This window comes from Euphorbia lathyris, chromosome 8, assembly GCF_963576675.1.
Source record: "Euphorbia lathyris chromosome 8, ddEupLath1.1, whole genome shotgun sequence".
Classification (NCBI taxonomy): domain Eukaryota; kingdom Viridiplantae; phylum Streptophyta; class Magnoliopsida; order Malpighiales; family Euphorbiaceae; genus Euphorbia; species Euphorbia lathyris.
The window spans coordinates 9,660,800-9,732,888 of record NC_088917.1 but is presented as its reverse complement, the minus strand read 5'-3'; the positions used below and the strand labels follow the sequence as shown (position 1 = coordinate 9,732,888).

At 36.9% G+C, this 72,089-nt stretch overlaps 2 non-coding genes across 2 annotated transcripts; both read right to left on the bottom strand.

Annotated features, from left to right (window-relative positions):
• Nucleotides 1-6,072: 6,072 nt before the first annotated feature.
• Nucleotides 6,073-6,153, bottom strand: TRNAL-AAG (transfer RNA leucine (anticodon AAG)). The gene has a single exon. It is a non-coding gene; the product is annotated as a tRNA-Leu (tRNA).
• Nucleotides 6,154-38,877: 32,724 nt separating this feature from the next.
• On the bottom strand, nucleotides 38,878-38,984 carry LOC136204402 (small nucleolar RNA R71). Its single transcript, XR_010675244.1, has one exon. It is a non-coding gene; the product is annotated as a small nucleolar RNA R71 (small nucleolar RNA).
• Between the last annotated feature and the right edge of the window lie 33,105 nt (nucleotides 38,985-72,089).

Here is a 72,089-nt window from a genome sequence, read left to right as displayed (position 1 = left end):
ACTGCCCCTTCACTCTCAAACTCCAAAACTAAAAAACTTACAAAGATTACATGGGTAGAATGTTCCGACTATGCTATATATTTACGAAAGTACCACTGTTGCCGGAGAATTTGACGTAACAGGGAAAGTTTTACTAAACTGCCCCTAAAAAAAGGTTGCCTAAGTAGAATATTTATGATTTATATTTATAAAAGGGGAGAATTTGACGCAACCAGGAAATTTTACTAATCTACCCCCTTCAAACTCAAAAAGATGCATTGGTAAATTCCGACTGTGCTTTATATTTACTAAACTGCCACTGTTTGAGAATTGAGATAAGGAAGCTAGAACTTAGTTTCCAGTATTTTCTCTAGCTTCTAAGCCATCTTGCAAACTTCTTCTTCACAAGCTGTTCATATAGTGTCTATACCACAACTAAAAGCTACTCCTATCACTAATTCACTGCCAAACCCAATCAACACTCTCTCCCAATTAAATTCAAATGGAGAGCCCAATAGCTTCATCTTCTGAAGGAGGTAATGGTAAGGTCCCAATACTTCCAAGCAACCAACATTATTTTACTACTAAATTTTGTTTTTGCATAAAGTTTTAAGTCTTTGCTGTATTCATTTCTTGACCAGTTAGTTTATTTATTATTGCTACTATTATAAAGAATAATAATAAAAAAAAAGTAGAAATTAACCATGAGAGAGAGTAATCAAAGGAACTTTTTTATTGGACAAATTTGTTGGAAAGATAGAAATCATCATTTAGCCTAGGTCAAAGAGTAGGAATCATTTAGCCTAGGCCAGTTAGGAGAACCGAAGAGTGGCAAAGGGATGTAGTGGTGAGGGGTAGGGGAAGACCTAAGCAAACTTGGAGGAGGGTGATCGAGAGTGATATGAGTTTACTGGAAATTGAGGAAAATATGGTAGTGGATAGGACGGAGTGGAGGGAGCGAATTTGTGTCGTTGACACGACTTGATTTTACGGTTTTATATGATGGTTCATGTTAGCCGACCCCGAATCATTTCGGGACTAAGGCTCTGTTGTTGTTGTAACGCAAATCAAACATAAACCACATATCTCGATGATTCTATAAAATATGTCAATATGTAAAACAAGGCCTCACCATACTTTCACAGTTTTATCCAACAAGGAGAATACAAGATATTGTTACCTGTTAAGAGAGTAAAGCAGCAGCTCTGGGAGGAATTTTTCAGGCAACGAGCAAATCACGACGAACAGCTATTAGGAGAGTCAAGCAGCAGCTGGAATTAGTTGAGCAAATCAAGTCGGGAGGTTGATGGCAACTGCGATGGGAGGAGTTTCGAAGAACTTTGAACAGATGCGGAGAAGAGAACAAATATAAGAGAGAGAGCACAAAATGTAAGCAGACAAATATAAGAGATCCTGCTAGTTGGCTGGAGTAAGCCTAGAGAAGGGTTTGCTAAGTTGAATACTGATGGCTCCTGCTTTAGCAATGGCAGAATTGCTGCTGGAGGAGTTCTTCGGGATGCTGGTGGCAATTGGATGGCGGGGTTTACCCATAACTTGGGGACGGGCTCCTTCTTTCTGCGGAGCTCTGGCGTATCTTGTCAGGTATTAAACTCGCCATTCACATGGGTGTTAAAAAGCTCTCGGTGGAATCTGATAATCTGGAGGCTATTAACAGGATTTCAGATAGCCAGGCTGTTTGTCTGAAGAGCCAGAATCTCATCAAAGCTATTTTGAGGCTTCGTCCTGCCTTTGAGTATCTTAATTTCTCCCATATTTTTAGGGAGCAAAACCGCGTGGCGGATCGGTTAGCAGCTGCTGGGCATGGGAGAATGTTAGGTGTTTCTACCCTCTCTGTTCCTCCTTCTTTTCTTTTGCCTTCTCTCCTAGAGGATAGGATTGGGGTCAGCCTTCCTAGACTGATCCCGGTGTAGGTTTTTTGTTGGTTTTGTTTTTTTTCCTTTCCTTTCTTACCAAAAAAAAATAAATACTCAATTCATACAATTAGTTGAAAACTGACCTGAAATTCAACGAAATTGGTAATTGGTAAAGGAGATGAGGGAGCAAGCAGGGACTTCAATTAATGAGTCACCGGAACTGCGATGGATGTCTCCCGGAGCAACAATGCGAGTCGGAAGTCACAGAGATCGAGAATTTTGTCAGCAACATTGTAAGCATGGAGGGAAACCCTTTCTCATGTTTTAAATTATTTTGGCTTAAATCAATATTTTGCCCTTTCACTTACAAAATTTTGTCATTTGCACCCTTAACTATCCCGATTAGTAAAATTTTACTCAATTTAGATGTAAACTTAACAAAATTGTTAAGTCATTGACACGTGACAATCTTTTTTTATTTGGATTTAATAAATTTTAATTTATAGATTTATTCTTTTTAATTTTTAATCTAATTAATTATTTACAAATTAAAAAATCTATGTGATAAAAAAAATCTTTAAACATGTTATGTGTCAAGTTGAGATATCAAAATATCACAATGTATTAAGAGGATAATGGTTAAAGTCTCTATCATGTTGGTTTAGATTTCACCAACTAAGACAGGTCAACTGCCAGTGGCGAATACAGGATTGTTCGGTTGGGGAGCCGATTTTACACGTGGTCTGTAAAAAAAATTTGCTAAATCTAACTTGTTCAAAAAAAATTCGTATATATACGTGTTATAATCTGATTGGTCAAAAACCAATGTAAAACTTCTCAAAATTAAGCTATTTTGTTTAATATAAAAAAATCGGATTTAGGGAGGAGGGTTTAATAGGCCAAAAGAATTTAGAAAATTGGATTTAACTACCAGGCCAAAAAAAAAAAATTAGAATTTTGGATTTAGAAATGGCCTAACATACCAAAAAAAAATTGAAATTTTGGATTTAGAGAGCTGAGCCAATTTTGGGGTACTAATTCAGCACCCGATCTAAATTTCTTGAAAATAGGAGGGCCGGAACTACCACATCTTCAAATTTTGTGGAGACAGTGGTGGAAGTACCAGTACTCAAAGGTGGAGCCGGCGGCTGGGGGGCTCCAGCCCTCCAAGCCCTGGTCTGGCTCCACCCCTGCTCCCAATTATTTTTTTTATTCTCTCACACATAATAATATTCGTCTGGGTAAAAAAATACAATGAAGTTACCGATGGACAAATTTTATTGTTTGTCGAAACTAATAATATAAAAATTTACATGTGCGTTATCACTATCAAAATCTCATTTTGGGTCGGTGATCCATTGTAGATGGGTGATTAGTCGTTGATCCATTTTATAATTAATGATTGAAATATATTAAACATGACCTCTTAAATTGATTTCAATTTATAGGAATCCAAAAACTAAATTTTGATAAATAAGTTAGATAAGAATGTGGCATAATTTTTAAGACGGACAATATATGGATCTTAAAGCATCTCCAATTCTAATAAATAATGTTTGGAAGAGCGTTTAGGGAGGTGTAAAGTGATTGAAAAAGTGTATTATATTGAAAAGACAATGATTACTTGTTTTTTTTATTGGAATAATGTTGCTAGTCTTTTGCAGTCATTTGACACGCTTTCTATTTCTTTTCTTTTTATATACAAAACACTAAAATATTCTATTATTCAATCTAATAATATTTATAATTAAAATAAATTATACATAAGATAATAATTTATAGGTCACGGTGATAACTTTTGCAGTTGTTTATAATTGGAATTTTTTTTTTAAAATGATAAAAATGATGTGGATGGAAGAAAAAATAAAATATTATATTTTAAAATTGTGCATTTTTTTTAAAGAAATTTTTAAAAAAATGTGTTAAATTTTGAGAAGTTTTAATATTATTTACACTGAAGATGTTCTTATGTTATGCATGACAATTTGTTTATTAGAACGTAGATGTTAATAAAATTGAAATAGAAAAAACCTAAATCTTGATAAATAAAAAGATAAAATAAAAGATATGGATTAAAAACTCAACATTTTAACAAGTTGATAGCCAAAAGTTTCATTTTATTTTTGAATTACTAGTATTTATTAGACATGTCACCAATCAGTAAAGTTCACACGAATCTCGTGACCAAATAAAATTTAGTCATTTATCATTAGATCTAGGCTGATTGAAATCATAAGTTGAAGATTCAATTAGTTTAGATCTAACGGTGAATGACTAAATTCATTTAGTCATGTGAACACTATTGGTTACCTGTTAAAGTTGGTTTAAATGATTAAGAGTTTCAAATCGCTTTACTAGATCTCGAGTTCTAGTCCTAGCGTATGCAGAAAGCTTTAATTTGAAGAGAATCCACCTAAAAGGTATTTGACGAGTCTCGAACCGAAAAATTAACAAATTATATATATATATATATATATATAAATTTGACATGTCCATGGGTTGGGTTGAGTGCGCTTGGACTGGGCTCAACCAAACTTAATATAAAGGTAGTATTATAATTTTATGTTAATTGAGTATATAGTGGATTCCAATTTTTAATTCAAAATATTCAAACTCGCGTTGACCGATCACTGACTGGTCAAATATACTAAATTGTCTAGTCACCTTTATTCGATGTGTATTTTTATGATAAAATAAAATTTAGGTACCAAATTATGAATTATGCTAAAGTTCGGGTACCATTAGTGTAATTTACTCATTAAACTCGCGTTGACCGGTCATTTACCGTTACCGTTAAAAAATATAGATACCAATGGGTGAACTAGGAAAAAGTTCAGGTACCGTTAATGTGATTTACCCGTTCTTATTATCGTATCATTCTGGTTTACCTTCATAGGAATTAACAGATAATCTGGATCAATCTTAGAATTAGAAATTAGATTAAAAACAAACCCAAATCCAATTTTCATCGCTTAAATACCAATTAAGAATTGAGTAAATCGGTACTTGCAGTATAAATCCAGAAGATTAGATACCCGGACTTTCCAGATTTATTATTTGATAACGACGGGATACACTTATTCCTTAGTGAGTTTTTTAGTGTTAGCTCGAGGTGTACCAACAACGACCATTTTAAAACGTTGATTGAAGTTTAGTGGCTATAATGTTAGAAATTGTAAAATTGAATGACTTTTATGTTACGTTTTGAAGTTTAGTGGCCGTATTGTTAAATGAGTAAAGTTAATGACTATGGATGTAACTTACCCCCAAATTAAATTAACGGGACAATTAAAAATTGTGAAAATTGAGTAAAGTTAATGACCACGGATGTAACTTACCCCAAATTAAATTAATGGGAACAATTAAAAATTGTGAAAACTTTTGTATTTTATTATTTGCGTTCACAGATCATTGACTGGTCAAATATATTAAATTGTCTAGTCACTTTTATTTGATATGTATTTTTAGGATAAAATAAAATCTAGGTATCAAATTATGAATTATGATAAAGTTTAGGTACTATTACTTCGCATTGACTGGTAATTTACCGATTAAATGTACTAAATTATGTTGTTATCGTTACTTCATGTATATTTTTATGATAAAAAAATCTAGATACCAATGGCTGAACTATGAGAAAGCTCAGGTATCATTAATGTGATTTACTCATTCTTATTATCGTATTGTTCTCATTTACATTCATAGGAATTAACAGATAATCTGGATCAATCTTAAAATTAGAAATTAGATTACAAACAAACACAAATCCAATTTTCATCACTTAAATATCAATTAAGAATTGAGTAAATCGACACTTGCAGTATAAATCAAGAGGATCCGATACCCGGATTTTCCAGATTTATTATTTGATAACGACGGGATACATTTATTCCTTAATGAGTTTTTGAGTGATAGCTCGAGGTGAATCATCAACGACCATTTTAAGACGTTGATCGTAGTTTAGTGGCTATAATATTAAAAAATGTAAAATTGAATGTCTTTTATGTTATATTTTGAAGTTTAGTGGCCATATTATTAAATGAATAAAGTTAATGACCATGGATGTAATTTACCCCAAGTTAAATTAATGGAAACAATTAAAAATTGTGAAAAATGAGTAAAGTTAATGACCATGGATGTAACTTACCCCAAATTAGATTAATAATGGGAACCATTTGAATTACGGTAATTGCTGATAAAAAAAAAAAAATTACAAATATGTTGAGAGTGGGATTTGAACCCACGCCCTTTCGGACCAGAACCTTAATCTGGCGCCTTAGACCAACTCGGCCATCTCAACTCTGGTGTTAATTATTCGTTTTGTCTGTTTATATTATGAGATAATAAATGATGTTTTAGAAGGCTCCTTTATACGTCAAACTATATATTGAAAGGCAATTCAAAACCTTTGATTTTTTATAATTTAATTATGTAATTGAATTTTTATATATAATATTATAATATTTAATAGGAAAACTTTACTTGAAACTTCAAGCAAAATGATTGAATGGATAAAGAGAGAAAAAGAAGTAAATGCATGTTAATTTTCTATATTTACAGTCCATTAAAGTCGGGTTAATATATGATCCAAGTGTATTATATAATTATATGGTTTAATTATAAAGGTATAATATATGTTGAACCTTCCACGTTGTTAAAAAAAATCTTTAAACTTCAAAATGTTACGGTTAACTCGTAACTGACCGTCCAGGCTCGCGTTTCATGGGTTGGGCTTGTACATTTACATTTGATGTTTGGCCTAACCCACCCCAAACCCGTACATAAAATGGGTTGGGTTTGGGATTGGTCTCAAAAAACCCGACCTGTCCGATTTTATATTATATAATATTTTTAACTATATATATTGTTAATTATGTGTAGTATATTAGAGTAATAGATAAAAAAATAGGAAATTAAGAATAAATTAATAATAATATATATAATTAGTTAATAATATAACCATACTTAAAAAAAATTACTCCTCTTACCAGATTATGGAATGAAAAAACTTAAGAGATTATTTTAATTTTTAGCTGGGTGGTACTCTAAAAAAAGATTTACTCCTTTTCCCAGATCAGGTGGTGTACTCTAAAAAAAGTTACTTCTTATAATAATTACATTATATTAGATTTTTTTAATAGGCTATTGATATTCATTGTCCCTAAATTCCGATCCACCGCCCCCTCTTTTACCATATTGCACTTCTCATTTTATTTCATCCAAAACCTTAAAAGCTCTCTCTTCCTTTCTCTCCCGAGCAAAAACCCGGATTTTACAAAAATGGACCCAAGCATTCCCGAAGATAATGATTTCGAACACGAGGTAATATTACGATCCTTGAATACGTGTCTGATAATTTTTAAATTTTTTTTTTTTGGTTTTTGCCTGAACGAGTAGAGCGTACTCCCGTTCCGTAGGCCGAACGGATGAACTACCCGTTCGGCCTAGGGAACGGGCAGCATGCGCCACCCGTTCCACCGATGGAACGGGTGGTACGCGCCACCCGTTCCACCTACGGAACAGGAGTACGCGATGCCCGTTCCACCAACGGAACGGGCAGTACGCCATGCCCGTTTCCACCCACGGTGAAACAGACAGGCTGCTCGTTCAGGCAAAAAATGGGCAGAAATTGCCCCGAACTATTTTTTTAAATTTTTAATGTACATTATGATAACCTATTATGCATTTTTTGTATATTCAGGTACCGTTAGAAGATTTGAAAACCCGATGACATTGATTATAGTTCGCGTTTCATAACGGATACCGTTTTTCCTTCGTGTCAAGATGCTATTGATTGGGCAAAAAAGATAGCTATTCAGAATGGGTTTGAGATTGTAATATCTTCGCACAAACATGGGGGGAAATGGAGGCTGTTGAGATGTTCACGGGGTGAACGCTATAGAGGTGTTGTGAGAATTGATGAAGATCCTGCAATAAGAAAAAGTAAAACTAAAGCGTGTCGCGGTAAATTTCAGATTAAAGCCTATCAACATGCAGACCTTTCTGGATGGCGGATACAGGCTAAGGATGGGTTAACTGGAATGCATAATCATAGAATGTGTGTGTATCGAGAGGGAAGTCGACAGATGAGTGGACTCGGTATCGCATCTAAAATAATTGTGCGTGATATGACTTCAGCTCAAGCAAAGCCCTGTACTATTTTAGCAGCAGTTAAAGAAAAACACCCAGAAGACAACCCAATAATTAAACACATATATAAATACAGGGACAAAATGAGGAAGGACGGGTTCGAAGGTAGAGACTTGGCTAGTCAATTCTACCACATTGCTGTGGAGAACAAATATGTCAATTACACACAGGCTGATTCCGGTGTGATAACGCATGTGTTTATGGCACATCCAGATTCAGTTGATATGTTCAGGACTTACCACTGGTACATCGGCATTGATTCAACGTACAAAACAAACAAGTACAAAATGCCGTTTGTTGAGATTGTGGGGATGCCGCCATGCAATAACAACTTCAAGACAGCGTATGCTATAGTTAAAGACGAGACTGAAGGGAGCTATCGTTGGATTTTGCAAAGACTGAGGATTTTGATTGGGTTTGATTTTAACCCGACCATTATTGTTAGTGATAGGGAGTTTGGTTATTACAGCCGTTCAAAGAAGTTTTTCCACAAGCAGCGAACTTGCTTTGCACTTGGCATATAAATAAGGATGTGGAAGATTGGGTGTATAGAATTTTGGGAGATAAAGGACATGCCTCTAAATTCAAGAATGGAAAATGGAAAACAATATTACAATCATTAACCATTGAGGAGTACGAGACCAATCTTAGCATGATGAAGGATGTGATGAGTAGGTACAAAAATCTTATCTCGTATGTTGATGAGACGTGGTTGGTGCATAAGGAGAAGTTTGTTGTTGCTTGGACAAAGGAGTTCCTACATTTTGGCAACACAACTTCTTGTCGAGTTGAGAGCGAACATGCTAGTCTAAAGCAATAGCTCAATACCGCAACTGGCTCCCTCGACACGGTATGGTAGAAGGTTCACAAGCAGATTGAATCACAAGCAACTAATATAAGGTATTTGCAATTTGTTCTACTGGAATTTAGGAATTTGCATTTATGAATGTCTCATTTCACTAACTAATAGTAATTTTATCTTCACCTCAGGTACATGCTTGAGCAGTCCCGGCTTTGTAAAGGAGTCATGTACGCCGGATTCCCATTAAACCACCTGGTATTCAATGTCTCTCACCACTGCATGTAGTTGCTGAATGAAGAGTTAGAGCGCATGAGAGGGTTGAGCCATGAAGTGCACGTGCGTTGCGGTTGTGTATTGAGAACCTCGCATCAGATACTGATGTGAATCTCGAAAGCACGAAGCTGAGAGTGAATGAAACCTTACAAATCCCTTTGATTCCTGTTGGGCGAATTACAAGGTCTCAAACCAAGAAGGTTCAAGAAGCATTCAACGGTTTAATGAGGGAAGTTCGGAACATTCCAAACGAAATATTCTTAACGGAAGAAACTGAGTTTGTCTCAATAGTTCAAGTCCTTGCTAGGGAAACTTAGTCTTATTTGTGATGTACAAGGTTGGTCCAAATTGATTTATTTAAAGAGAGCTTTGGACAAATATATGTTAGGCATATATTTAATCCATTGGGATCTTTATCTAATTCTAAAACTAAGTGGGCCAAGTCTTTTTATTAAATGGTTTAGTTGGGCTTAAATTGATTAGAGTAGTTAGGCCAAGTCTATTTTATTAATAACATGTAAACAGCTTGTCTTTAGGATTAGTCTTTTATTGTTTCCTAGTTGGACTAGGATTAGTGTGCTTGCTTTCCTAGTTGCTTAAGGATTGTTTTATTTCCAGCCTATTTAAAGGTGCTGGACGAATTGAAAAGGCATTGATTGATTGATTTATAATATAATTTGGTTTTTACACCTTCAAAAATTCTAGCAGTCTTTTATTATTTTGAGAGTTAGTATTTCGGCTTCGACTCTTGAAGTATTATTTTGATCGTGATCAATCGTCAAGGCTAGGCGTTTGAGAATCAACCCCGTCACATGTTCTTTCATCCAATTCGAAAGGTTGTTCAGTTTCATACTGTTTTGATTGTTCGAGTTATTTGTTTGGATTGGTGAACTTATTGCCGCCCTTCTACTTCCTTTTAGTGTGTTTATTATCTGAACCACCTATAATACGATTCTGAATTTTATTATCTTTGTGTTTATCTTAATTCGACGGTCGGGTAAATCTAAGTTGAGTCTGATTGTTACACCCGCGTAATCGGATTCACATCAGTTGGTATCAGAGCACTCAGACGAATTAAGGTGTATCGTTCTAACATATTTGCAACTTTATTTCATCAACTTTATTTCATCGAGTTCCGCAACTGTTTGAATCTAGAATAATTTAGGGTTCATTATGTAGCGAATTTCTTTCCTTCTTTATCCAAAAAAAAAACAGAAAAAAGAAAAAAAAATATATTTGTGTGACTTATATCTTGTTTAGCTGCTAATTACATCAGTGATGTCTTAAAAAAATCGAAAAAATAAAATAAAATAAAATAAAGGTCCAGAATTGTTCCTAAAGGACGAACAAAGTAAGGTTTAATCATTCAAAACCTTAAAATAAATTGTAGCAGCAAAGGCTTTCCTGTTTTAATAAAGTCACACTCAAATACCCCAATTTCTCAAAACCATCGTCTCTTGTTGTCCAAACCGTCTACCAAATCTTTAGTTGTCCGTCAATTTGTGTTTCGTAAAATATTATTTGTTATCGTTGTTTCTTAGTTATCCGTTGTTCGTATTTTTTTCTCTTACGATTTGCTTATTGGTTATTCGATTTTGCTTGGCTTGTGTATTGAGATCAATCAAAATAATACCATAGAGCACAGAACCGTTGTGAGTATTCTGAAACTTCTCTCTCAAATTCTATATTTGTTATTTTGTCCAAATTAACATCATGGCAGGAGAGGAAGAGAGTGCTAATTTCAAAGATAAGAAGGTGGAAGACATGTATAGAGACTATGCGGGAAAATTCAGGCAAATGGAAACAGCAATAGCCCTCTTAGAGGATGAGCTATTACGGGTAAAGTTGGAGAAAAGGAGACCAACACGTCCTAATCGAAAAGATGATTTTGAAGATGATTCAGAGGAAGAACAATCAAGTTCTCATTCTAGGAGAAACACCCGAAGGGGGACGAGGGAAGATAGTAATCTGAACACCATCAAGATGAAAATTTCGTCGTTTCAAGGTAAAAGTGACCCCGACTTGTATCTTGAATGGGTGAGAAAGGTAGATGCCATATTTGATATCCACTATTATTCGGAGGAGAAAAAGATCAAGTTAGTTGTTTCCGAGTTCACTGATTACGCAGCTATTTGGTGGGATCAACTTCGGAAGAGCCGACGTAGAGATGGAGACCCAACCATTGAGACGTGGGGTGAAATGAAGTGGTTCATGAAAAAGAGGTTTGTCCCTTCTTATTATTAACGTGAAATCCTTAACAAGTTGCAAGGCTTAAGGCAAGGAGATAAAAGTGTGGAAGACTACTACAAAGAAATGGAAGTCGCTATGATGAGGGCTGATGTCCAAGAGGATGAGGAGTCAACAATGGCTCAGTTTTTGGGAGGTTTGAATGAAGATGTAGTTGATCTTGTCGAACTTCAACACTATATCACAATGGAAGAGCTGCTCCATAAGGCCATTAAAATCGAGAAACAACTCCATCGGAAAGGGAAATCACACTTGGGTAATTCTTCTTCTTCATCATCTTGGAAGCCTAATTACAAACGTGAGGAGAAGAGCTCACCTCAAATCCTAAATCCTAAATCTAATTTCAAGGCTAAAGAAGACTTGCAAAGCAAAGGTACAACCACTGAAACTCCTAACAGAAACAGAGACATTAAATGCTTTAAATGTCAAGGTCGTGGTCATATGATGCGAGACTTCCCTAACAAGCGCACCATGGTGTTGAAACATGGTGAGGTCGTGACTGATACTAAATCTGATTATGATGATAGTATGCCTCCATTAGAAGATTGTAGTGATGTTAAGGAGACCGGAGAGCATATTTTGAATGATAACGTAACCCTTGTTGTTAGGCGAATGCTTAATGTTCAAAATAAGTTTGCTATCGAACAAAAGGAGAATATATTTCATGCTCGTTGTCATGTAAAGGATAAAGTATGTAGCCTAATTGTAGATGGTGGTAGTTGTTGTAATGTTGCTAGTACTACCATGGTTGAGAAATTGGATCTGCCTACAACACGGCATCCAAAACCATATAGGCTTCAATGGCTCAATGATAGTAATGAGGTGAAGGTTACTAAACAAGTCTTAGTCAGTCTGTCAATTGGAGCTTACAAAGATCAAGTTCTATGTGACATTGTTCCAATGCAAGCTTGTCATATCCTTTTGGGACGTCCATGGCAGTTTGATCATGAAGCCATTCATAATGGCAAGTTGAACAAAATTACCCTCACTAGGGAAGGAAAACGTTACACTCTCTTACCTTTATCACCAACACAAGTGTACCGGGATCAGCTCCATCTGCAAAATTCTTCATCTATACAAGCGGGTTCGGTTGAGAAGAGAGAAAATAAGAGTGATAAAATCAGTAAGGGTGAGAGGAGAGAAAAGGTGAGAGAAAAGGCAAGTGAGTTGAGAGAAGATGAGGTGAGGAGAGAAGAAAGCAAGGGCGTTGCAAAAGCCAACAATTTCAACTTGTACGCCAAAATGAGAGATGTTAAACAAGCTGAAACTAATAAACTTAATCTAGTTTTATTATATTGCAAAGGCTTAAGCTTGTCAGTAAGTAAATCTGACCAGTCTCCTCCTAGTGTGGTTTTCTCTCTTTTGCAGGAATTTGATGATATTTTCCCCGAGGAGATGCCGAGTGGAATGCCTCCTATTCGTGGAATTGAACATCAAATTGATTTCATACCCGGAGCATCAATTCCTAATCGACCCGCTTATAGAAGTAATCCCGAGGAGACAAAGGAGCTTGATGCTCGTAAAGTATATAGCATTTAATAGGACAAGTGTATCCTATCGCAACAAGTAATATTATGCTAAGCACGAGATCGAACCACAAAGACTATTCGTTATAACTAGCAAATCTACCTAGAGTGATCTAATTATTTAGAGGGTTGGATAAAGATTTGGGTTTTTAATAACTAATTAAATGAATTGAAAGCAAATAAACATAACAAAATAAAGTGAACAATTGACAGGGTGGAAGGTGAATTGACGGATGACACAATATAGGTTGAGGATTCCTTTGATTAAATCCTAGGTATGGGTTTAGGGAGTTCAGATTTGTGTTTTACCAATGATTGAAGGTAATTGTCCTAAGTGAAAGACAAATTTGTACGGGATTTGTCTAACCTATTCACATGCATTCGGGTGACGGCTTGATTAGGCATATACCCTAGGTCATGCAAAGCATTAGGTTTATTGACAACTAAGGCTAAAGCCATAGCCCAGCCACAAAGCCTCATTCCTAGTGGTCTCTAGCGAAGTCGGGTTAATACAAATTCGGGATAGACGATTCCGTGGTCAGGTTCTCATCTATCTATAATCCTATTTAATGTCAGGGTCACAGGCATTAGGCACATTATATACATAAACAGGCTAGTTGATCATTATCAATGTTCATTCTAGCATAAATCCTGTTCCTAACAATATCTAGGCATTAAGCATGCATAAACTGATCAATCAAAGGTCCTAGATCCCTAATCATACATATTCATACAACCAATTTCATCTCCATCCCAAATTGGATGGAGATCAGTTCATAGACAAACCAATCATAGCAAAAAGGATAATAGGAATAACGGAAAAAGCTTCAATTTATATATAATCGCAAAAGATAAAAGGGAAAGAGATAGAAATCCAAAACCCGTTTTGCCGATTCTGATTACAAAAATAGAAGATGAAGAACTTCTCCCATCAATTGTTCTTGAAAGAAATAACAAAATAGAAAAGAAATCTAATCTAGAAACAGGAAAATAAAACTGAAATAAAAGCTAAATCTACATTGTGGAGGAGAGAAAGCCCTAGCGGCTCTCCAATTTATTAAATGGCTAATTCCCCCCCCCCCCCCCCCCCCAAGGATTAGGTTTAGCTCCCTATTTATAGAGTTAGGGAGGAAACCCTAATGCCTCAAGGGTAAAAATGGGCTTTTACAAAGTGTTTTTGGTGGGCTTCAGGCCCAAATCCGCGCATTCCAGCAAGGGGGAAGGCGATGGTGCGCCTTTCCCCGCCTCGTCTCGTCGAGACAAGGCATGTCTCGACGAGACGAGGGCCTGTCTCGACGAGACAGGTGATGTCTCGCCGAGACAGGTCCTATTCAAGGAACTGTGGCTCCGGCTTTTATCTGTTTAGGTCCCTGGGCTTCCAAAAAGTGCTCTAATGGTCCCTGATGAATCCCAAAAGTGCTCTGATGGTCCCTGAAGAATCCGGAAATGCTCCAATAGGCTTGGGTCTGGTTCGGAAATGCTCAAATAGGCCCAAAAACACCTAAAAACACAAAAAATGCCAAAAATAAGAGAAATTACTAATTCTAACTAAAAGATAACAAAACAATAATAAAACTGAAAGGAAATAAAGCAAAAGGAAGCTAAAAGTGGCCTAAAAACCCTATACAAATGGGAGCTATCAGAGCTTCAAAGGCAAATTGAGGAACTGATGTCAAAAGGGTTAGTTCGTGAAAGTATGAGCCCATGTACTGTTCCGGTCATCTTAGTACCAAAAAAAGATGGGACATGGAGGATGTGTATTGATTGTCGAGCCGTCAATAAAATCACGGTAAAATATCGTCATCCTATTGCTAGACTTGATGATATGTTAGATGAGTTGTGTGGGGCTGTTTACTTTACAAAAATTGATTTAAAAAGTGGGTACCATCATATTAGAATGAAACTTGGTGATGAATGGAAAACTGCTTTTAAAACTAAACATGGGTTATACGAATGGTTAGTTATGCCTTTTGGATTAACTAATGCACCTATCACGTTTATGCGGTTAATGAACCATGTTTTGAGAAAATTTATAGGTAAATTTGTTGTTGTTTACTTTGATGACATCCTTATCTATTCTAATTCTCTTTCTGAGCACCTTGGCCATATCCGAGCTGTATTAGAGGCACTGTTGAAAGAACAGCTGTATGCTAACTTTTTGAAGTGCACATTTTGCATGGAAAAGGTTGTATTTTTGGGTTTTGTAGTTTCTGCCCAAGGAGTGGAAGTTGATGATGAAAAGGTAAAAGCAATCCAGGATTGGCCTATGCCCAAGTCAGTTGCCGAGGTAAGGAGTTTTCATGGCTTGGCAAGCTTCTATCACAGGTTTGTCAAAAAGTTTAGCTCTATAGCTGCCCCTTTAACTGAGATAATTAAAAAGAATGTGGGTTTTAAATGGGGAAAAGAGCAAGATAGTGCTTTTCATTTATTGAAACAGAAACTAACCACTGCACCTGTATTAGCTTTGCCTAATTTTGATAAAACATTTGAAATTGAATGTGATGCATGTGGTGTGGGAATAGGGGCTGTTTTAATGCAGGAAGGTCGCCCATTAGCATACTTTAGCGAGAAACTGAGTGGGGCTGCCTTAAATTATCCTAGTTATGATTAAGAGTTATATGCATTGGTTAGAGCTCTAGAAACTTGGCAACACTACCTATAGCCTAAAGATTTTGTTATTCACACTGATCATGAATCATTAAAACATCTTAAGGATCAACATAAACTTAATAGAAGGCATGCTAGGTGGGTTGAGTTTATAGAAACATTCCCTTATGTGATCCGGTATAAGCAAGGGAAAGAAAATGTTGTTGCTGATGCCTTAAGTAGGCGTGTTAGTTTATTGAATATGATGCATGCTAAATTACTAGGGTTCGAGTTTATCAAGGAATTGTATGCTAGTGATGAGGAATTTGCATCAATATTTGAGGCTTGTGAGCATACTGCATTTGGGAAATTCTATAGACATGAGGGTTTTTTATTTAGGGCAAATAGACTTTGTTTGACTAAGTGTTATTTGAGGGGTTTGTTGGTTCGTGAGACTCACGAAGGAGGGCTCATGGGACATTTTGGTGTACTTAAGACTTTAGATATGTTGTCGGAACATTTCTTTTGGCCACACATGAAGCGGGATGTGGTAAGGGTATGTTCTAATTGTATTAATTGCAAACAATCTAAGTCTCGGGTGATGCCACATGGTTAGTATACTCCTTTGCCTGTACCTAGTGAACCTTGGACTGATATTTCTATGGATTTTGTATTAGGTTTACCCAGGTCGAAGAGTGGTAATGATTCTATCTTTGTGGTTGTTTGTAGATTTTCTAAGATGTCTCATTTTGTTCCGTGTCATAAAACGGATGATGCCACTCATATTGCTAATCTATTCTTTAGGGAGATAGTCCGTTTACATGGGGTACCTAAGAGTATAGTTAGTGATAGAGATTCTAGGTTCTTAAGCTATTTTTGGAAGACTCCGTGGGGAAAACTGGGTACTAAGCTGTTATTTTCTACATCTTGTCACCCTCAAACTGATGGTCAAACTGAAGTAGTAAATAGAACCTTAGGACACCTTTTAAGAGTTGTTATAAAGAAAAATTTGAAGTCATGGGAAGAGTGCATTCCATTCGTTGAATTTGCATATAATAGGGCTGTGCATTCTTCTACTAGCTATTCGCCTTTTGAAATTGTGTATGGTTTTAATCCTCTTACTCCATTAGATTTAATTCCTTTACCTATTGATGAGAGAAAAAGTTTAGATGGAAAGAAAAAGGCCGATCTGGTAAAAAAATTACATGAGCAAGTAAAACAACAGCTTGAGAAGAAAAATGAACACTACACGCATCAAGCTAACAAGAATCGCACCAAAGTGATCTTTGAACCTGACGATTGGGTCTGGTTGCATATGCACAAGGAGAGGTTTCCTGCTCAAAGGCGAACCAAGTTACATCCGAGAGGCGATAAGCCTTTCCAAGTTATAGCAAGGATTGGAGACAACGCTTACAAGCTTAATCTTCCCAGTGAGTATAATGTCCATGCTACTTTTAATGTTTCTGATTTATCTTTTTTTGATGTAGGTGATGGCGATTCGAGGACGAATCCTCTTGAAGAGGGGAAGAATGATGTGAATCTCGAAAGCACGAAGCTGAGAGCATATTTTGAATGATAACGTAACCCTTGTTGTTAGGCGAATGCTTAATGTTCAAAATAAGTTTGCTATCGAACAAAAGGAGAATATATTTCATGCTCGTTGTCATGTAAAGGATAAAGTATGTAGCCTAATTGTAGATGGTGGTAGTTGTTGTAATGTTGCTAGTACTACCATGGTTGAGAAATTGGATCTGCCTACAACACGGCATCCAAAACCATATAGGCTTCAATGGCTCAATGATAGTAATGAGGTGAAGGTTACTAAACAAGTCTTAGTCAGTCTGTCAATTGGAGCTTACAAAGATCAAGTTCTATGTGACATTGTTCCAATGCAAGCTTGTCATATCCTTTTGGGACGTCCATGGCAGTTTGATCATGAAGCCATTCATAATGGCAAGTTGAACAAAATTACCCTCACTAGGGAAGGAAAACGTTACACTCTCTTACCTTTATCACCAACACAAGTGTACCGGGATCAGCTCCATCTGCAAAATTCTTCATCTATACAAGCGGGTTCGGTTGAGAAGAGAGAAAATAAGAGTGATAAAATCAGTAAGGGTGAGAGGAGAGAAAAGGTGAGAGAAAAGGCAAGTGAGTTGAGAGAAGATGAGGTGAGGAGAGAAGAAAGCAAGGGCGTTGCAAAAGCCAACAATTTCAACTTGTACGCCAAAATGAGAGATGTTAAACAAGCTGAAACTAATAAACTTAATCTAGTTTTATTATATTGCAAAGGCTTAAGCTTGTCAGTAAGTAAATCTGACCAGTCTCCTCCTAGTGTGGTTTTCTCTCTTTTGCAGGAATTTGATGATATTTTCCCCGAGGAGATGCCGAGTGGAATGCCTCCTATTCGTGGAATTGAACATCAAATTGATTTCATACCCGGAGCATCAATTCCTAATCGACCCGCTTATAGAAGTAATCCCGAGGAGACAAAGGAGCTTGATGCTCGTAAAGTATATAGCATTTAATAGGACAAGTGTATCCTATCGCAACAAGTAATATTATGCTAAGCACGAGATCGAACCACAAAGACTATTCGTTATAACTAGCAAATCTACCTAGAGTGATCTAATTATTTAGAGGGTTGGATAAAGATTTGGGTTTTTAATAACTAATTAAATGAATTGAAAGCAAATAAACATAACAAAATAAAGTGAACAATTGACAGGGTGGAAGGTGAATTGACGGATGACACAATATAGGTTGAGGATTCCTTTGATTAAATCCTAGGTATGGGTTTAGGGAGTTCAGATTTGTGTTTTACCAATGATTGAAGGTAATTGTCCTAAGTGAAAGACAAATTTGTACGGGATTTGTCTAACCTATTCACATGCATTCGGGTGACGGCTTGATTAGGCATATACCCTAGGTCATGCAAAGCATTAGGTTTATTGACAACTAAGGCTAAAGCCATAGCCCAGCCACAAAGCCTCATTCCTAGTGGTCTCTAGCGAAGTCGGGTTAATACAAATTCGGGATAGACGATTCCGTGGTCAGGTTCTCATCTATCTATAATCCTATTTAATGTCAGGGTCACAGGCATTAGGCACATTATATACATAAACAGGCTAGTTGATCATTATCAATGTTCATTCTAGCATAAATCCTGTTCCTAACAATATCTAGGCATTAAGCATGCATAAACTGATCAATCAAAGGTCCTAGATCCCTAATCATACATATTCATACAACCAATTTCATCTCCATCCCAAATTGGATGGAGATCAGTTCATAGACAAACCAATCATAGCAAAAAGGATAATAGGAATAACGGAAAAAGCTTCAATTTATATATAATCGCAAAAGATAAAAGGGAAAGAGATAGAAATCCAAAACCCGTTTTGCCGATTCTGATTACAAAAATAGAAGATGAAGAACTTCTCCCATCAATTGTTCTTGAAAGAAATAACAAAATAGAAAAGAAATCTAATCTAGAAACAGGAAAATAAAACTGAAATAAAAGCTAAATCTACATTGTGGAGGAGAGAAAGCCCTAGCGGCTCTCCAATTTATTAAATGGCTAATTCCCCCCCCCCCCCCCCCAAGGATTAGGTTTAGCTCCCTATTTATAGAGTTAGGGAGGAAACCCTAATGCCTCAAGGGTAAAAATGGGCTTTTACAAAGTGTTTTTGGTGGGCTTCAGGCCCAAATCCGCGCATTCCAGCAAGGGGGAAGGCGATGGTGCGCCTTTCCCCGCCTCGTCTCGTCGAGACAAGGCATGTCTCGACGAGACGAGGGCCTGTCTCGACGAGACAGGTGATGTCTCGCCGAGACAGGTCCTATTCAAGGAACTGTGGCTCCGGCTTTTATCTGTTTAGGTCCCTGGGCTTCCAAAAAGTGCTCTAATGGTCCCTGATGAATCCCAAAAGTGCTCTGATGGTCCCTGAAGAATCCGGAAATGCTCCAATAGGCTTGGGTCTGGTTCGGAAATGCTCAAATAGGCCCAAAAACACCTAAAAACACAAAAAATGCCAAAAATAAGAGAAATTACTAATTCTAACTAAAAGATAACAAAACAATAATAAAACTGAAAGGAAATAAAGCAAAAGGAAGCTAAAAGTGGCCTAAAAACCCTATACAAATGGGAGCTATCAGAGCTTCAAAGGCAAATTGAGGAACTGATGTCAAAAGGGTTAGTTCGTGAAAGTATGAGCCCATGTACTGTTCCGGTCATCTTAGTACCAAAAAAAGATGGGACATGGAGGATGTGTATTGATTGTCGAGCCGTCAATAAAATCACGGTAAAATATCGTCATCCTATTGCTAGACTTGATGATATGTTAGATGAGTTGTGTGGGGCTGTTTACTTTACAAAAATTGATTTAAAAAGTGGGTACCATCATATTAGAATGAAACTTGGTGATGAATGGAAAACTGCTTTTAAAACTAAACATGGGTTATACGAATGGTTAGTTATGCCTTTTGGATTAACTAATGCACCTATCACGTTTATGCGGTTAATGAACCATGTTTTGAGAAAATTTATAGGTAAATTTGTTGTTGTTTACTTTGATGACATCCTTATCTATTCTAATTCTCTTTCTGAGCACCTTGGCCATATCCGAGCTGTATTAGAGGCACTGTTGAAAGAACAGCTGTATGCTAACTTTTTGAAGTGCACATTTTGCATGGAAAAGGTTGTATTTTTGGGTTTTGTAGTTTCTGCCCAAGGAGTGGAAGTTGATGATGAAAAGGTAAAAGCAATCCAGGATTGGCCTATGCCCAAGTCAGTTGCCGAGGTAAGGAGTTTTCATGGCTTGGCAAGCTTCTATCACAGGTTTGTCAAAAAGTTTAGCTCTATAGCTGCCCCTTTAACTGAGATAATTAAAAAGAATGTGGGTTTTAAATGGGGAAAAGAGCAAGATAGTGCTTTTCATTTATTGAAACAGAAACTAACCACTGCACCTGTATTAGCTTTGCCTAATTTTGATAAAACATTTGAAATTGAATGTGATGCATGTGGTGTGGGAATAGGGGCTGTTTTAATGCAGGAAGGTCGCCCATTAGCATACTTTAGCGAGAAACTGAGTGGGGCTGCCTTAAATTATCCTAGTTATGATTAAGAGTTATATGCATTGGTTAGAGCTCTAGAAACTTGGCAACACTACCTATAGCCTAAAGATTTTGTTATTCACACTGATCATGAATCATTAAAACATCTTAAGGATCAACATAAACTTAATAGAAGGCATGCTAGGTGGGTTGAGTTTATAGAAACATTCCCTTATGTGATCCGGTATAAGCAAGGGAAAGAAAATGTTGTTGCTGATGCCTTAAGTAGGCGTGTTAGTTTATTGAATATGATGCATGCTAAATTACTAGGGTTCGAGTTTATCAAGGAATTGTATGCTAGTGATGAGGAATTTGCATCAATATTTGAGGCTTGTGAGCATACTGCATTTGGGAAATTCTATAGACATGAGGGTTTTTTATTTAGGGCAAATAGACTTTGTTTGACTAAGTGTTATTTGAGGGGTTTGTTGGTTCGTGAGACTCACGAAGGAGGGCTCATGGGACATTTTGGTGTACTTAAGACTTTAGATATGTTGTCGGAACATTTCTTTTGGCCACACATGAAGCGGGATGTGGTAAGGGTATGTTCTAATTGTATTAATTGCAAACAATCTAAGTCTCGGGTGATGCCACATGGTTAGTATACTCCTTTGCCTGTACCTAGTGAACCTTGGACTGATATTTCTATGGATTTTGTATTAGGTTTACCCAGGTCGAAGAGTGGTAATGATTCTATCTTTGTGGTTGTTTGTAGATTTTCTAAGATGTCTCATTTTGTTCCGTGTCATAAAACGGATGATGCCACTCATATTGCTAATCTATTCTTTAGGGAGATAGTCCGTTTACATGGGGTACCTAAGAGTATAGTTAGTGATAGAGATTCTAGGTTCTTAAGCTATTTTTGGAAGACTCCGTGGGGAAAACTGGGTACTAAGCTGTTATTTTCTACATCTTGTCACCCTCAAACTGATGGTCAAACTGAAGTAGTAAATAGAACCTTAGGACACCTTTTAAGAGTTGTTATAAAGAAAAATTTGAAGTCATGGGAAGAGTGCATTCCATTCGTTGAATTTGCATATAATAGGGCTGTGCATTCTTCTACTAGCTATTCGCCTTTTGAAATTGTGTATGGTTTTAATCCTCTTACTCCATTAGATTTAATTCCTTTACCTATTGATGAGAGAAAAAGTTTAGATGGAAAGAAAAAGGCCGATCTGGTAAAAAAATTACATGAGCAAGTAAAACAACAGCTTGAGAAGAAAAATGAACACTACACGCATCAAGCTAACAAGAATCGCACCAAAGTGATCTTTGAACCTGACGATTGGGTCTGGTTGCATATGCACAAGGAGAGGTTTCCTGCTCAAAGGCGAACCAAGTTACATCCGAGAGGCGATAAGCCTTTCCAAGTTATAGCAAGGATTGGAGACAACGCTTACAAGCTTAATCTTCCCGGTGAGTATAATGTCCATGCTACTTTTAATGTTTCTGATTTATCTTTTTTTGATGTAGGTGATGGCGATTCGAGGACGAATCCTCTTGAAGAGGGGAAGAATGATGTGAATCTCGAAAGCACGAAGCTGAGAGCGAATGAAACCTTACAAATCCCTTTGATTCCTGTTGGGCGAATTACAAGGTCTCAAACCAAGAAGGTTCAAGAAGCATTCAACGGTTTAATGAGGGAAGTTCGGAACATTCCAAATGAAATATTCTTGACGGAAGAAACTGAGTTTGTGATAAGTTTCCAATTCAACGTTCAAATGTCCACTTTAGTGCTAGGTTATTTAATTAATTTGGTGTTATTCTGGGTATTATTGCTTGTTTTGGTTTGATTTGCCTCCACAGGACTCAAATGATTAAAAGGAGCAGAATTGGGCTTAATTAGAGAAACTTTAGACCAGAAAAGAATTTGGTGCTGAATTAAAGGAGCTGAAGCGAAAATGGAGTTAGTCTTGCCCAAGACTAAGGACCTCCGAATCTTCTGATGTTCAAATTGACCAGGACCTTTTCCAACTCGAAATAAAAGGCAGAAAATCAGGGATTTGAAATTTGTAAAAGAGGTTGATGATTTAGATAGATATTATTTTGTTACCCAACTTTTAGGAGAGGGTTTTCTCTATAAATAGATGAGAATTTACACCTTGGGGGAGTTCTTTTTTAGGTTTTTTTCTCTTTTTGGTTTCTTAGTTAGCTTTATTTATTATCGTCTTTAATGGCTATCATAGTCGATTTCATGACTATGTGTAGCTAAATACTTTATTCGGTTAAGGGATTAATCAAAGGCGAGCATTATTTTCAATTGTGAGATTGTTGCTCTTAATTTCAGTAATCTAATTTTATGTGATCTGTTTACATATTTATTGATCTATGAAATCATACCTTCAATGAAAGTTCAGGTGAAGGTTTGGCCAGACTTTTGCTTTTTCATTCATCGAACAATGTTAGGAAATAGGATTTGTAATCATCTGAAATCCTAGCTATTATCAAGCGTATGAATATGTAATTTGGTTTGAATCGGAATCGCTAAGAATTCGGTTAACTTAGGTTGGGTCCTTCTAATTCCTAATGCTTTCGACAGATTAAATTCTAAGCGCTAAGCTAGAACTGTCTGTCGAATAGGAGCTTATCTTTAGGCGCTCTAGGATTTGCTTTACAATTAAGGAAGGATTAGGTCGGGAATGAATAAGGAACGGCTATAACCAATCCAGATCATGTTAATTAAGATAATGTCTCACTGTCAATGATCGATGGGAAATAATTGTTTGGCCTGCGGAATCTCCCTTAACTGAAATTCCAACATATAATTTTACATTCAATTTCAGTTTGATTCTGCAATTTTTATTTATTCATTAATCAACAATTTCAATCCCCCTTATTTATTTTTTGTTAATTGCTTGGTTATATTTGTGATTAGATTAGTATTAATCCTTTGGGTACGACCTTTACTTGCTCTTTTACAATTTATTTTCGGCTAAGTAAAGTTATAATTATCTTTGGTGGATTCGACACCCATCAAATTTTGGCGCCGTTGCCAGGGATTAATTTAACTTGATTTAATTCCATATATGACCAGGTCTGAAACTTCCAATTCTAGTGAAGAAGAGGAAATTTCCAGCGAAGAAAGCGAGTCATCTGAAGGAGAAACGATGGCAGGCAGAACCTTAAGACAGCTTTATGCGCCTCAGGCTGATCAGCAGCCCCTGTGCATCACGTACCCAGTCCTAGATGCAGCTTTTGAACTTAAATCGGGACTGATTCATTATTTTCCTAAGTTTCATGGAATGGAAAGCGAAAATCCGCATAATCATCTCAAAGAATTTCATGCAGTCTGCTCAGGTATGAGTCCCCAAGGAATAACTGAGGAACAAGTGAAATTAAGAGCTTTCCCATTTTCTTTGCAGGATGCAGCTAAAGACTGGTTTCTCAATCTGCCCTCTGGATCCATCACAACATGGATGGGTATGGCACAAGCATTCTTGGAAAAATATTTCCCAGCTTCACGGGCAGCAATGATCCGAAGAGAAATCAGCGATATCAGACAAAAAGATATTGAGACACTCCATGACTATTGAGAGAGATTCAAAAGGCTATGTGCAAGCTGTCCCCAACATGGTATAACTGAACATTCTCTTATTCAATATTTTTATGAGGGAATGTTAGGCATGGAAAGAAAAATGGTAGATGCTGCAAGTGGGGGAAGCCTCATTGATAAAACGCCATCTGCTGCTAAAGAATTGATCCAAAGCATGGCAGCAACTTCCCAACAATTTGGCAAACAACAAGATGTTCCACGAAAAGCGTATGAGGTAGGAACTTCTTCCATTGAAGAAAAATTAAATACTTTGACATCTCTTGTACAAAATTTGGTTGTAGGAAAGATAGCTCAAGTGAAAACATGCGGGATATGCTCGGTTATTGGACATGCTACAGAAAAATGTCCCACATTGCATGAAGGAACACTGGAACAGATTAATGCCATCCTCGGATATCAGGGGCAACCTCCACATAAATATGATCCATACTCGAACACATACAACCCCGGATTGCGTGATCACCCGAACCTGAGTTATAAACAGCAAAACAGTGTCCCGCAACCAAATCCTCCACAACAGTACAGACCTCCCCAGTCCGACCCAAACTCAGGTATAACATCTAGTTCTAATGATCATTCTGTCATTACTAATTTGGTTAAGTTTCAGGAGGAACAAAGCAAGGTGATTACCAGCCTTCAAGCAAACTTACAGAACCTAGAAAAACAGATGGGACAGATTGCGACCTCATTGAGTGCAATTCAGACACAAGGGAAGTTGCCTTCACAAACTGAGGCGAATCCGAGACAGAATGTGAGTGCAATCTCACTCTGCAGCGGAAAAGCTTTAGTCTTGCCCAAGACTAAGTCCTTTTCCGAATCAGAACAGACTGTGTCAGAGAAATCTGCAAGCAAAGAGGAGGTATTCGAAAAAGAAACGAAAGGTTTAGCTACAGAAGGTTCAACTGGTAAGTCATCCGAAGAGCAAGACATGCCTTTTGTAATTAAGGTCCCTTTCCCTAGTCGTTTAGCCAAATCAAAGAAAGAAAAAGAGGAGAAAGATATCTTTGAGGTATTTCGTAAGGTTGAGGTGAATATTCCATTGCTTAATGTTATTAGACAAATCCCTCGATATGCTAAATTCCTTAAAGAATTGTGTGCTAACAAGATTAAAAAGATTGGGTATGAAAAGATTACCATGAGTGAGAATGTGTCTGCTGTACTCCAAAACAAAATGCCCCAAAAATGTAAGGATAGAGGTATGTTTGCTATTTCTTGTCAAATTGGGAATACTAGTATTAAGAGAGCAATGTGTGATCTAGGAGCGTCAATTAATGTCATGCCTAAATCAATTTATTCATCTTTAAATGCTGGTCCTTTAGAGAAAACAGGAGTAGTAATCCAACTCGCTAACCGATCTATAGTTTATCCTGAAGGTTTGTTGGAAGATGTTCTTGTGCAGGTTAATGGTTTAATTTTCCCAGCTGATTTCTATGTCGTAGACATGGAAGATGAAGATCACTCTTCAGATTCATCGGAAATCCTGTTAGGTAGACCATTCCTAACAACTGCTCGGACAAAAATCGATGTTCACAAAGGAACAATGACTATGGAGTTTGATTGTAAAATTGTTCAATTTGATGTTTATAAGGCCATGAAAATTCCTAATGAAGTGTCTTCTGTTTGTGGCATAGATGCTATTGAACCAATAACTCATCAAGTTTTTGAAGTATGTAGGGAAGACAAGATGCAGGTAGAAAGCTTAGATGTGAGCAGCAAAATAAAGGAGAAAAACGTGGAGCTTGGAGAAGATGTGCAGGAAGAAATGCAACAGATGGAAGCTTTGAAATTAGAACCTGAGTGTTCTAATCCTAAAACAATTTCACACACAACTCAACATCTTTTAGCTTCCGTTTTGCAGGAACCAAAATCAGAACACAAAGCCTTATGGGCAATTGAGCAATGTAGCATGAATATTGATGAAGTAGGAAAACTCAGGAAGCTGAAAGTACAAGAGCTTGAGGAATTAAGGAATGAAGCTGTGGAAATTCAGCGTTTAGAGAACGGGAAAGTGCAAAAATTAAATGGTCTCATGCCATTTTATGAGAATATCCCGATTGAAAGTGGTGAAGTTATGGAGATACAAGTTCCTGGAGACTAGCCTGAAGCTCGATTCCGTCTAGCCAAAGACGTTAACTGGCGGCGCTAATGGGAGGCAACCCAGTGTTGGTCCTGCCCAGGACTAGCATCTGTCATTTATATTCAGTCTTTGTTTATTTATTTATTTATTTATTCAATTCATATGGAATAACCAATTTTACCATCATCTTCGCCAATTAAGTTGTGGTTCTGGATTATGATTTGCAGGTCTGTAGGGAAGGAAAGAATGGAAAAATAAGCCTAAAGGAGTGAAATAAGAGAGTTAATTGAATTAATAGGGGGGCCAAGATGCTGAAAAGAAGTTAAAAAGAGGGTTAAAAACAATTTTTTGTTTTAATTCCTCTCTTTTACCCTTAATTCTTTTTTTTTTACTCTCGCCACTGTCTTTCCAAAATCAAAACCCTATCTCCATCTCTTTCAATCGTATTCTTCAAACTACAGCCACACCAAACCCATCTCTTTCAAATCGCACCCATCAACCCGCAGCCACAACCATCGAAGATCAGCCACCGTCGACTCCAGTGCAGACAAATCCAGCGCCACTGCCACCACCAATTTTTATTTTGCAAACCCACTGCCAAGGAAACGTTAAATGAGATTGAGGAACGAGGTTCCCTCCTCCAAAAAGGGCAGTAAGCACAATTTCTCTTTCATTTTATTTTTCTCCTATTTGTTGCCCTTTGCCCCTAATTTTTGTGAATTCCGCACTGAGACAGTGCGAGGAGAAAGTGGGGGAGGGATCATTGCTATAGAAGTGTTTGACTTGTGATTTCATGATTAATTGGCTGATTGTGATGTTTAATTTGTTGAAAGGCTTCTAGCTTCGGATTGTTTTGGAAATTTTATGCTAGTATATTTGGGATTAAATTTAATGCTGCTGAAATTTCCTTATTTTACTGCTGCAAATTTTTGGGTTTAATTTCATGGAATATGTGCTAAATTAGTGTGAGGTGTCCACCTCAAGCGAAAAAAAAAACCCAGAAAATATGCTCGAGTCTAGTGTGGGGTGTTCACCCTTTATTTTGTCCCTAAAAATAACAATGCTAGCTCTCAGTTTTGCACTTGGTTGAAAATAGGTTGCCAACTCAGTATTGAAACCCCTAAATTTTGTTTTGAATAATGCTGTCGATTTCAAAAGGTTGGGATTGCACAATTATCTTGAGCATGCATATGAACCATTTGATTAATTTCCCATTACATGACAGACGTTTTGAATGAAACAACACCAATTTACCCCAATTTTTGGAAAGTTTTTGAGCCTAAATGTAAGAACAAAAACATTACACTTTGTTCTATTCTTTCTGAGTGTTATCCAATTCTAGTTTGGAATTCTAGAACTTGCCATGTTATGCATTTCGAGACCACACTGATGTATTCAAGCATTAAAAATGATAAGGGGCAGTAGGTTTCTTTTCTTAGCCATTTCAAATAAAATTCGAACCCTTAGTCTTGCTCAAGACTAACAAAAATAACAGTACCAGCCCTTAGTTAGCCACATTTGAGCCTTTTTTCCCATTTTTGACACACCTTTGTTCGAGTCCCTTGGCCAGGGACGTTCTAGCCATCAGAATTTGTATATTCTTTCATTTATTTCTATGTTTAGTTGTTGCTTTGAGCAATGTCCATATTCAAAAACCACAGGTTCGTTAAAGTATAAGGATTCAATTGAATAGTCCTTTAATTATATGTGGTTATGCTTCAAAAAGTGTCTAAATGGACATTAGCATGAAAAGCAGTGGCTTTCTTATTCTAGCTTGAAGTATTATCTTTAGTAAAAAAAAAAGAAAAAAAAAGCCTCAAAGAAAAAAAAAAGAGAAAAAGAAAAACATCAGAGACAGGAAAAAAAAAAGAAAAAAAAAGCAAAAAGAACAAAACAAATTTTTGTTTAGTTTGTTCATTTCGGTTTGTTTATAGTTGATTAAGTCCGTCTCATTCATTCATTCTGAAGTTTGAGAATTGTAAGTAATTTGTACATAATTGTGTTTTGGTTTTCATTTTTGGCCATTTCCATTTTCATCAATTACCCTTCTCATTCATTTCCTTTCCAAACCCTAACCCCAGCTAATGTTACACCCTGTTTTAAGTCCCTTTGATTTATTGATTGAATTCATACTAAGTGGTGGAGATTTGATATATTGGCAAGCTTATGGTAATTTCATTCTAGATTGCGACTTGAGTGATTCCTTGAAAACTAATCATAGCCTAAACACTTGAGTGCAATGAGTGGCTTCCGTGAGGGTGTTGTTGATTTTAATTCATACCTTATATACATGGTCAAAAGCTTGTTTCCTGAGATTTTTCAAGTGGTTACATTGTATGTTTAAACATGAATAATGTCTTAGCTTTGAGAGTTGATGGCTGATAATCTTTACATTATGAGGGGGGATTGAGAAAGGTTGGTAAACACGAAATCATAAGAGTAAAGAGCTGTTGACATGATCTGATATGCTTGGGGACAAGCATTGGGTAAGTGTGGGGTATTTGATAAGTTTTCAATTCAACGTTCAAATGTCCACTTTAGTGCTAGGTTATTTAATTAATTTGGTGTTATTCTGGGTATTATTGCTTGTTTTGGTTTGATTTGCCTCCACAGGACTCAAATGATTAAAAAGAGCAGAATTGGGCTTAATTAGAGAAACTTTAGACCAGAAAGGAATTTGGTGCTGAATTAAAGGAGCTGAAGCGAAAATGGAGTTAGTCTTGCCCAAGACTAAGGACCTCCGAATCTTCTGATGTTCAAATTGACCAGGACCTTTTCCAACTCGAAATAAAAGGCAGAAAATCAGGGATTTGAAATTTGTAAAAGAGGTTGATGATTTAGATAGATATTATTTTGTTACCCAACTTTTAGGAGAGGGTTTTCTCTATAAATAGATGAGAATTTACACCTTGGGGGAGAAGTTCTTTTTTAGGTTTTTTTCTCTTTTTGGTTTCTTAGTTAGCTTTATTTATTATCGTCTTTAATGGCTATCATAGTCGATTTCATGACTATGTGTAGCTAAATACTTTATTCGGTTAAGGGATTAATCAAAGGCGAGCATTATTTTCAATTGTGAGATTGTTGCTCTTAATTTCAGTAATCTAATTTTATGTGATCTGTTTACATATTTATTGATCTATGAAATCATACCTTCAATGAAAGTTCAGGTGAAGGTTTGGCCAGACTTTTGCTTTTTCATTCATCGAACAATGTTAGGAAATAGGATTTGTAATCATCTGAAATCCTAGCTATTATCAAGCGTATGAATATGTAATTTGGTTTGAATCGGAATCGCTAAGAATTCGGTTAACTTAGGTTGGGTCCTTCTAATTCCTAATGCTTTCGACAGATTAAATTCTAAGCGCTAAGCTAGAACTGTCTGTCGAATAGGAGCTTATCTTTAGGCGCTCTAGGATTTGCTTTACAATTAAGGAAGGATTAGGTCGGGAATGAATAAGGAACGGCTATAACCAATCCAGATCATGTTAATTAAGATAATGTCTCACTGTCAATGATCGATGGGAAATAATTGTTTGGCCTGCGGAATCTCCCTTAACTGAAATTCCAACATATAATTTTACATTCAATTTCAGTTTGATTCTGCAATTTTTATTTATTCATTAATCAACAATTTCAATCCCCCTTATTTATTTTTTGTTAATTGCTTGGTTATATTTGTGATTAGATTAGTATTAATCCTTTGGGTACGACCTTTACTTGCTCTTTTACAATTTATTTTCGGCTAAGTAAAGTTATAATTATCTTTGGTGGATTCGACACCCATCAAATTTTGGCGCCGTTGCCAGGGATTAATTTAACTTGATTTAATTCCATATATGACCAGGTCTGAAACTTCCAATTCTAGTGAAGAAGAGGAAATTTCCAGCAAAGAAAGCGAGTAATCTGAAGGAGAAACGATGGCAGGCAGAACCTTAAGACAGCTTTATGCGCCTCAGGCTGATCAGCAGCCCCTGTGCATCACGTACCCAGTCCTAGATGCAGCTTTTGAACTTAAATCGGGACTGATTCATTATTTGCCTAAGTTTCATGGAATGGAAAGCGAAAATCCGCATAATCATCTCAAAGAATTTCATGCAGTCTGCTCAGGTATGAGTCCCCAAGGAATAACTGAGGAACAAGTGAAATTAAGAGCTTTCCCATTTTCTTTGCAGGATGCAGCTAAAGACTGGTTTCTCAATCTGCCCTCTAGATCCATCACAACATGGATGGGTATGGCACAAGCATTCTTGGAAAAATATTTCCCAGCTTCACGGGCAGCAATGATCCGAAGAGAAATCAGCGGTATCAGACAAAAAGATATTGAGACACTCCATGACTATTGGGAGAGATTCAAAAGGCTATCTGCAAGCTGTCCCAACATGGTATAACTGAACATTCTCTTATTCAATATTTTTATGAGGGAATGTTAGGCATGGAAAGAAAAATGGTAGATGCTGCAAGTGGGGGAAGCCTCATTGATAAAACGCCATCTGCTGCTAAAGAATTGATCCAAAGCATGGCAGCAACTTCCCAACAATTTGGCAAACAACAAGATGTTTCACGAAAAGCGTATGAGGTAGGCACTTCTTCCATTGAAGAAAAATTAAATACTTTGACATCTCTTGTACAAAATTTGGTTGTAGGAAAGATAGCTCAAGTGAAAACATGCGGGATATGCTCGGTTATTGGACATGCTACAGAAAAATGTCCCACATTGCATGAAGGAACACTGGAACAGATTAATGCCGTCCTCGGATATCAGGGGCAACCTCCACATAAATATGATCCATACTCGAACACATACAACCCCGGATTGCGTGATCACCCGAACCTGAGTTATAAACAGCAAAACAGTGTCCCGCAACCAAATCCTCCACAACAGTACAGACCTCCCCAGTCCGACCCAAACTCAGGTATAGCATCTAGTTCTAATGATCATTCTGTCATTACTAATTTGGTTAAGTTTCAGGAGGAACAAAGCAAGGTGATTACCAGCCTTCAAGCAAACTTACAGAACCTAGAAAAACAGATGGGACAGATTGCGACCTCATTGAGTGCAATTCAGACACAAGGGAAGTTGCCTTCACAAACTGAGGCGAATCCGAGACAGAATGTGAGTGCAATCTCACTCTGCAGCGGAAAAGCTTTAGTCTTGCCCAAGACTAAGTCCTTTTCCGAATCAGAACAGACTGTGTCAGAGAAATCTGCAAGCAAAGAGGAGGTATTCGAAAAAGAAACGAAAGGTTTAGCTATAGAAGGTTCAACTGGTAAGTCATCCGAAGACTAAGACATGCCTTTTGTAATTAAGGTCCCTTTCCCTAGTCGTTTAGCCAAATCAAAGAAAGAAAAAGAGGAGAAAGATATCTTTGAGGTATTTCGTAAGGTTGAGGTGAATATTCCATTGCTTAATGTTATTAGACAAATCCCTCGATATGCTAAATTCCTTAAAGAATTGTGTGCTAACAAGATTAAAAAGATTGGGTATGAAAAGATTACCATGAGTGAGAATGTGTCTGCTGTACTCCAAAACAAAATGCCCCAAAAATGTAAGGATAGAGGTATGTTTGCTATTTCTTGTCAAATTGGGAATACTAGTATTAAGAGAGCAATGTGTGATCTAGGAGCGTCAATTAATGTCATGCCTAAATCAATTTAGTCATCTTTAAATGCTGGTCCTTTAGAGAAAACAGGAGTAGTAATCCAACTCGCTAACCGATCTATAGTTTATCCTGAAGGTTTGTTGGAAGATGTTCTTGTGCAGGTTAATGGTTTAATTTTCCCAGCTGATTTCTATGTCGTAGACATGGAAGATGAAGATCACTCTTCAGATTCATCGGAAATCCTGTTAGGTAGACCATTCCTAACAACTGCTCGGACAAAAATCGATGTTCACAAAGGAACAATGACTATGGAGTTTGATTGTAAAATTGTTCAATTTGATGTTTATAAGGCCATGAAAATTCCTAATGAAGTGTCTTCTGTTTGTGGCATAGATGCTATTGAACCAATAACTCATCAAGTTTTTGAAGTATGTAGGGAAGACAAGATGCAGGTAGAAAGCTTAGATGTGAGCAGCAAAATAAAGGAGAAAAACGTGGAGCTTGGAGAAGATGTGCAGGAAGAAATGCAACAGATGGAAGCTTTGAAATTAGAACCTGAGTGTTCTAATCCTAAAACAATTTCACACACAACTCAACATCTTTTAGCTTCCGTTTTGCAGGAACCAAAATCAGAACACAAAGCCTTATGGGCAATTGAGCAATGTAGCATGAATATTGATGAAGTAGGAAAACTCAGGAAGCTGAAAGTACAAGAGCTTGAGGAATTAAGGAATGAAGCTGTGGAAATTCAGCGTTTAGAGAACGGGAAAGTGCAAAAATTAAATGGTCTCATGCCATTTTATGAGAATATCCCGATTGAAAGTGGTGAAGTTATGGAGATACAAGTTCCTGGAGACTAGCCTGAAGCTCGATTCCGTCTAGCCAAAGACGTTAACTGGCGGCGCTAATGGGAGGCAACCCAGTATTGGTCCTGCCTAGGACTAGCATCTGTCATTTATATTCAGTCTTTGTTTATTTATTTATTCAATTCATATGGAATAACCAATTTTACCATCATCTTCGCCAATTAAGTTGTGGTTCTGGATTATGATTTGCAGGTCTGTAGGGAAGGAAAGAATGGAGAAATAAGCCTAAAAGAGTGAAATAAGAGAGTTAATTGAATTAATAGGGGGCCAAGATGCTGAAAAGAAGTTAAAAAGAGGGTTAAAAACAATTTTTTGTTTTAATTCCTCTCTTTTTACCCTTGTTTTTAATTCCTCTCTTTTACCCTTAATTCTTTTTTTTTTTACTCTCGCCACTGTCTTTCCAAAATCAAAACCCTATCTCCATCTCTTTCAATCGTATTCTTCAAACTACAGCCACACCAAACCCATCTCTTTCAAATCGCACCCATCAACCCGCAGCCACAACCATCGAAGATCAGCCACCGTCGACTCCAGTGCAGACAAATCCAGCGCCACTGCCACCACCAATTTTTATTTTGCAAACCCACTGCCAAGGACACGTTAAATGAGATTGAGGAACGAGGTTCCCTCCTCCAAAAAGGGCAGTAAGCACAATTTCTCTTTCACTTTATTTTTCTCCTATTTGTTGCCCTTTGCCCCTAATTCTTGTGAATTCCGCACTGAGACAGTGCGAGGAGAAAGTGGGGGAGGGATCATTGCTATAGAAGTGTTTGACTTGTGATTTCATGATTAATTGGCTGATTGTGATGGTTAATTTGTTGAAAGGCTTCTAGCTTCGGATTGTTTTGGAAATTTTATGCTAGTATATTTGGGATTAAATTTAATGCTGCTGAAATTTCCTTATTTTACTGCTGCAAATTTTTGGGTTTAATTTCATGGAATATGTGCTAAATTAGTGTGAGGCGTCCACCTCAAGCGAAAAAAAAACCCAGAAAATATGCTCGAGTCTAGTGTGGGGTGTTCACCCTTTGTTTTGTCCCTAAAAATAACAATGCTAGCTCTCAGTTTTGCACTTGGTTAAAAATAGGTTGCCAACTCAGTATTGAAACCCCTAAATTTTGTTTTGAATAATGCTGTCGATTTCAAAAGGTTGGGATTGCACAATTATCTTGAGCATGCATATGAACCATTTGATTAATTTCCCATTACATGACAGACGTTTTGAATGAAACAACACCAATTTACCCCAATTTTTGGAAAGTTTTTGAGCCTAAATGTAAGAACAAAAACATTACACTTTGTTCTATTCTTTCTGAGTGTTATCCAATTCTAGTTTGGAATTCTAGAACTTGCCATGTTATTCATTTCGAGACCACACTGATGTATTCAAGCATTAAAAATGATAAGGGCAGTAGGTTTCTTTTCTTAGCCATTTCAAATAAAATTCGAACCCTTAGTCTTGCTCAAGACTAACAAAAATAACAGTACCAGCCCTTAGTTAGCCACATTTGAGCCTTTTTTCCCATTTTTGACACACCTTTGTTCGAGTCCCTTGGCCAGGGACGTTCTAGCCATCAGAATTTGTATATTCTTTCATTTATTTCTATGTTTAGTTGTTGCTTTGAGCAATGTCCATATTCAAAAACCACAGGTTCGTTAAAGTATAAGGATTCAATTGAATAGTCCTTTAATTATATGTGGTTATGCTTCAAAAAGTGTCTAAATGGACATTAGTATGAAAAGCAGTGGCTTTCTTATTCTAGCTTGAAGTATTATCTTTAGTAAAAAAAAAAGAAAAAAAAAGCCTCAAAGAAAAAAAAAAGAGAAAAAGAAAAACATCAGAGACAGGAAAAAAAAAGAAAAAAAAAGCAAAAAGAACAAAACAAATTTTTGTTTAGTTTGTTCATTTCGGTTTGTTTATAGTTGATTAAGTCCGTCTCATTCATTCATTCTGAAGTTTGAGAATTGTAAGTAATTTGTACATAATTGTGTTTTGGTTTTCATTTTTGGCCATTTCCATTTTCATCAATTACCCTTCTCATTCACTTCCTTTCCAAACCCTAACCCCAGCTAATGTTACACCCTGTTTTAAGTCCCTTTGATTTATTGATTGAATTCATACTAAGTGGTGGAGATTTGATATATTGGCAAGCTTATGGTAATTTCATTCTAGATTGCGACTTGAGTGATTCCTTGAAAACTAATCATAGCCTAAACACTTGAGTGCAATGAGTGGCTTCCGTGAGGGTGTTGTTGATTTTAATTCATACCTTATATACATGGTCAAAAGCTTGTTTCCTGAGATTTTTCAAGTGGTTACATTGTATGTTTAAACATGAATAATGTCTTAGCTTTGAGAGTTGATGGCTGATAATCTTTACATTATGAGGGGGGATTGAGAAAGGTTGGTAAACACGAAATCATAAGAGTAAAGAGCTGTTGACATGATCTGATATGCTTGGGGACAAGCATTGGGTAAGTGTGGGGTATTTGATAAGTTTCCAATTCAACGTTCAAATGTCCACTTTAGTGCTAGGTTATTTAATTAATTTGGTGTTATTCTGGGTATTATTGCTTGTTTTGGTTTGATTTGCCTCCACAGGACTCAAATGATTAAAAGGAGCAGAATTGGGCTTAATTAGAGAAACTTTAGACCAGAAAGGAATTTGGTGCTGAATTAAAGGAGCTGAAGCGAAAATGGAGTTAGTCTTGCCCAAGACTAAGGACCTCCGAATCTTCTGATGTTCAAATTGACCAGGACCTTTTCCAACTCGAAATAAAAGGCAGAAAATCAGGGATTTGAAATTTGTAAAAGAGGTTGATGATTTAGATAGATATTATTTTGTTACCCAACTTTTAGGAGAGGGTTTTCTCTATAAATAGATGAGAATTTACACCTTGGGGGAGAAGTTCTTTTTTAGGTTTTTTTCTCTTTTTGGTTTCTTAGTTAGCTTTATTTATTATCGTCTTTAATGGCTATCATAGTCGATTTCATGACTATGTGTAGCTAAATACTTTATTCGGTTAAGGGATTAATCAAAGGCGAGCATTATTTTCAATTGTGAGATTGTTGCTCTTAATTTCAGTAATCTAATTTTATGTGATCTGTTTACATATTTATTGATCTATGAAATCATACCTTCAATGAAAGTTCAGGTGAAGGTTTGGCCAGACTTTTGCTTTTTCATTCATCGAACAATGTTAGGAAATAGGATTTGTAATCATCTGAAATCCTAGCTATTATCAAGCGTATGAATATGTAATTTGGTTTGAATCGGAATCGCTAAGAATTCGGTTAACTTAGGTTGGGTCCTTCTAATTCCTAATGCTTTCGACAGATTAAATTCTAAGCGCTAAGCTAGAACTGTCTGTCGAATAGGAGCTTATCTTTAGGCGCTCTAGGATTTGCTTTACAATTAAGGAAGGATTAGGTCGGGAATGAATAAGGAACGGCTATAACCAATCCAGATCATGTTAATTAAGATAATGTCTCACTGTCAATGATCGATGGGAAATAATTATTTGGCCTGCGGAATCTCCCTTAACTGAAATTCCAACATATAATTTTACATTCAATTTCAGTTTGATTCTGCAATTTTTATTTATTCATTAATCAACAATTTCAATCCCCCTTATTTATTTTTTGTTAATTGCTTGGTTATATTTGTGATTAGATTAGTATTAATCCTTTGGGTACGACCTTTACTTGCTTTTTTACAATTTATTTTCGGCTAAGTAAAGTTATAATTATCTTTGGTGGATTCGACACCCATCAGTTTGTCTCAATAGTTCAAGTCCTTGCTAGGGAAACTTAGTCTTATTTGTGATGTACAAGGTTGGTCCAAATTGATTTATTTAAAGAGAGCTTTGGACAAATATATCTTAGGCATATATTTAACCGATCTTTATCTAATTCTAAAACTAAGTGGGCCAAGTCTTTTTATTAAATGGTTTAGTTGGGCTTAAATTGATTAGAGTAGTTAGGCCAAGTCTGTTTTATTAATAATATTGTTAAGCCCAAAATATACCTAATATATCATCAATAATTACATCAATATTGCTACGAATTTGTGCTATTTATACCTGTTTAGAATGCTTTTACGTTCGAATATGTTTCTTTCTTGCAAGGTACCTAAATATTTGGTAAAATCCAAATAGGAACGAAAAGAGCTTAAAAACAGAATAAAAACCTTACAAAAGGAGTTAAAAACGACGAAGATCAATTACACCAAAACGATGACCAAGACGAGGTCAGAAACAGAAGAAATGTCACATTCTCGGTTGAGGAAATAGAATTCTCGGAAGAGAATTTTATGAAAGCCGCGACCGAGAATCCATAATTTTCGGTCGCGACACGCGTCAACCAGCAGCTCCTTCCCTTCGTCCGAAGACCAAATAAATGCTCCCCCATTCTCGGCCGAGAATTGCCATTCTCGGTAAGTGCAGAAATTCCTCCAAGTACAATGAACACATGTTTAATTCAAAGAAACGCGTTCGTTCGGATGGATAAAGACGTCCTTTCATAATGGATACGATCCTTCACAACGGACACGACACTTCAACCACGACTCTTCAATATCTATAAATAAAGAGTTGATGGAGAGTTGAAAAGATATAGAAGAAAGAGATTAGTATAAAATTTATGCAGAAATTCCGAGTCAAGTGATTCAGAATTTAGATTTCACTTCTGTAAAAAGCAATATGATGTACACACATTGTTTATTCAATAATAACAAACACAGTAGCATTTAGATTTGTTCATATTAGTTTACATTTTGGTAGTAGATAGACCAGTCTCTATTCCGAAGATTCAGCGAGAAGATTGAGTAGAGAATCCGCCCCTGAGCCTGACAAACTCTAACGAAACCCAAGGAAAGGATTGACAACCCGTTCACTTGCACGTCGTCGAATGTTTTCATGCTCCTTGTTCTCTGTAAACTTGTATCAATTTATATTTCATCTAATAAAGTCCGTTCTATTCGATAGATTTTCATGCAGCACTTTGGTAAAGGATCCGAAGTGGATTGCCGGTGTTTTTATTAAAACGTAGTTTAATTCAAAATCTTTACAAGGAAACTTTGTTGAACACTTAGACAAATTATTATCTTGGTAGAGTTTTAATTTGGTTAAGGTAGCGATCTAACCCGACCGTAGGAGGATTGACTACAGTTCAAAGCCTAAAAATTAGAGGTTCCGTCATTTATTTCATCGTTATAATTTATACAAAGTTTAAAGTTGTTTTCTTTGCTTAATGCAAACGAATACATTTGTTTACTTTTCTAAAGAACTAAACAATCCTGTTTTGTAAATTCATTCCTAAATCAGAAGTATTTTCTAAACATCTTCATACTCTAATCTAATTCTCATTCTAGCAATTTCAAAACCAAATCCGATTTAATGATTTTACATATTATAAACCTTAAAAGTAAATCTAACTGATTCAAAATAAGTTTTTGTTAAAAAGCGTTCCCTGTGGGATCGATATCTTTTATTACTACAAGCGTATACCGTGCACTTGCGGAAATCGCTCAACAAGTTTTTGGCGCCGTTGCCGAGGAACGCCAAAATTTTTGACAAAAATTTAGATTTTTCGTATTTTATTTCGAATCTAGGTTTATTTATACTTATTCAAACTTTTATATTTTATTTATTTCAAATTACTAACATATTTATTTTTCAAATTCTGTTTTGAAGGTAGTTTCGGTTCGTGCGAAATTTCAAGTTCATGCGCAGTTCTCGAAGTTCAGGCACGTCACCAGATCCTATTGACCCAGAAATTGAAAGAACTCTTAAAAAGAACAAAAAAGAAAAGAAAAACAAAAACAAAACTCCAATAAAAACTAGAATTACTGAGCCAGAAGTTATGGCTAGGCTTATGGATTACGCTAGGCCAGGAGTGGCCGGTGTAACAAATAGTATAGTTAGACCCCAAATAAATGCAAATCAATTTGAGATTAAGCCAGCATTGCTTAATATGTTACAAAATAACGTAACATTTTACGGGTTACCTAACGAAAATCCTAACACCCATTTGACAAATTTCTTAGAAATTTGTGACACTTTTAAAATACCGAATGTGACTGCGGAAGAAATCAATCTTCGCCTTTTTCCTTTTACTTTGAAGGATCGAGCCAAAGAGTGGCTGACTTCTATGCGAGCCGCTACATTTGAAACTTGGGAGCAATTAGCCCAAACATTTTTATCAAAAAAATTTCCTTTAGCAAAAACCGCAAGAGTCATTAAAGAACTAACATCTTTTTCTCAAAATGATAATGAAACTCTTTATGAGGCTTGGGAATATTTTAAAGAACTTCAACGTTTATGCCCACACCACCAATTGCCCGTTGAACTTTTGATGCAAATATTTTACAATGGACTAAATCCTACCACTAGAGGTTCATTGGACGCTATGTCTGGAGGGTTATTCATGAAGAAAACATCGGCCCAAGCAAGAGAACTTCTAGAGGAAATGGCAATCAACAACAGTATGTGGCCCGCGGAGCGTGGACACGTACCAATGGCGAAACCATCATCCTCAACTACGTCATCAGTTAAAGGTATAGTGAATCTTGATCCAGTTGCGATGTTGCAAGCCCAATTTTCTGCCTTATCGCACAAAATTGATAGGTTTATGGCATCGTGTGATCCTAATGGTAAGCCAATCCAAACAGATGTGGATTATGAAGGTATGAGCGAAATTGAACAGGTAAATTTTGTCCAAGGGCAAAACCAAACTAATAACCCTTACTCCAATACATATAATCCTGGATGAAGAAATCATCCTAACTTTAACTGGAGAGATAATAATAACAATGCTAATGCTAATCAAAATCGTACCACTAATTATCAAAATCAATCAAGAGATACGATTAGCACTTTATCTTCTAAAATCGACAAATTTATTAATGCTATGAGCGGAAAAATAAGTAATCACGACGATGGTTTTAAACGGATCGAAAATAAATTCGATCAGCTTATTAAAAACCAATCATCTAGCATCCATAATTTGGAGGTTCAAATTGGACAACTCGCTAAATCAATTCCATCCCACAAAGAGGGAAGTCTTCCCAGCCATACGGAAGAAAATCCGAAAGAGCATGTTAAGGCAATCACTCTTCGTTCAGGGAAAAATTACTTAGGTCCGGAAATGCAACTTTACCAGGAACTGATTTACCAAAGTCCAAAGAAAATACATTAAATCAAAAAGATGCACAAATTGACTCAAGTACAAAAACTTTTGTACCCAAACCACCTTTTCCACACAAAGTCCGCAATAAGGACTATGACAAACAACTTTTAACATTTTTAGACAAACTTAAAAATTTGCATATTATTTTGACGTTTATGGATGCGATTACGCAAATTCCCAATTATGGCAAATTCCTCAAAGATTTAATTTTAAAGAAAATCAGTTGGGAAGGAATTTCATCCATTTAACTAACTGAAGATTGTAGTTCAATTGTGTCAAGTAATTTGCCCACCAAACTCAAAGATCCCGGATGTTTTACCATTCCGTGTAAATTGGGAGATATTGAATTCCCCAGTTGTCTTTGTGATTTAGGGGCAAGTATAAATTTGATGCCATTGTCAATTTTTAATAAGTTAGGCTTAGAAGAAGATATCAAACATACCAATATGGTTTTGCAATTAGCGGATCAAACCACTAAAAGACCATATGGTATAATTGAGGATGTTTTAGTTAAAGTTGACAAATTTATTTTTCCTACCGATTTCGTGATATTAGATTTTGCATATGACGTTAATTGTCCGCTAATCTTTGGTAGACCGTTCATGAACACGGGACGTGCTCTAGTTGATGTTTTAGAAGGGAAAGTAGTTTTACGAATAGGAGACGATAAGATTGAGTTTGATATGAACCAAGCGATGAAATATCCTATGGAGGATTTCACTTGTATGAAATTTGATTTAATTGAAGAATGTGTAAATGACATTGTTCAAAAAGAAGAAATAATAGAACCTATAATGAGTGAGGAACTAGAAGATAAGGACCCAGAGCCTTTGATTCGAGAAGATGGACCAGTTCCGACTTCAATTATAGTTCCACCTAAATTAGAACTTAAAGAATTACCAAGTCATTTGAGGTACGCTTTCTTAGGCGAAGGCGATTCTCTACCTATAATTATCTCTAACAAATTAACACAGGTTCAAGAAGAGAAATTGAAAGAAGTTGTTAGAAATAGGATAGGAAGTATGAGTTGGCAGATTTCAGACTTAAAAGGTATAAATCCGAGCATTGTAATGCACAGAATTCACTTAGAAGAAGATAAGCCGCCTAAAGCGGATAGACAAAGACGTCTCAATCCGAATATGAAAGAAGTAGTCAAAAATGAGATTACTAAACTTTTAGACAATGGAATCATTTATCCTATTTCGGATAGTGAATGGGTTAGTCCAATCCATTGTGTACCTAAAAAGGGAGGCATAACAGTTGTAAGGAATGACGAAGGGGAATTAATACCTACACGAACCACCACCGGTTGGAGGGTTTGTATAGACTATATGAACCTAAATAAAGCAACTAGGAAAGACCATTTTCCTCTACCTTTCATTGATCAAATGATCGAAAGAATAGCTGGTCATGCTTTCTATTGTTTTCTAGACGGTTACTCCAGATTCTTTCAAATATATATTTACCCGGATGACCAAGATAAAACAACCTTCACATGTCCTTACGGAATATTTGCATATAGGAGAATGCCCTTTGGTCTATGTAACGCACCTGCAACATTTCAATGTTGTATGACTGCAATTTTTAATGATTTCATTGAAGATATCATGGAAGTTTTTATGGATGATTTTTCAGTTTATGGAGATTCTTTCGATTCGTGCCTAAAAAACTTGGATAAAGTTTTGTCTAGGTGTGAAGAAACAAATTTAGTATTAAACTGGGAAAAATGTCATTTCATGGTTGATGAGGGAATTGTTTTAGGTCACAAAATATCTGAAAAAGGATTAGAAGTGGATAGAGCAAAAACTTCAGTAATAGAAAAATTACCCCCTCCAACTACTGTTAAGGGAGTAAGGTCATTTTTAGGACATGTCGGTTTTTACAGAAGATTTATTAAGAATTTCTCTGTAATTTCCAAACCACTTACTAATTTACTCATGAAAGATTCAACCTTTGATTTTAATGAAGATTGCGTTAAAGCTTTCGAAACATTGAAAACAGCCTTAGTCAGTGCACCTATTATTGCTAAACCTGATTGGGATTTACCCTTTGAAATTATGTGTGATGCAAGTGACTTAGCTGTTGGATGTGTTTTAGGTCAAAGGAAGGATAAGAAACTTCATGTCATTTATTATGCAAGTCACACACTTTCTGGTGCACAATTAAACTACATCACAACAGAGAAGGAAATGTTAGTTGTAGTCTTTGCATGCGATAAGTTTAGGTCATACTTGTTAGGTTCGAAAGTTATTATTTATACTGATCATGCAGCTTTAAGGTATTTATTTGCTAAAAAGGATGCTAAACCACGTCTAATTAGATGGGTTTTATTGTTACAAGAATTTGTTATAGAAATTAAAGACAAAAAGGGAGTCGAAAACCTTATTGCCGATCATCTGTCAAGGCTCGAAGATGAAAACGGTCCTACAGGTGAAACTAACGGTATACAAGATGATTTCCCCGATGAATATCTCTATCAAATTGAAAGTGTCATGTCACCATGGTACGCGGATTTTGCAAACTATCTTGCAGCCAATATTGTTCCGGAAGGATTAACTTTCCAACAAAAGAAGAAATTCTTCTTTGATATTAAACAGTATTTTTGGGAAGATCCTTTCTTGTTCAGAACTTATGATGACGGGATAATTAGGAGATGCGTTAGTGAAAATGAATATGAATCCATAATGTCGGAATGCCATTCTAGCTCTTATGGAGGACATAATGGAGTTAGTAAGGCAGTAGCTAGAATATTTGAATGTGGTTTCTTTTGGCCTACGATGTTTAAAGACGTCTGTTCATTTATTACTCGTTGTGATAAGTGCCAAAGAACAGGAAATTTAGGAAGGAAAGATGAGATGCCCCTCACAACCATGTTAGAATTTGAAGTCTTCGACATGTGGGGAATAGATTTCATGGGACCTTTTCCCCCTTCTTTTGGTAAAACTTACATATTAGTCGCCATAGATTATGTTTCAAAGTGGGTTGAAGCAATTGCAACCCGGACAAATGATTCTAAAGTAGTTGTCGGTTTTCTTGATGATATATTTTGTAGATTTGGATGCCCTAGAGTCATCGTTAGTGATGGAGGTATCCATTTTATAAACCGCAGTTTTGATATACTTATGCAAAAATATGGAGTACGCCACCGCGTGTCAACGCCATACCATCCTCAATCAAATGGTCAGGCGGAGATATCAAATAGAGAACTCAAATGGATTCTAGAGGAAATAGTTTCATCTTCAAGAAAAGATTGGTCTTGTAAACTCAATAATGCGTTATCGGCATACCGTACTGCATTTAAAACTCCAATAGGAATGACTCCATACGGATTAGTGTATGGGAAAGCATGTCATTTACCAGTCGAATTAGAGCATAAAGCCTATTGGGCTATTAGGGAACTTAACTTTAATTTGCACCAAGCAGGTAAGAAACGTTTGCTCAATTTAAATGAGTTAGATGAGTTACGTCATCTATCTTACGAAAATGCGAAGATATATAAAGAAAAAGTGAAAAAATGGCACGATGCCAAGATTAAAGTCAAACACTTTAATATTGGGGATAAGGTGCTGTTGTTTAATTCATGACTCCGTTTATTTCCAGGAAAACTTAAGACCAGATGGATAGGACCATATTTAGTCGTCAAAACATTCGATTATGGTTCTTTAGAACTTGAAGGACCTAACGGAGTTCGTTTAAAAGTTAATGGTAATCGATGCAAAATTTATCACGAAAATATTTCGAATATAGGAATTGAGTTCGTAACAAGATTATCTCAAGTATAATTTGTTTCGCTTTTCTAACACAACTCATTTTGTTTTATTTTCTTTTAAATTTTTGTTCATTTCCATTTTTCATTCTTAATTAATTAATTAATTATTAAATTTTTTTATTTTACACATGTCATTTTTATGATTAGATGACCTTATATTATGATTTATATGCATAAAATATGTTTATTTCATGATTTTAGATTTGATTTTAGGCGATTAGTTCGAAATTGAAGTTTCAGGCGATTCTCTGCCGAGAATTTGGAATTCTCGGTCGAGAATTCTCCTTTTCAAAATTGTCCAAATAGGTAAGGTTTTTTCTGAACTTACCGAGAATATTAAATTCTCGGTCGAGAATCGGAAAATAGGTTTGGACGCCTGATTTCGGCAAGGAAATCAACGTGTCGCGACCGAGAATTTGGCATTCTCGGTCGTGACACGCGTTGTTTATGCACCATCAGACCTGAATCATCTTCAACCTGTAGACAAACCCTTTCATAAACGAAAAATTAAGTTTCTTCAATTCAGAAAGGTATAATTTTATGACTTTTCGCATCAAAACAACACCTCATTTCATCCTAAAATCTTATAAATAAGTCCTAGAGGATCATGGTTCTGTTACATTCTTTTCATCTTTGTCAGATCAATTTTCTGATTTTCTTCAAAACACCATTTTTTCCCCTAAGTTACAGACACCTTGTTTCTTTAGTTCTTTACCATGCCTACTAAACACATAACCTCAAAGAAAAATGTTGCTTCAAGCAACAAACGTCCAGATTTATCCAAACGATACGGTGCGCCCTTTCTTATTTTCAATCACGATGAAGGAAGGCGCTACTGGAGGCTTCGTTATAAATTCTTTGTTGGAATGTTATATATGGATGACTTCTTAAATGATCAACTTGGAATAAGCGATGACATGAGTCGCTATTTGGAACGCTTAGGGTGGACAAAATTCGCCAAAATGCGATTTCCAATCATTGGCGATTGGATTCTGGAATTTTTTTGTACCGTTCGTTTCATTAACAAACGACGGGTCTATCTTAGTTTTCGTCGAGATGGGGAAATCTTTACTTTCGGCTATCCAGAGTTGCAGGCCTGGTTTGGTTTTCCCCCGAGGGATACAATCAAACGTCATCCTGGCAAGGACATGACATCCACAGACATATGGAGAATGCTTACTGGTTTTTGGCATTTCAATCCTAGACTCACCTACAACCATTCCTTTCACTCCAACTCCATGCTGTATTTACACAAATTCTTGTGTCACAGTTTGTTCGGTCGCACATTTAGTAGTGTGGTCCATGACACCGATTTATATGTTCTTGGAGATATATTCCAGGGAAATACAGTTGATTCTTCAAAAATTCTGATGGAAGGTCTTGTCGTCGCTTCTCGATCCAAGGATAAAAAGATTGGGTTCAAAAATATAATCTGTGGAATAATTCTCGGTACCAAAGGTACCATTGATGTTTCTTGGAGTGATGATGAATTCTTCCCGACGATAGATTATGAGTTTTTAGAATTTGAAGGACTCGTGAAACGTGTCTTTCGTGCAGGCCCGCATTTTCTTTCTGCACCGGAACGTCAAGCTTTCGTGCAGTTAAAAATTGACCACTATAGGGCCACCGAAATCCCGCTTGATAGGGATGATTATATGGAATAGTTTAGATTTTTCAAATTTTATTTTGTACATATTTTTCTTATTTTGTTGTAATTGAATTGTTTATTTTTATTTTTTGTACATATGTGTTCAATTAATAAATCAAATTTTCTATTTATTTTAGTTCGTTTATTGCTTTTCTAATAGCAAAATATATTGGTTAAATGACGATAATAACATGCTTAGAATAAACTAGTATGGTTTCTTAATCAACACATAATCCCATTTCATAAATTTAATTCATTGTGTTTAATACATTAAGCTTTTAATTCAATTGATCAAATTCATACCTTTAATATGTATTAATATGAACTTAATATGCACTTAATATGATTCTTTTAACTTGTGTGCATAATTATGCATTAATGTTTCATTAATTCTTCATATACCATTTATTTCCCTTTAATTCCAATTAATAAGGCTAAACTTTTGGTTTTCCTTGCAATTAATGCTATTTATTTTAGTTCTTCAGTGCAGGTACAGTTTATATTAAGTTCAGGACACAAATTACCAACAAAATTGCACAAACCAAGTCAAAAGGCACCTAAAAAGCCATTTTTGACCAATTCTCTACCGAGAATTTAAAATTCTCGGTAAGTCCAGCGAAAACAGGCCGAAAGTCTTTGTTCGCTGAGACTCTGACTTAAACGCGAGTCTGTGACTGTCATCTTTCTAATCAAGTCTTGTCTCTTGACCCAACTTGGCTAACCGTGCTGTGTGTGTTCGACCATGACGTTCAGCTACTTGTAAACCAAAGTTTCTGTGTGGAACAGATCTGTGTTTGGCAATCTTCATCAGCAGGGAAAGAGAAGACTTATGGCAAGAATAGAAGGTATACAAAAAGCAAGAGCTTCAGCGGCTTCCTCGCATCTGTTTGGGCTGGAGCGGAAAATAAAAGTAAAAGCAAAATATAGAGAGGTCCTGCGTCAGGTCAGGAGGAAATTCTAAATTCAGAGCGATTTGTTCTCTGAAATTCGCGTGCCGCGACCGCGGATCCGCATTCTCGGTCGCGACACGCGACCTGCAAGCAACATTAATTCCGAATTTTTGCCCTATTTCAAGCCTATTCCTATTCCTATTCTACCTCTTACTCTACCTATTTCACCCTATATAAACCTACCCCTTACACAAACCTCACATCACCTCACTTTTTACCCAATCCCCTACTCTAAACTCTTCCCCATAAATCACTTTCCCTCTTCCTAATTTATTCTTTACCCTCTCTTCTCTCTTCTCAATTCATTACCTCATTTTCCAACTTTCAATTCATCTTCATCCTTTGCTCTTCTCTCTTTTTCACTTCTTCTTCTTCTTCTTTACACAACCCTAGCCACCACCATTACCATGCCTAGACGAAAGACTGTTGGTCAAAAGCCTCCGGTTACGGAAGCTAATCGCCTTCGTATTCATTGCGGAGCCTATTTCGATATCGAAACGGAGGAGGAAGCCGCTCGATTTCTTCACTTTTCCAATTCCAAGCGAGAGTTTGTGGATATGCACTTCCTTGACTTCGATTCGGTAAGAGCATTAAACTTCTCTACTCGAATTGATGCTTTTATTAAGGCTTTGGGTTGGCAAGAGTTCGTTTCTATGCGTTTTCCCCGTATTCATGAATACGTGGTGGAGTTTTTGGTCACTTTGACCATGAACAAGAAGAAGACATCAATCTCTTTTAGGAACAATGGTGTGACTTACACCATAGATTATGAGGCAATGGGAAACATGTTTGATTTCCCTACTACTGATTTTTATGATAAGCCTAAGGATTTTGATAACGATTCTGTTTGGCAAACTCTTTCGGATCAAGACTATTTTAACTCCAAAAACACTTCAAGCAAGTTGATTAAGGACAATTGTGTGTTCTTCTTTCATAAGTATTTGATTTTTTCCTTGTTTGGTCGTTTTGAGAGTTCGAAGATTCAAGTTCGGAATTTGTTTGTTTTGGATAGTTTGTTTAAAGGTTTGAGGGTTGATAGCATCGGTATGCTATTTGACAATTTATTTCGTGCTTCGAGGGCTCATACAATTCAAGTCCCTCTCGGTAATTTTATCACGGCTATTGTTTTGGGAGCACGGGGTGAATTGGCCAATTATGACATGTCCAACTACCATGGGTATGTTCCAATTTTGGACATCTCGGCACTTGAGCGGGCTCACTTATTGCTTACTTCGGTTCCTCCCGTTTTTATATCCCTATGCTTCCCGTATTGCCCATCTTCGTGGCACTATGGGTGGAGGAGCTTCAAGTTCTCAATTTGTAGGTACCGAAGAAGGCGGCAAGGCAGAAGGCGAGGAGGATGCACCAGAAGCTCAACCACAACCCCAAGCACCTCAAGAGGATGATCCGATGGATTTGCGGAGGATTTTGAACCAAATCAATTCCAATAATCGTCAAATGAATTTAAGAATTGATGATTTGGTGGAAAATAACATGGTGATGAATGACAACCTCAATACTTTGAGGCGCGAACATAGGTCTACTCGGTATCGGATGCTTTCCTTTTTCCGTCGCCGAAATGTGGAGACTTCACCAACACCTCCGGATTCCCCGCCTAATGCTTAGGTTGTCTCTTTTATTTTCTTTATTTTGTTAAGTTTGGTACAATATTTCTTTTTATTATGTTTCGTACAATTTTTAATTTTATGTTGAATGATTTTTCTTTGCTAAATTCTATCTTTATTTCGTATGCTTTATTTCGTGCTTATTTTTCATGATATCTCGATTTTTGCACCAATGAGGACATGGTCCAATTTAAGTGTGGGAGGAGATATACATATATCATTTTAGTTTTTAGCACAAATACTAAATGCAACGAATAATTTTTATGCAAATGCAACATATATTGCAACACAATTTATTTAAACACTATTTTTATTAACATTTTCATATGTTTATAAATTTTTTTTTTGGTAAGAAAGGAAAGGAAAAAAACAAAACCAACAAAAAACCTACACCGGGATCAGTCTAGGAAGGCTAACTCCAATCCTATCCTCTAGGAGAGAAGGCAAAAGAAAAGAAGGAGGAACAGATAGGGTAGAAACACCTAACATTCTCCCATGCCCAGCAGCTGCTAAGCGATCCGCCACGCGGTTTTGCTCCCTAAAAATATGGGAGAAATTAAGATACTCAAAGGCAGGACGAAGCCTCAAAATAGCTTTGATGAGATTCTGGCTCTTCAGACAAACAGCCTGGCTATCTGAAATCCTGTTAATAGCCTCCAGATTATCAGATTCCACCGAGAGCTTTTTAACACCCATGCGAATGGCGAGTTTAATACCTGACAAGATACCCCAGAGCTCCGCAGAAAAGGAGGAGCCCGTCCCCAAGTTATGGGTAAACCCCGCCATCCAATTGCCACCAGCATCCCGAAGAACTCCTCCAACAGCAATTCTGCCATTGCTAAGGTAGGAGCCATCAGTATTCAACTTAGCAAACCCTTCTCTAGGCTTACTCCAGCCAACTAGTAGGATCTCTTTATCCGGGGAGGGGCGAACAAGGGAATCTCTTTCAAAGCTTTTAGTAATAACAAAGAGCTTCTTCGAGAAGAAAAACAGTAAATCAGGAATAAGGACAGCCTTACCCGCAAATAATTCTTCATTCCTCCACTTCCAGATTTGGTGACAAGTAATAGCAAAGAGGATGGCACCGTGCTCCATGTTGGCCAGCAAGTTCCCATTGGCTCCTTGAGAGAACCAGTCCCCTTCAGAAAAGGCCATGAAGGAAGGGAGGATGTGATGAGGGAGGATCCCTTCCCAGATCTTCTTACTATTTGGGCAATCCCTCAAGGCATGGCACAAGGTTTCCACATTGCCTCTGCATCTACTACAGGCACTAGACTCAGTCAAGTGCCTTCTGTGCCTATCCGCATTCGTAAGGAGCCTGTCTTTGATACCCATCCAAAGGAAGCTCCTGATACGGTAAGGGATCTTGAGGGACCATATGGACTTCCAAATCTCCAAGGGAGGATCAGCCCTATTAGGGGTAAAAGCTTCATAGGCCGATTTACAAGAATAAGTACCATTATTCGTCAAGGCCCAACAATGTCTATCCTTATCCTCCTCTTGATTGCTAATCTTCACTCCTCTAATGTTAAGAAGGGTCTCCAGACTAAAGAAAGAGTCGAACTTTGACTAGATCCAGTCTCCCTCCGAGTCCACCACATCAGCAATTTTCCAGGAAAGGAGATCAGCCGACGAAGGGGCATTACACACATCAATCAGCGGTTTATCACCAATCCAGGTGTCATACCAGAAGCTAATAGATCTACCATTACCCACCTCCAGGCCAATCCCCGTACAGAATTCAGCAAACACGACACTGAGCCCTTTCCAGAGGAAGGAACAGCTAACAACCCTCTCCTTCGGGCCACCAAAGATTCTATCTTTCCGATACTTCCCGCACAAGAGACGGACCCAAAGAGAGGAGGGGCATTGCCACATTCTCCAAAGAAGTTTCATTAACAGGACTTTATTATTGTCCTTTGCCTGCCTAATACCAAGACCCCCCCTGTTTTTAGGCTGGCAAGCTTCCTTCCACGGGACCAGGTGAACCTTTCTCCCATCTCCAGACCCACCCCACAGGAAACGCCGATTTATCTTATCCAGGTCACTAAGGACAGGCTCAGGAAGCTTACAGGCCTGCATGATGTGGTTCGGAGCAGCGCAGTTAACTGACTGGATCAAGGTAAGGCGACCTGCAAGGGAAAGAGAATTAGCTTTCCAGCTAGCACACAAACCATTAGTTTTGTCCAAAATATCCTTGAAAGAGGCTTTGGAAACCCTGTCACTGTGAAGAGGAACCCCAAGATACTTCCCTAAAGAGTTCGTCAGAGGTATGCCAGAGAGCTCACTCAGTCTTCTGCACAAGCTATTGTCCATATTTTTGGAACAAAGCATACGGGACTTTTGGATGTTAACCTTCTGGCCAGAAGCCTCGCAAAAACAATCAAGGATATCCATAATTGTTTTAATTTGCTCCTCATTACCCTCAACGAAAAGCATGACGTCATCAGCAAAGAGTAAATGGGTAATAGGGGGGCAATGTCTGTTGATAGAAACAGGGTGGAGAGTCCCTTTGCACACCGCCTCTTGGATCAGGTGAGACAGTCTTTCCATGGAAATAACAAAGAGGAAGGGACTCATAGGATCTCCTTGACGAATTCCTCTGGAGGGAGAAAACTCATCCGACATGTCCCCATTGATCATGACCTGGAAAACAGGAGAGGAGATACACTTCTCAATCAAAATCCTCCAGTTCTCCGGGATGCCAGCTTTGGCTAAACTATCTAGAAGAAAGCTCCAGTTCAATCTATCATAGGCTTTCTCCAGATCCAGTTTGAGGGCCACAATCCCTTTCTTACCTTTCTTAATCTTCATAGAATGGACAACCTCCTGGGCAATAACAACGTTATCCATCAATTGTCTACCAGGAACAAAGCTCCCTTGGTTCTGGCTAATTATATCCGGAAGGATCTTCCGGATTCTATTAGCCACAATCTTAGTAATAGCTTTATACAAAACATTACAAAGACTGATGGGTCTCATCTGGAGGAAGGAGGAAGGCTTAACAACCTTAGGAATCAAGACAATGAGGGTTTTATTAACCGACCTGATATCGTTAGAGCCACCAAAAACACCTAACACAAAACTGTATATGCCCTCCTTAACAGTATCCCAGTGTTTATGATAGAAACTAGCGGGGATACCATCAATCCCAGGAGCCTTAGTGGACCCTATGCTAGAGAAGGCCAGATCAATCTCTTTAAGGTCAATAGGATGGAAAGCATCTTTAATAGCCTCCTCCCCCAAACAAGGAAAGGAAATACCAGAGTGGGCACTCTCCAAGTCCACAGCTTCCTCTCTAAACAGGTCCTTGTAGAAATCAAGGGCTGAGCGACGAATGTCTTCCTCCTCAAAAATCCACTCGCCACTAGCATCCTTGATAGCATCAATCCTATTCCTCTGTCTCCTAATGATCGTAGAGAGATGAAAAAACCTGGTATTCCGATCCCCGTCTTGAATCCAGGCCTTCCTAGACTTCTGGAACCAAAGAAGCTCTTCCTGTCTAAGCACAGCTTCCAACTCGTTCTGGAGAGCTCTAAGGTGACCATTTAAGCTATGGTCGAAACGAGCCTCCAAGCAACGCTGAACGCCTTCCATCCTCCTCAAGAGTTTATTCTTCCTCCTGATAATATGGCCAAAGATGTCTTTATTCCAAACAACCACCTTCCTTCTGAATTCCTCACCAGCGAGGAGAACATCAGAGTGGGGATGCCAATTGGTTTTCACGAAATTCCTAAAGTCGGGATGAGAATCCCAAGCCACAAGATATCTAAAGGGTCTGTTACCTTTCAGCCGGTTACCTTTGACCAAATTAATGAGGATAGGGCAATGGTCAGAGTGACGGAAGGGGAGATTCAGCACCTTGACCTCAGGAAACCTACAGATAGCCGCAACATTAGCATACACCTTATCCAACCTCACAAACAAGCTATTTCTTTTCCAGGTAAATTTGTGGCCAGCAGCACCCAGGTCTGAAAGCCCACACAGATCCATACTACGCTTGTGGTTAAGGCACCGGTTCACATAATGATTACCCCCTCCTCTCTGATCACTTAAAAGGGCAATATCATTAAAATCCCCGGCCACCAACCAAGCCTCCACCATGTTAGAGCTAATAGAATGAAGGATCTCCCACAACCTTGTACGATTAGAAAGAACAGGATCGGCATAAACAAAGGTAACAAAGAAATGTTTATTACCAGGGTAGCACACCTTACTATGAATGAACTGACAGTCCATACTAACAATATCAATATTAACAAGACATGGCTTCCAAAAGAGCCAAATCCCCCCAGCCCGGCCAGTAGCCTCCGATCTGACACAATTCCAATTCTTAAACTTTCTAACCACCTCGTCTGCTTTGGCTCCACTGACCTTGGTCTCTAGAAGAACAAAACATGAGGGGTTAAACTGTTTAATAAGATCATTAACATGAATGCGGGTTGCCTTGCTCGCCGCACCTCTAACATTCCAAACAAAGAAATCCATCAGAAAGGAAGACTACTAACACAAGCCCAAACCCTAGATCAGGTATTTATTCGGGGCTCCTGAGAGCCTAGAGGAAGTCCCAGAAGGTCCCCTTTTAGCCCAAGAGTCTAACCCATTAAGGTTCTTCTTAGGTTTCACTTTAAGTTTCTTCATGTTCATCTTACTCACTCCTATAGCTTTTCCAATAGGAGCATCCACAGGAGGATTCAGAGAAACAGCCTTACTACTCGACCCTTCCCCTATAGAAAGGTGAGACTGGGAGCTCCCTTTATCCTTAGCATCAGAGAGAAAGAGGGGATTAATAGATTTACCCCGACTAGAAACAGGCTCGACCGATTCCAGACCAGGCATGCTCAAATCAATCTGTTCATTGGAAGGGTCCGATTCCCGACCTTCCTCCAGGGATAAGACACCGAACCTAGACCCCGAGCCAGAAGCTGAGACCACACCAGCCTCACTCCTCTTCTTGATATCCGGGGGTCTGACCTTGATCTCAGGGGCAATCTGGAGCGTAGTCATCTTCCGACTAATATCTGGCGGATGAATAGAACTAACATTAGCACTTGGCTTCCTTCTCACTGACCTCTTGGCCAACATCCATGGCCCAAAACTCCTTTCTTCCCCCTGACTTTTCTCAGCTCCACCTATGATAGGTTGCATCAACTCCTCCGCCTCCTTCCTCTTCTTAGGACATCCCTCAAATGTATGGCCAAACATACCACATTCAAAATAGATATTATGTATACCTTCATATTCAATATGAAAAACCTTATTCTGAATACAGAATTGAGAAAGAAGAGGCTTAGCAAGATCAATATCAATACAGACCCTGGCAAACTTGCCTCTTACTGCCCCAATGGTAGTCTTATCGACATGGTGGACCTTACCAACCAGGCTACCAATCTTGTTCAGGAATCTATCACTATAGTATTCAAGAGGAATGCCTGGGAACCTAACCCAAGTAAGGATTCTGTTAACAGAGCAGTCATGGGGGTCAAAATTTGGGACCCAAGGTCTCAGAGCCAAAACATGATTGGAGATAATATATGGTCCACCATTGACCACTGCATTGTCATATGTTTATAAATTAATCATAAGTTAATATGATTATTATTTTTAGGTTATCATTATCGATAGAAATGATATTTCTATACGAGTAATATTTTTCAAAAAATTTCACAAATCTCCGATACGATTTTAAGTATAAAAATTGTCTCGAGTGAATGTATTTAAGTAAAAAATTCTTTATTTTTAATCTCTATTTTATATCATGAAATTCATGATACAATAAATCTTATTTTAAATTTTCAATTAGGTTTATAGGCATTAAATTGAACTAACATATTTAGCTCGCTTTGATTTCGTCTTACATTAACACCAATTGAAGTTTTTAAGGAAACTTTAGCCATAATACATGTTGAATTTTAAGTCAATATAGGATGAATGTGCTATCTTTCTTTTTCCCAAGTTACAATTTTAATTTTATAATTCATATTAATTAATCAATTAGTTGAATTCTTAACTTTTGGCCACGATTGAGACCAACCTTATCACAATCGAGGTATGAAAGGGAAGAAAATTACGTACCGTTTACTTTTGGCCACGGTTGCGACCACCCTTATCACAATCGAGGTATGGAAGGAACGTTTAAAAACAAAAAATAAGCGTGTTTTAAGTTTAAAGTAACGATTGCGTCCACCCATGGCATGGTCGGTACCTCTTAAGCGAACACTAAGCAATAAAATACGTATAAAGTTACGATCAAGACCACCCTTATCTCGGGCGTAACTAAGCAAATAAATTAATCCTAAGTACTTATTCATTTAATATATCTCATATATTAGTTTAGGTTTGGGAAAGAAAATTTTGTGCTTTGAAATGCCTTGAGACGAAAGACTCAATAACATGCGTGCTTATATCGTCCCGAATATTTCAATTCAAAAATTGAAAATACAAGACGAATGATATATCCTATTTATACTAAGTTAGTTTGATATTTTGCGTATAAATTTGCTCAGTGAAGCTAGTTTTTTTCGGCTTAACTAGTTTAAAAGGTAATACAAAGATATATATTTTATTTTCATAAAGAGATTAGTTAAAGAAAAATTCAGTGAAATTTTGCTCGGGACTAGCAAAAGATTAAGTGTGGAGATTTGTTAAGCCCAAAATATACCTAATATATCATCAATAATTACATCAATATTGCTACGAATTTGTGCTATTTATACCTGTTTAGAATGCTTTTACATTCGAATATGTTTCTTTCTTGCAAGGTACCTAAATATTTGGTAAAAATCCAAATAGGAACAAAAAGAGCTTAAAAACAGAATAAAAACCTTACAAAAGGAGTTAAAAACGATGAAGATCAATTACACCAAAACGAGGACAAAGACGAGGTCAGAAATAGAAGAAATGTCACATTCTCGGTTGAGGAAACAGAATTCTCAGAAGAGAATTTTATGAAAGCCGCGACCGCGAATCCATAATTCTCGATCGCGACACGCGTCAACCAGCAGCTCCTTCCCTTCGTCCGAAGACCAAATAAATGCTCCCCCATTCTCGACCGAGAATTGCCATTCTCGGTAAGTGCAGAAATTCCTCCAAGTACAATGAACACATGTTTAATTCAAAGAAACGCGTTCGTTCGGGTGGATAAAGACGTCCTTTCACAACGGATACGATCCTTCACAACGGACACGACACTTCAACCATGACTCTTCAACATCTATAAATAAAGAGTTGATGGAGAGTTGAAAAGATATAGAAGAAAGAGATTATTATAGAATTTATGCAGAAATTTCGAGTCAAGTGATTCAGAATTTAGATTTCACTTCTGTAAAAATCAATATGATGTACACACATTGTTTATTCAATAATAACAAACACAGTAACGTTTAGATTTGTTCATATTAGTTTACATTTTGGTAGTAGATAGACCAGTCTCTATTCCGAAGATTCAGCGAGAAGATTGAGTAGAGAATCCGCCCCTGAGCCTGAAAAACTCTAACGAAACCCAAGGAAAGGATTGACAACCCGTTCACTTGCATGTCGTCTAATGTTTTCATGCTCCTTGTTCTCTGTAAACTTGTATCAATTTATATTTCATCTAATAAAGTCCGTTCTATTCGATAGATTTTCATGCAGCACTTTGGTAAAGGATCCGAAGTGGATTGCCGGTGTTTTCATTAAAACGTAGTTTAATTCAAAATCTTTACAAGGAAACTTTGTTGAACACTTAGACAAATTATTATCTCGGTAGAGTTTTAATTTGGTTAAGGTAGCGATCTAACCCGACCGTAGGAGGATTGACTGCAGTTCAAAGCCTAAAAATTAGAGGTTCCGTCATTTATTTCATCGTTATAATTTATACAAAGTTTAAAGTTGTTTTCTTTGCTTAATGCAAACGAATACATTTGTTTACTTTTCTAAAGAATTAAACAATCATGTTTTGTAAATTCATTCCTAAATCAGAAGTATTTTCTAAACATCTTCATACTCTAATCTAATTCTCATTCTAGCAATTTCAAAACCAAATCCGATTTAACGATTTTACATATTATAAACCTTAAAAGTAAATCTAACTGATTCAAAATAAGTTTTTGTTAAAAAGCGTTCCCTGTGGGATCGATATCTTTTATTACTACAAGCGTATACCGTGCACTTGCGGAAATCGCTTAACAAATATGTAAATAGCTTGCCTTTAGGATTAGTCTTTTATTGTTTCCTAGTTGGACTAGGATTAGTGTGCTTGCTTTCCTAGTTGCTTAAGGATTGTTTTATTTTCAGCCTATTTAAAGGTGCTGGATGAATTGAAAAGGCATTGATTGATTGATTTATAATATAATTTGGTTTTTACACCTTCAAAAATTTTAGCAGTCTTTTATTATTTTGAGAGTTAGTATTTCGGCTTCGACTCCTGAAGTATTATTTTGATCATGATCAATCGTCAAGGCTAGGCGTTTGAGAATCAACCCCGTCACAGGTTCTTTCATCCAATTCGAAAGGTTGTTCAGTTTCATATTGTTTTGATTGTTCGAGTTATTTGTTTGGATTGGTGAACTTATTGCCGCCCTTCTACTTCCTTTTAGTGTGTTTATTATCTAAACCACCTATAATACGATTCTGAATTTTATTACTTTTGTGTTTATCTTAATTCGACGGTCGGGTAAATCTAAGTTGAGTCCGATTGTTGCACCCGCGTAATCGGATTCACATCAGATACCATGTGCATGCAAGCTCAGACGAGCTTGTGATCTGAACGAAATGATCAGTATTGAGAGTGTTCATGTGTTCTGGAGAACACTTTTAATCAATTATGGTCACACTAATGAAAATGCAGGGTGTAATGATCAGAATGAGGATCATCGATATTTTCATTCCTTAGTGGACCAGGTCTCTAAAGGCGACCCAACCCTTTTGTGTAATATTTCAATGCTTATCCATGATCAACTACACCCTGATCAAGCTCAGTACACCAAACCCGATGTCAAAATTCACGTTCGAGGACGATCTAAGGTGAGCAAATCCACAAAATGTATGCCGAGTTCTTGGGAATACAATGAATCTCATCGTGGAAGTGCTCGTTCTACTAGTTCATCTAGGAGTCATGGTAGAAGTGGCAGAATTAGCTCTTCATCATCGGTCCATAATGCTGCCTCATCAGGTAATGTTTATTTGATAAACCCAACTTCTTTTTGTAATTGATTGGCAATATATATTTCATTTACACTAAAATACGTGAATGCATATGGAAATATGTATTATGGTTCTGACTCCGTACATGCCGATAAAATAGTTGGCATAATTAAGCCATATGTCGAATCATACTACGACGTTGTAGGAGATGGAAATTGTGGTTTCCGTACGGTTTCAACTTACATTTGTGGTAGCGAAGAAGCGTGGCAGCCAGTTAGGCATAACATTCGAAATGAAGTAATTGCTAACCGTTGTCTGTATGAAAGAGTGTTTATTGATAGTGTTGATGCAGCTATTCATAAGCTAGGTTGGGACGGTGCAGGTTGTATGCCGGAGTATTGGATGCTCGTTTGGCATGACTTTTGGCCGGTTGCTACAATATATAATGCTGCTGTCATGTTATTCGGCTTTGCGGGTGGGCAAACATTGGAGTTGTGTGGTACTATCTTACCATTGTATGCCGCATCAACTACTACAAGACCAGCACGTGAGATATGTATAGCTCATTTAGGGAATCACTGCCGTCACTACATACGTTTAAATTTATCGCCTAATTTTCCGGTACCCCCTATAATAGGTTGGTGGTTTCGGCACCATGCTCAAAGCGTTGTAGGATGGGAGCGCTTCTATGAGGATAGGGTGGCACAGTGGACCAGATTGGCCAAAATTAGGGGATATTAGTAATTATTAGTTACGATTTATTTACATTTTTTGTTACAGTTTTGTTGTGGATGAATATTGTAAGGTTCTATAATGTTCTATGATGTTACATTTTAGTTACAGGTGAATTCTGTAAGGTTCTGTAATGTTCTGTAATATGTTGTAATGTTACTGTTTAGTTACAGGTTTGTTACAGATGAATTCTGTAAGGTTCTATAATCTTACAGTTTAGTTACAGGTTTGTTACAGGTTCTATAATGTTCCATTTTAGTTACAAGTGAATTTTGTAAGGTTCTGTAATATGCTGTAATGTTACTATTTAGTTACAGGTTTGTTACAGATGAATTCTATAATGTTCTGTGATGTTACATTTTAGTTACATTTTAGTTATAGGTGAATTCTGTAAGGTTCTGTAATATGTTGTAATGTTACTATTTAGTTACAGGTTTGTTATAGATGAATTCTGTAAGGTTCTATAATGTTACAGTTTAGTTACATGTTTGTTACAGGTTTTGTAATGTTCCATTTTAGTTACAGGTGAATTCTGTAAGGTTCTGTAATATGCTGTAATGTTACTGTATAGTTACAGGTTTGTTACAGATGAATTCTATAAGGTTCTATAATGTTACAGTTTAGTTACAGGTTCTGTAATGTTCCATAATGTTCTATAATGTTCTGTAAGGTTATTGACTGTAATGTTACTAAAATAATAAACCGTACAACTAATAATAAAAATACCAAAATACCAATTCTGTAATCCGTACAACTAATAATAGTACTAAAATACGTCGAAATATAATTTGTACAACCAGTATACAATCATAAATCACTTGGCCAAATGCCAAGCACCCATAATCTGCTCTAACGACTGTCTATACACATTCGCAGCATCCTCGTCAAGATGACTCATGTGATCCAAAACACCTTCACCCCAGGTAGATAAACGACTAACCCACTGTCAAAAGAAATGAACAGAAAAAAACATAGTGAATATCACTTCACACTTTAGTAAATATCATTTCATACTATGAAATAGATCAGTAGAATAAAACCAAAAATTACCTACAATCTCACTGTTCGAGCGAGTATAAACAGTCGGTCCGGGTGCAACAATCTTCGAAAGTAGACGAGGGTGTGAGTGACGGGTGTACCAATGCATGTACCGATCCTCACAGGCCGATGGAGTACTTGCTGGAGTGGATATAGACAATCTAAGCACGACCGACTGGGGAAAAGAGTCCCAAATATCCTGCACCATCACAGCTGGCACATTTACTCGATACTTCAAACTGGTCCAGGGACGCACAGCCTTGGAAGGCCTCAATATCGGTCTGGGGATGGTCTGCTCATATCCAAGTTGTCGAAGGCATCTGCCCGACATGTACGACTCGATCACATCCCGATATTGTATCCATCCAGCGTATACCGTCCTCGGGGTTCCCGTAACGGCATCAGGACCATACGGCATCCACATCACCTACAAATGTATAGAACTACATTAACACATACAAATAATACAAATTTGTTTTAATTGAACAGTATTTATAATTATATAGCAATTGTACCTCATCTGCCGCCAATCTATCAATCCGGGCGCGAAATGCTCGCAATCGCTCATCGCTCTTCTCCAGCGCTATAGATGGCCACATGGAAGCCCTAGGAAGATCCGGGTCAACTGTAATTGCCTCTCGATGAGGCCTAAAGCAAGGAAAGTACTCATAAATCCATGCCTGGAGTAATGTTAGACAACCCGTGATCTACCCGGCATCTCCTCTGGTAGCAATACCAAGATGACGATATAGATATGCTAGTGCAGCCGATTCCCAAGAGAGTCCAACGGCTCCAGCTACCGAGTCCTGCACCTCCAGTAGGCAAGAAGGTCAGATGCGGTCACCACTCTTGTCTACGAACAAGGTGGAACCGAGCATCAGCCACGTCCAAGCGATAGCTTGGGTCTCGGGAATCCGATCACCTCTACAATACTCCATGACGGAAGCGGCTCGTATACCGCCAGAGAAGTAGTGACCAATATCTAATTCAACCCGAGTCATCCCAAACAAATCCATCACGCAAACCTTAAGCTCGTCAATACTCGTCTCAACAGTCACCATGTCACCATCTACGGGGATGCGCAATATATCCCACACATCATGCATCAAAATGCTCATCTCGTCGAACGGCATGTGAAATGATGATGTGTCTGGCTGCCACCGCTCTACAAATGCCGTGACCAGAGCAACATCTATGTGACTGTACATGATACTAGGTAGATGGAACATGCTAGATGACTCAATACGCGACTGAATCGCCTTGGAAGAACCACTGTACCATAATCTCAGCTTCGAGCAATACCCTGATTTGGTATGACACCTAAGGATGCCCCTATCCTGACCGCCCCATATAGCACATGCAACATGTCCCAGAAAGCTTGGGATCACAGCACCATCAAATGGACCCCCGGGGATGGGGGCCTTCACAACCCAGTCATCATCTGCATCACTCCTCGAGCGCTTGCTGCTACCTGAAATTACAGAAAACGATTTACAGAAATTTTTTGGTATATTTCCTAATAATCACGAATAAAACAAATAAAAATAAGCACATTTAAATTTCTCTTACCAGAAGACGATCCTGCGGTAGAAGCAAATCGTCCGTCTCGATCCCTAGTCACGACGCCAGGAGGTGCGGGGATAGTATCAGAACTAGGACGAGACATAGAGTCATCTGCGTCCATCTCTACATCAGCCTCCACATCATGACCTCCGCCATGCTCCTCCTCTGCTACATATGCCCTCTGGGCGTCTACCATGAACTGTTGCTGCTCCGTCCGTTGCCGCCGAGCAGAGGTAGTAACAGCATGTGAAGATGTATGCCTGCGGCCAGAACCCGCCTCAACAACATCATCTTGTAAATTATCAAAAAATTCAATTATTTATTTATTATATTCAATTTAACGTTTTTTTATTTTTTATGTGTTCGGATCTGCCAACGACCGACCCGAATTAAATTTTTTTTTAAAAAAATCACAAACCGGCCCGTTTTTGGCCTGGGCGGGTGGTTCACGCCACCTGGCCGCAGGCCTGAACGGGTGCGGCGCACCAGTCGACCCTAGGGCCGACTGGTGCACCGCAAATGTTTGGCCCCGCGGTCAAACGGATGGAATATCCGTTTGACCGCAGGGTCAAACGTTTGCGCCGGGCGTTCCACCATACGGTGGAATGGGTAGCGATCCCGTTCCACCATATGGTGGAACTGGTGCGCTGCGCGTTCCACCTTCTGGTGGAACGCGCAGCGATTCCGTTTCTACCATAAGTGGAACGGACAGTTCATCCGTTCCACCTGTGGTGAAAACGGAAATCGCACCCGTTTAGTGCGATTTCTGCGAATTTTGCCTCCGATTTCGGAGGCAAAAATCATGATTTCATTAAATTTTAAAAAAAAAAAAAAAAACTTAACGAGACAGTCATGAAGCCTTTGCCCTTGCCGTACTTTGGTGCCATGTCGTTTTAACTCGGTATTTCTGAAAATCCTAAAAAGGTAGAGAGGATTTGAAATTTTTGTTAGAAAAAGTGAGGAGGGCAAATATGTCAAAAATGGGCAGTGGACCGGAATTTTGGTGCGGTATATAGCAGCCCACTTTTTAATATCAACACATAAAATAAAGGCGTAATATATCATTGTCTTCTGAACAAAAAGCTTGATTGCACACCTGAACTTTTAAAGTGTTCCAATAGCCCTCTTAATTTGTATAAAATGTTCAGTTAGCCCTTTGAATTTGTATAAAATGTAATCAATTAATCACTCGGTTGTAAAAAAAGTAAATTAAATTGTGAAGATGTGTTGCACATGACTTAAAATGTTATTACATAATTCACAAAATAGATTAAAATATATTAAAAAAAAGTTATTGTTCAATTATAAAAAAAATTAGAATCGCATACCCTGACCTTGGTCATTTTACTTTTTTAAGATGCGTGCAACATATCTTCCACATTTAACTTTATTTTTTTACAACCGATTGATTAATTGATTACATTTTACGTAAGTTCAGAGGGCTAATTGAATATTTTATTCAAGTTCAAGTGGCTATCAGAACACTTTGAAAGTTCAGGACCAATCAAGTTTTTGGACAAGTTCAGAGGTCAAATGATGTATTAAGCCTAAAATAAATAAATTACAAATTTAATAAAACACAAATTTAATAAACCATTCACAAATTGCTTAAACTAGACCTCGACATGGACCGATGAGCCCGCCCGCCCGACCCGAGCCTAGGCCCATTTAGCCGGACCTGGACACGTAAAATACTGTCCGGCCCGGTCCAAGCACGAATAAGCCCACCTAGAAAATTGACGGGCTTGGGCTATATAGATACCCATCGGGCCTAGCCCGGCCCAGCCCGTTATCTATATATATTAAATTATAAATTTAATTATTTAAATTAAATGTCTGATAATATATAAACTTAAATCTCTTGTTCTTCTACTTGTTCAGATTATTGATGTGATAATTATAAAGTGATATGATAATTATAATTTTAAGTTTCAGTTGTAGCTTCCTTCAAATCTTGGCAGTAGACATTTTATATTGTGCTATAAAGATGTAATGCTATATTGTGATAATTATGTTTCTTATTTTTCATAAAAAAAAAAGTTAATATTTTATTTAATTGACTTTTTTTTTTTAATATAAATATGGGCTTGGGTAGACGGGCTTGGGATTCCTTTTTTAGGCCCGAGCCCGTCCGAGCCCGACTATATTTGTGTGGGCTTGGGCTGGACTTATTGGATTTGATCACAAGCCCGATAGTCTGGTCCGAGCCCGGCCCAGCCCGGCCCATGCCAAGGTCTAGCTTAAACTAACCAATTAACATTTTAAAAAGTACCTATTAGCCCCTTAAACTTTCTTAAAGTTATCTATTAGCCCTTTGAACTTGCTTAAAGTATACACATTTCAACTTTTCTAAAATCTCTCTTTATTCTGCCATGTGGTTTTTAGGGGGGTTAACTGTTCACTTTAGACAAATATAAGAGTTAAATAGAACATTTTCAAAATTTAGCGTCAATTGGTATTTTAGGACAACTTCAGGAAGCGTAAGATGTATTAAGCTTATATTAAAAGTTGAGTTAATACATATATTTGCCCGAGTGTTTGCACATTAAAATAGATTTGCCCCTATATCAAATAAACGCATATTGAAACTTTTCAAAAAACAGCAAAAATACTTTAATCTAAACGGAATGCTTATTTGGCATAAGAGCATCTCCAAGAGACTCTTAATAGATTCTCTAAAAATAATATAAATAATTAATTCTTAGTGATTTAAGAGTGATTAAGACATATCATCTCCAATAATACTCCTTATATTCACTCCTTATTTATTATTTTATCATTAAAATTATTAATTGTTGTTATATTTACCAATAGTGTGAGGAGAGAGAGTCATTAATACTAAATTATTAATAAAAAATGAATTAAGAGGCACTAAGAGGTAGAGAGAGGCTCTCTATTAATAGAGATGATGGAGAGGCTCTTAGTAATTTAAGGAGACACTAAGAGGCTGTTGGAGCTCATTTTTCATTCTCCCTCCTTAAATTTTAACTTAAGAGTCAATTTAAGAGGCTGTTGGAGATGATCTAACACTATTGGTAGGTTCCAGTCTTGATCACATGCACCTTAATGAGCATGTAAAATTTACTCATTCACCATTAGATCTAGGCTTATTAGAATCCTAAGGTGGGGATTCAAAACATCCCGAGGTTTAGATTTAACAAGCCAATATCTAACGGTGAATGAGCAAATTTACTTGCTCATTAAGGTGCATGTGAAAATTCCTGAGGTAGGTTCATTACACGTCCGATAAACCCAATTACAGGTCTTACATTTTTATTTTAAAAGTAATATACATGTGGCAACTAATATATAAAGAATGAAAAACTCTAACACATAACGTAATTCAGCCTCATTGCAAATAGCAGTGTTACTCCAACTTCATCGCAACTTCAGAAGCAGATTTGAAGGAATACTTAAAAATCGGAGGTAAAAATAAAAAATCGCAACTTCTAAAGTTTTCTTTGTGATTTTTATGTTTCATGTCGTATGTGCATGTTAATAAAGAAGTTTGAATGAACGTACATGTCAATAATGAAATTTGAATGATTTATGAGTGTGAGTTCGGATTTTTTGTCTGGCATGATGAGAATAATTATATCTTTGTGCGCGATTGAATGAGTTAAGATATGAGTTTTCCAATAAATTATGAGCTTCGAGATCCTCCAAGAGGTCATTTATACCTTACGTATTTTATTTTAAAAAGGTACCGTGACGTATCTTCGCATCTATTTTTCTAGATTTTCATAGTTTTTCTGTTTTTTTTCGAGAAATTCTGAAACACTGTGTTTCCCTTCGCAGACCGGGACGGAGACAACTTCGAAAATTTTTAATTTAATTTTTGAATATAAAATTTTTTATTCCACTTAGAAAAATCTAACTAAACATTTACAATTTATTTGGGATTTTTCCCGCCTCCTCAGCTCTAATTCGTGCTTCCGGTTCTAATTAGACTACAATTAGAACCGAATGGTACGAAATTTTATCGGTTAGAGCCACAGCCCCACACAAAAGGATTTATTAGAAAAAATTCAGAAAGTATAAAAAATGGCTAATTACAAATCTAACCCAACTAAAAGGGTCAATTTACATATCTAACCCACTTTGCTTCCATCTCACCAAATTAGACCCTTTCATCCATTTTAGACAAAATTACCCTTAGTTCTATTCGATCATCCATCTGCTTCTTCTTCTTCTTCTTCTTCTTCTTCTTCGTTTCAACTTCTTCTTCGGTTCATCTTCTTCAATTTTTGATACCAATCGTTAGCGATTTTTAAGATTATTGAAGTATTATGTTCAATTTCCCGTAGAAATTGTATGTTTTTAGCTTATACGCCTGCTTTTCTCGTTGGTCTTGCCTCTTTCTTCATCTGTAATAATATCGTTTCAATTTTCGCTATTTTCCACAATTTTTCTCCATTGTTGTCGCATTTGTGACGAAATTTGTCGTATTTCGTCACAAATGCGATAATAGTTGTCGCATTTCATCGCAAATGTGACAACAGTTGTCGCATTTCGTCGCAAATGCGATAACTCTTGTCGCATTTGTGTCGAACTCGTCACAAATGCGACATCGCAGCAGTTCAATTGTTATATTTTTTTCTCATTTTTTTTAGCTTTCCATCATAATCCTCTTCCATAGACACTAATTCTTCAAAGGTTGAACAAAACATAATCTATTCTCTCTATAAACGACAATCTTTTCGTCAGTTTGGGATGGTGAAGAAGACGTTGAGAGTACGAGGAAGAAGGTGAATTGAAATAAGGATATTCTTGTCCAAAGCGGATGAACGTGTCTAATTTGGTAAGATGAAAGCAAAACAGATTAGATATGTAAATTGACCCTTTTAATTGGGCTAAATTTGTAATTAGCCTTATAAAAAAAATTTCTTACAAATTAAAGCCGTCCGCTAAAATTAGAACCGAACAATACCAAACTAGAACTTTCCCCCACAAAAGTTTCTATTGATCACATCAATACCAAATTTACCCAAAGTCAAACCAAAATAGCTCGTGCAAAGAAATGTTTTGTAAATTGTACATGAAATATTAATGTGATCTAATTTCGAGGAAATTCATGTCTTGACCATAAATTTATGGAAATCAACATTTTCAGATCAATCGTTGTCTGCAAACTTTTCAAATGGGTGAATGACACCTACGGTTCGATTAAAACCCGATTCCAGTTCCGTTTCTAACACTTCGGTTCAGCGTCGGTGCTATTTTTAGATGTATTTCTATATTCGGTTCGGTTTGATAAAAAATGTAAAAAAAACCGACTGCACCGAATTCCATATATTCTACATTATTTTATATATATATATATATATATATATATATATATATATATATATATATATATATATATATATACATGTATATTTTGATTTTACAAGTTTGATTTTTTTTATTGTTGTGATAATAAGCTAATATAAATATATTTTGAAAGTATTTCGATTTTTTTGTTCTTGAGGTAAATTTATCGATGAAATATAATGATTTTTATTTGTTATTTTTATTTTTTAATTAAATTCGGTTTGTTAGGTTTAAAATTGAACCGAACTAAATATTTCGGTTCGGTTGTGTTTCGATTTTACATGCTATTTGGTTTGGTGTCGGTGTGAATTATTTTGATAATTTAAGTATTCAGTTTTTTCGGTTCGGTTCAGTGCACACCCCTATCTATAACCCCTTTCAATTTTGGCCAACTTTCTTTATGACATCTGAACTTCAAAACCGAACATAAAAATCTGCAAAGTTTGTCTTTTACTAACATAAAGGGTAATTACACTCATGACCTTGCTCATTTTCATAATATGATCACTAAACTTCAGAACATAACATAAAAGTCACTTAACTTTACATTTTTTAATATTATGGTCATTAAATTTTAATCAATACCTCAAAGTGACCAGTAACAACCTCAAAATAAAAAAAAATTCAAGAATTGATGATATTCTAAGCAATTTTAATTTTTCAAAATTTTCGTTTTGAAACCATTTTGGTTATATTTGGTTAGGAGATGTAATATGATTTTTTAGAGAGAAAGCTCGAGAAATAAGGTCATCTACGACCCTCAATTTGGTCTATTCTCTATGCATATCCCAAATAATAAGGTCATCCACAACCCTTAATTTGGGGCTCTAGAGGCAGCGAAATATGGCTCCATTCAGTTCAATACCCAGGTCATGAGAAATTTGGGAAGGACAAAGCGTGAATTCCCTCAAAATATCCTTACCACTGCTTATGAGAGGAAACCACAACCCCATCTCCACATATTGGGTATAAATACCAAGAAACCTCGACAGTCGGTGCCTACCCGATAGGTTGAGGTGGAAATATGCACATCCCTTCCTCATAGGTTAGGATAATCTGCAAGAAATGACTGAATCTTTATCGCAATCATCATAGAAGGCTGCTCTTCATGTTGGAGTTTAGTGTTCTAAAGACAATTGTTTTAGGATATTAATATTAATGAATAAATTGTTTATTCGATCATTTGTTTAATCAGATATATAACATTAAAATGTAACTATATATAAAGGCACAAATCTTTCATAAAGAAAGTAACCCTAAGTTTATTTAAGTAGTTATAAAGTGTTCATACAAGCATGAAGTGAGACTGTACTTTATAATAGACCAATAGACTTAAAGTTAACCTAAATCAAGTAATATGTTATAGGGGTTGGCGTATTACTGTTGAGACTTGCATGTAATAGTGTTTTCTGTCGAGACAGAAAGCTGATCTTACAAGCTTTAGATATTCAGATATCTAGACAGTTACATGGATCCGGTGAAGGAGTTCATTAGGATTGGGACCCGACTTGAGATAACAGAATGGATTGATTTATCTAATGTGTCAACTGTTCATCTCATTGGTATTAGTAGGTATAACTGATCCTCAGACTCAAACATTCGTTAATTAGTGATTCTGGATTATGGAGTCTGATACTTTGATTCTGTGCGAGCACGATCCAACAGGTGAGAGTCTGGGGTGCGTGAGAGCAGGGTTGGGTATCACACAAAGTAATTGCAGAATAGTTAATGTCAGATTGAGCATTCGTCACTCCCGATAAGTGGGAGATATATCCAAATGGCCGCTTGTGGTGAATTGACTGAAATCCTTGCAATGTGATAGAGTTAAGAGTAGAAATGAATATTTCACTTAACTTATCTTTTCAGAGTGAATTCAACCTGTACAAGTAAAACCGGACTCTTCATTATATGTAACCTTGACGCGTTCCATGGTTATAAGGAATTGACCGACAGGATATAGTTGATGAAGGATCGTATTATACTATACCTAATGCAGAAAGGTTAACGTCAGTTATCAACCTGACTTCTTAATTGCTCTGGGGGAATATCATAGGTTCTGCTAGTAACAGCTCGCGACGGTATTCCGTTATATATATGTTGGAATTAATGTGATGAATAATTTCAAAGGATATATACGGCTAGTGGCAATAAAGAACCTAATGGGTCGCATATGGGACTTGGAATCGGAGGACGAAAATGTAATTAGTGAGACATGTATATATGGGCCGAAATTTGTATATTAATTAGGGGATAAATTAATTTGATTAATAATTATAATTTGATTATAGTTATGAATTAAATTAAAGGATTATCTGATAATATTAATTAGAAGTTTTTATGTGATTGAAACTCTAATTAATTATCCCTAACATTAATTAATTATTAATTTGATTAATAATAATTATCTAAATATAATTAGTTATTATTTAGATAATAGTAAAGTGATTATTTAATTATCTAATTAGGAATCCTATTCGGAATAAGATCCTAATTAATTAATTACCTAACACAACTAGCACTAGGGTTTTGAGAAGTCTATAAATAGACTCTCTAGCTTAGGAAATTCGGCCAACACAAAAGAATAAGAGGAGGAATCGTTCCGTCGTCGTCTCGGCTAATTTACTTTATTTCTTACTCCCTCTTTGATCTCGTATCGATTTCTGTTAGAGGCAATCATTGCAATTGCTATATTTTAAAGGTTGATTACTGATTAGTTTTGTTTTTCTGTGTTGAACAAAAACGTTCGTTGTTCATGGATTGATAATAAGAAGTTGTGGGCACGTCGTTTGCAACCGTAGATAGTTCTTCACCGAAGGTATTACTTTCTATCCCTCTTTATATGAAATAACAATTAACAGATCTTGGAAAAAGGAAATAGATAAAATTTTATTATTCCGCTACGCCTAGGCTTGTCTATTTTCCTACACTTCAGCCCACAGAATTTTATTCGTCGTTCTCTTCTCGACGGACTTATCAGTTTCAGAGGTTTTCTTAGGGTTTGGTCTTTTGGAAACCATGGCCATAAAAAATGAAAACTCGAGAAGAATAAGGAGTCGGAAGAAACACTTACACTTAAAGAAGGAATCACCAGGAAGAATTCCGACAAGAAGGCAATAGTAGTAAAGCAAAAGGTAAAAGAAACTCACTAAGAAACTCTCTTCCTTTTATAATGCCGGGAAGGCAATCGAAACGACGAGTCTTATCATTATTAGTATTGATTAAAGAAGCATTAATTGCTTTTGGCATGCCTCCTCAAAAATTGTGACACCATGACACATGGCGCACGAGGACAACCCGCCATCAACTCGAAAGACACCCAAGAGCACAAGAAAATGTACCCTGTCAGTTGCATTTATGGGCATTAAACGAAGGGTAAATCAACCATTAGGAGCTCGTATAAACTTCTCATCAGTCCCCCTATGTCTCAAAAATTCCAAAAGACATCAATATCAAATCCCCCTCATTCAACTTATCAAGAATCCTCAAGTGCAATGCTTCTTGAAGCCAATACTTTTTCATTTTAAAGAACGATAAATTAGACCCATGGGAGGGGGCACATTTGATATCATGCGAATATAACTCTGTCACATGATGCCTAAAAAGACCCGAATCAACTCTCGGAGAAAGAGCATGTGGCGCCTCTTCAGTTAAGTAGAGCAATACGACTGCGTATTAAGAACCTTGATTCTAAAAGTCTCACTAGACACAATCAAGGATCCAGTCATTACCACGATCACGCCTGACCTTGAAAATCACAGGCCTAGTAAGTTTGAGGAATATCAAACCCCGATATCTAGGCATACATTCACCTGTCAACAGTTGACACATAGCACGTCCCGCTCCTTAACTCATAACCGTAATCTACAATTCAATCACGATATAAATAGAGTAACCCCAGCTCAAGGTACATAAGTTCATTCATTCTATTAAATATACATTATAATTTCTAATTAATGATGGTGATCATCCTCCAGTCCTTTCATAAACTAACTTACGCATCGGAACATGTTAACCGAAAAACGACCACCTTAACCTTATTTTTGTGCAATCACAGATTGACATATAGGACTGTAATTGAGCTGAGCCGAGCTTTGGCTTGCTTAAGCTCGGCTCGCTATAAAATTAATGAGCTCGAGCCTGAGTCGAGTTTTGGCTTGCTCAAGCTCGGCTTAGCTCATTAGAAAATAAATGAGCTCGAGCCGAGCTTCAAGCTTGTTTCGAGCCAAAATCCTCATTTAACTTGGTTCATTAAGAAAATTATCTAACCATTAATTATTTGTGAGTAAATTGTTAATTATATTTACGAAGTTTGCTCGTAAATAGCTCTTTAATTGTCTACATAAACAAACTCACAAGCAAAGTTCTTGAATGAACAAGCTCACAAGCAAAGTTCGTGAATAAATAAACAAGATGCTAGCAAATAGTTCATCTATTACTCATTTATTATGTTTGTGAACGAACTCATCTAATAGCAAATGAAATAATATTAAGTTTAGATATGTGTGAACTAACACAAAACTATATAGTTTTCTACAAAACGAAAATCTGTTCATAAATGTTCTAATCGAGCCTGCTCGCGAGCTTTCAAGCCGAGCTTTGACTTGCTCAAGCTCAGCTTATTTACGAATCGAATCAGTAAATCGTGTTCACGAGCGGCTCATTTACAAATCGAGTCGAGTTTTTATCAAACCGACCACCGAATCTGTAACACCATGTTCCAATACCATGTAGATATTGTCCGCTCTGGTCCAATTCCAACACATTGGGCCTCACGGCTTTAAAACGCGTCTGCATGTATTGGATTCACATCTTACTAATAAGCCCCAATCACTCTCTCTCCACTTTCGATGTGGGATTCAGTTCATTCTTGTCCCCATCGCCATCCTTAAGACCGCTCTTGCTCAGGCCTTCTACCCCGGCGCCACCCACTTCGGACCGGGTCGTTACAGAACCGCTCATGAGCGACTCGGCTCATTTACTGCTAGAGTTGGAGATTCAACCACGTGACTTACTATATCAGCAGATATCAAAATTTTGAATTTTCTTCATTAAAAGTTTTACAATTTCTATGATACTGACCCCAATTTATGATGAGGAAGTGTCTGTTTCCTTAATAGAGAAGAGACTAAAATGCTACCACTTATTTGGTCTTTTGCCCTACAGTAAGATCAACGTAGAAGCCCTTTTCTCTAGGCATTAATTAGTGGTATCACAATAAGTCCTCATATTTTAATAATAGCCTATTTAATCCTTAACTTGTATTCTATTTAACAATTTAATCCCTTAATGAGGGACTAAAGTGTTTACTAATTCAAATATTTGAGGAATTAAAATATTGAATAGAACAAAAAATTAAAAACTGAACAATGTATTATTAAAATACAAAGACTAGACAGTATATTAGGTAAACATCTGAGGATTAAATAGTCCAAGTTGAATGTCATGAGAGTCTAATAAGGATTCAGATGAAAGCTAATAAGCAGGGGCAGAGATAGGGAGGGGCCCGGGGGGCCGAGCCCCTCCGACCACCAGAAACAACATGACCACGAGTAGTTTCGGTCTCACTGTCTCCATAAAATTTGAGGCTGTGGTGGTTCCGGCCCTTCTATTTTCAAGAAATAATGATCGGATGTTGAATTAGTACTCCAAAATTGGTCCGTTGGTCTTCTCTAAATCCAAAATTCCATTTTTTTGGTCTGTTAGGCTATCTCTAAATCCAAAATTATAATTTTTTAAGCCTGTTAGGCCCTCCTTAAATCCTAATTTCTATTTTTTTTTTACCTATAAGGCCCTTCTAAAATCCAAATTTCTAATTTTTTTGGCCTATTAGGCTCTCTCTAAATCTGATTTTTCTATTAGACACAATTTTTTTTTTACATGTTAAGAACCTTAAACACAATATATCTTAATTTTGAAAAGTTTTACATTGGTATTTAAAACTTGGTTCTTGACCACTCTGATTATAACATGTATATATACGAAAAAAAAGTTGAACAAGTTCAATTTAGCAATTTTTTTTACACACCATGTGTAAAATCGGCTCCCAACCGAACAATCCTGTATTCGCTAGTAGCTATCCGAGTGCCCTAGGACCACATGTTGGACGTTCGAGTAACAACTCATGTAGGCCAGCTCGAATGCCTAAGGGTCGCAAGGCTTGGATTCAAAAGGGGGCCAACAAACGATGGTTGAATGACGTGTGCGTAAGAAGGCCTAATACGGATAAATTCCTAAAATGGTGATACACGTGGAAGTTTCTTATTGGGTTAGCGATCTAGTAGGAAGAAACCCTCTAAAATCCTAAAAGGAACTATGAGAATTTATAAATAGAGAATTTAAAAGAGTCATCTAAGTACATGTTCAAAACTCTAGGCAATATTGCTTTCTTTTATCCTACAAATGAACTAACTTTGACATCGAAGTGTCAACACCAGACAATCGACACCTCTTTTTATTTTACAGGAATATATTCAGATGACAATGTGCACAAAATA